This window comes from Parasteatoda tepidariorum, chromosome 4, assembly GCF_043381705.1.
Source record: "Parasteatoda tepidariorum isolate YZ-2023 chromosome 4, CAS_Ptep_4.0, whole genome shotgun sequence".
Classification (NCBI taxonomy): Eukaryota; Metazoa; Arthropoda; class Arachnida; order Araneae; family Theridiidae; genus Parasteatoda; species Parasteatoda tepidariorum.
Window position 1 is genome coordinate 39,156,856 of NC_092207.1, and position 72,089 is coordinate 39,228,944.

The 72,089-nt window shown below is 27.5% G+C and overlaps 2 protein-coding genes across 3 annotated transcripts; one reads left to right on the plus strand and one right to left on the minus strand.

Annotated features, from left to right (window-relative positions):
• Positions 1-23,980: 23,980 nt before the first annotated feature.
• On the minus strand, positions 23,981-27,516 carry LOC139425493 (zinc finger BED domain-containing protein 5-like). The gene is made up of 2 exons (XM_071180503.1): positions 27,326-27,516; positions 23,981-25,969 (listed from the first exon to the last, which is right to left on the minus strand). The coding sequence occupies exon 2, from the start codon at positions 25,952-25,954 to the stop codon at positions 24,266-24,268; it is 1,689 nt and encodes a 562-aa protein (XP_071036604.1). The 5' UTR covers positions 25,955-25,969; positions 27,326-27,516; the 3' UTR covers positions 23,981-24,265.
• An 11,217-nt stretch (positions 27,517-38,733) lies between these two features.
• Positions 38,734-58,842, plus strand: LOC107437581 (myb-like protein D). Of its 2 annotated transcripts, none has more exons than XM_016049637.3 (2): positions 38,734-39,077; positions 54,881-58,842. In XM_016049637.3, the coding sequence occupies exons 1-2, from the start codon at positions 39,066-39,068 to the stop codon at positions 56,999-57,001; spliced, it is 2,133 nt and encodes a 710-aa protein (XP_015905123.2). In that variant the 5' UTR covers positions 38,734-39,065; the 3' UTR covers positions 57,002-58,842. The 2 variants fall into 2 exon arrangements, with proteins under 2 accessions (XP_015905123.2, XP_071035798.1); XM_071179697.1 differs by lacking the exon at positions 38,734-39,077 and adding an exon at positions 39,512-39,592.
• Positions 58,843-72,089: the final 13,247 nt, after the last annotated feature.

Below are 72,089 nucleotides of genomic sequence, written 5' to 3' on the forward strand. Positions count from 1 at the left end.
GGCTTGGTGCTGCCATCTATCAAACTAAGAAGAAACTCAAATTTTTAGTAGAGGTCCTGTTATCTTCAGACCATTATCATCACCAGTTTTTACCTTCACCAGTATCTTCAAAGATTTTCATTATCGAATGGAGTCCTTTTTGGTTAATAAATTTAAACTAATTTTCTGTTTGCATTCACATAACACAAAGCTTTGTTCGGTTAACAAGCATAGGAGGAAAATTCTTAAAGTTTTGCAAACTACTTAAATAATTACAAAATTAAGGAATTGAAGTAACAAAAATGTGGGGATTGTTATTGTTCTTTTAAAATAGAATCCTGAAATCAATAAGATTTAATTTGATTTTGTTTAAAAAATTTTTTATTGACCTTCTTTTGTAAACGTTGATCTTGCCTCCAATTCTGTGTAAATTGATATGATCTTGCCTCCAATTCTGTGTAAATTGATTCTGTGTAAATTGATAATCACCGGAAAAAAAGTAAGAAATACACACACAAGCAAAACAGGGATTTGAATTCAGGGGAAAAAAGGAACTTGAATTCAAAATAGGGACAGTATTTCAAAAATGGGAATACTGATTAAGTAATAGAAAAACAAAGAAAATGTGCTTTTCTTATTTCTTTTCATGATCTTTTACTATCGTTTCACTACTGCTTCAAGGAAATTATGGCCAAAAAGATTAAACATGTATGAGTGGAGGAGATTTCCGAACAAGAGAAAGGCGCATAACTATGTAAGATTCCGGAAGGAAATTGCTGAAGTCTGATTGATTTACGAACGACCTTTAGTATCAATAAATGTTTTAGAAAACTGGAGGTAACAACATTTACGTGAAAAACAAGTGATAAAAAAAATTAATTGTTTTTAAATTATTAATTTTTTTTAAGATCAATGATTATCAGAAAGATTAGTCAAGTCCAATTAAGGAAAAGAAAAAAAAAAGGGGGGGGGAGAGGATTTGTATGTCTGGAAGATTTTCTGTTTTATTAACGCTTCCTGCTTACTCTAATCCCTTTTTAATACCAGTTTTTATTTTCATTTTTATGATTAATTTTCTTTTCTTTTATTACTTTCAATGAACCTGGGTCATGACTCTTAGGTATCTTTTTTTTTGGTATCTTGTTTTCCGCACAGTGGAGGTCCTTTCTCTTCTTTCTGTATTTCATTTAACCATCTTATCATAAAGTTTCATTTGACATCACAATACATTAATAGCATTTACATTTCATTTGACATTAATAGCTTGCATTTAGAAACTGAACTTCGCATTAAATAAAATAAAATGTGCTATTTATTGTATTGAAGAAAAAAAACACAACCTCTATGTAAGTAATTAAAATATAGGGTTAAAAAATGTTGATATTATGTTCCTTGTTCTAATATTTTTAGAAAATTTTCCTTTGAAATGAAAATTTTTCTTAAATTAGGTTTAATTTATTCATAGAATAGTATCTTTAACTTTAAAGCTACATGGTTGAGAAATATAACTACAGAAATTAAAAGCACCTTTTATCAAACTCTTTTGAGTCATCCTTTAAAAATAGATAGCTAAAAACGTTTGATGCAATTTGGAGAATTTAGGAATATGATACTTAAACAGTACTCGGATATTGTTCGGCAAGTTCAAAAACTCCTTTTGTTATCCAAAACTTTGATTGGTTTTCCAAACACAAGAAAAAGTTTTATTGCTCTAGAACAGTGGTTTCCAACTGGCGGCCCGGGGGTCGCATCCGTCCCTCGGAGCCTTTTTTTTGGGACCCGCGAGCTAAAATATATTAGTTGTCATTTTTTTGCGGGCAATTTTCGTAAAAAATCTATATGGGTTTAAAATACTTCTCGTTAATAAAAAACTAATTTCTTCGTTTCTGTGAAATTTATCATACCAACGGTGCAAAAAAAATTATTCCTCAGGTTTTGCATCCAAGAAAATATTTATTCAAATACAAAAATAATAGTGTATGTTGATCTTTTTTATTTCATTTTTTTGCATTTTGTGAATAGAATTTAGTATGTGTGTATCAGAAATTTTCTCGAAGAAATTCTCCGATTTAACTTTTTGAAACCACTCATTTTGGACGAAAATATTTACACACGCATCTGTAAATTTAAAATGTAAATATCTATTCTCTGGTGGTTGCAGCAGACAAATCTCAATTTTGTCATTGAACATTTTGTGTGCTACTATGTAAGTTTTAATACCAACTTTTTTAAAGTTTTATTTCTTAATAATTAGATATCTGTTGCACATTAATTGTTTAATAAATGGGTGCACGCTAATGTTATTGTAGCCCCAATTTTTTAATATGCAATTAAATATTTTTAAAAATCTACTTCTTATTTTAATTTGTAATTCAATAATTTTATTTTGCATAACTTGGTAAAAATCTGACAGTAATATTTAATGTTTCTTCAAACATAAAAGAGTCCTACATAAAATTTCGATAAAGTTGCGGCCCGGCATTTCATTTGTGTTTTTAATTGTGGCCCCCGGCCACATATAAGTTGAAAACCCCTGCTCTAGAATAAAATAAAATTTTATTGCCCTTTCTTGAATAACTTCCCAATAAATTAAAAGTTTTAAGTGCCCCCTGGAAAAAATAATAATGATTATTATTAATAATAGCATTTTCTTAATATTTTGTGATGGTCTTTTAATATTTTGTTATGGTATACTTCAATAATCAGACCTTTTAAGTAGTTGAAAACATACCTAATGAATGCTGAATATATTTAGATTGGAAGTGTTTTTTATTCTAACATGAATAAAAATAATTCATCTGTAAAATTTTTATGTGTATGCGTAAAAGGAATTCAACATATCACTTCGTAGATTAAACTAAATATCTAATTAAATATTATTTTTCTTTTATATAATTAGGTATATAAAATAAATGATGTTGTTCATTATTGTTATCAAGTCGACTTAAAATCTATTGCTTGTGTTCTTTCGTACAGCAAATGCCGAGAGAAGTATAATAATAAATAAAATCAGAGAATTATGCTTAGTAAATTACCTGAAATTAACTACATTTTGAGAATATCTCACTGAATTATTTTAAAAAGTAGAATGAAAACATAAATCATACAAGTAAATTAACTTAAAAATAAATTAAAAACTTCTTTAAAAAGCGAAATAAAAAGTAAGTTTTTAATTTTTTTTATACATACGCTTAATTTAGTTGAATATATCAGCTTTAAAGTTAAATTTGGAAAAGCCTTAGAGACACAAAAGTTTCAAACTCATTTAAAGATCATGGCATGGTTTATAATTAAAATTATAAAATGAGCATTGTAGTATTTTATTATCATCATTTTTTATGTATTTTTCTTATAAAAAAGAAGAACAATTTTTATAACAGCCTTAAAAAGTTTTTTTAGTAACTGAGATAGAACTTAAATAGTAAATAATTATATACCTTCCCTAAAAGTCTGAAGAATGAATTTTAAGGTGTACTCAATACTAATTTCATTGATAGTTTGTTAACGACCCTTATGAAAACCCAAACCCCCTTTAAATACTCAAAACTATGTCAGTGCCCTCTCCAAACTAAAGGTCATCACATCACTACCCAATGGGGGCGATAGCGTCCAGTTTGGGAACCTAGGATTTAAACAATAACATATTTTAAAAATACAACTTTTTCAAAATTTGATTTCACAGGAACTATTGTACCGATTTCACTTAAATTTTGCAATTTGACATTTAAAATTGCGTTCTTTAAAATGATGTAAAAATTGTATGCTTTACTTATAAAAAAATTTTTTTTGGCTATTAGGAAATAAAATATTAAAAAATAATAAAAATTTACTAAAAATTATATTTTGTATGAAATTATCTTAGGATAAACGAATTTTATAGTTGTGTGCAAAACCTTTTTAATTTACTTGAAATTTTTTCGAGATATGGTGAAGATATGGCAAAAAGTAAAATTACCATTAAGGGGTCCAAACTTCGCAGATGATTCCTGACCAAACTATTGGGATCATATTTTCCAGATTGCAGCTACCCCCTATACTGTTGGTGTCAGAAATCGAAATCTGTCGAAAAAAAGGTATGTTTATTCAGAGAAAGTACGTTTTTGTGTCTGATTTCGTAACTTAAAATATCATCTGCAATTATTAATTAGCATATTTGAGGTCACCCTTTCGAACTTTTAAAATAGAGTTCTAGAATATAAATATCCGATCATTAGATCAAAAGTTATTCAGGGTGGTCCGTTTTTTATTTTGCGAACTGTAGGGGAGAGTGGGGTCAATTGTAACAGGGTACGATTGTAACAGAGCAAAAATTTCGAGTGTCGGGCTCTAGATTTGGATCCTATGTGGCACACAAGGTGTATTTAATAAATCTACATGTACACCCCTGCTGGCCACCATTTTTATGTACTTTTGAAAGAGTTACATCACAAAAGATATTTTCACGCTACGTAAGTACTTTTTTTGGTATTAGAATATTATATTGTAACAAAGTAATTTTGTTTAAACAAATAAAAATTATTAACCGAATATGTAAGTGGACACCTTAATTAACATTTTCAAAAAAAAAAAGATTAGTTTTGTTAATTAACTAGCATTGTTTTTAACAAATGAAGCTGAAATGGCGTCTTGGGGACGATTGTAACAATAAGTAAAGGGACGATTGTAACAGCTGAAAATAAATAATCTTATGTTTACAAACCATTACTTAACTCTTTAAGAACCACCAATAGTTTCCTATATCATTTATATTATGTTGCATGTGCATTATTTTATTTGTCACCTTTCACAGCATGAATTAAAATTTTTAACCCTTTAAAGTTAAAAGTTTAACCCTTTAGGTCTCTGCTCATTATTATTTTTACTCCTAAAATATCGCTACTATTTTGATCAATAAAAAAATATATCACAACTATGATAATATGTATAATTAACTATGTTTTAGTTGAATTTATGAACTGTTACAATTGACCCCGTAAGTGGGGACAATTGTAACAAGTGCATGACTGTCAAAAATTGTTAATGACTAATATAATAACATTTAAAATTAGGTATTTACTTTTTTTTTCTAGTAGAGGATAGTCTACTTTACTCGTCTGTCAATTAATACTAATAATATACTTGATTTTTTGTTACTTAAAAATAATTAAGTAAAAAATGTTACAATTGACCCCACTCTCCCCTACACTATTAATATTCATTGCTATATTTAGGCACAGTAAATAAAATAACTTATTGGTAAAAAAAAATATAATTTTCCTTAACCTTATAATTTTAAGGCATTGCAAAGATTAAGGAAAAATTGAACAAAATGAGCACGATAAGTACACAGGGATCACCTTTTTAAATCTATTTAATTTTAACGTTATATATATATGGCTTATTCATGTTTATGTTAGACAGATAATGGATATTTACTGCCTAAAAATAACAAGATTTTGAATGATCTTTGTTTTCATTACATTGTTTTCAATGCTGAACACTGCACTTGTAAATGTGTTTATCATCTCGAATGTAAATTTTCAAAATTACAAAAATTTTAATCTTCGTCGTTGAAAGTCTATAACTCGAGAGCCATTCAAACTGTAGTGATTAACGTAGAGCTTGTCCGTTTTATGTACAATTTATAAAACATTATAATTTTGATTGGCAGTATGATTTTCCAAATTTCGGATTTTACTGAGAGGTTAAATTATTATTATTTTTTTCTTTTTGCTTGATATTTAAGTTTGAAATATTTTTCTATTCCTCTAAAAAATTTCACAGGTATTAGAAAAAAATCTGAAAATAATGAAAAAAATATTTTTTTTCATTCCAGCTTTATAAATTCTTTTTTTTTTTGTATAAAAATTTACGTACAGCCATTTGAAAACGCTCAAAAAAGTTTATCCAGGGAAAACAATTACATTTTTATAAATTGGTAATCCATGCTTGTACTCTTCTTTTGCATCAAGAGAGCGTAAGTTTAAAAAAATTTAAAAAATATTTATAAAACAAAGTAATGTATATTAGTAAATGTATAAAAGTTGCCGTTTCAAATTTTTAATCAGTCACATTTATATGATCAAATAGGAGGAGGAATGCGCTATTTAGGAGAAAAATATGCTGGCTCAAAATGACTGTTGTTGTCTATAAATTGTTAAGTGACGTTTGTGATAAGTCAGCTATATCAAAAAATAAGAACCCAGGAAAATGTTTGGAAATTATAAAATTCAAAATATTTTTTAAAGCAGCAAATACGATAAAAAAATATCAACAAGAGATTTGAATTTTTTAATATCTTTCTTAGAAAGAAATTTCTATTGAAACACTTTTTTATTGTATTGATTCTGAGATTTATTTTTTTAATTAAACAATTTATAATCTAAAAAAAGAAATCAAATTTTAAAGTATATAAGTCGTTTTAATTTATTCTGTTTTCATTTTGTTTTTTTAAAATTGAAAAAAAATTTCTCAACTTTTTTTAATGGGACGTTTCTTGGCTGAAGTTTTTGATGCGATTAATATGATTATTTATAATCGCATCCTTCGATGCAACAATAATAAGAATATTTATCTACAAGAAATTTGAATTTTTTGGTATCATTCTTAGAAAGAGATTTCTATTGATACATTTATTTATTGTATTGATTCTGGCATTTATTTTTTAATTAAACAATTTATAATCTAAAAAAGAATTCAAATTTCAAAATAGATGAGTCTCTTCAATTTATTCTGTTTTTATTTTGTTTTTTTGATCTTAAAAAAAAAACTCAACTTTTTTAACGGGTTGTTTCTTTGTTGAAATTTTTGATGCGATTAATATGATTATTTATATTCGCATTCTTCGATGCAACAATGATGTTAGCTTGCTATTATGAAAAATGAGATATAGTTTCGGTCTTTGACTTGTTAGGCATGTATTTTCACGCCACTGTTAATAATCCATTCATATGTCGCCAATAACGATAAGATGGAAAGTGTAGTACAGCTATTGTGGTTTCGTAAACTAAGCGAAACGTTACGAAAGTTGCCGAAAAAAAGTGTAAAACAATCGAACATTGTATCTGCGTGTCATCTCATTGTTTAAATTAGGACTACAATAAGTGAGAAAGTTTCCAAACGTTGCTTTTTAATCCGATTTATGATGTTTAGTATTTTGAAAATTAATTGGTCGTTGCAAAGAAAGGTTCATGTTTCGTAACATCGAAGAATGTTAAATAGTAATTAATTTGTAATAAAATTCTTCAAGTTGTTTAATCGTTAAACTTTGGAAAAGAAGATATTCGTAATCTTCCTATTTAGAAACTTTATATCTTCAGAGATATTTTTCAGTTATTCAAGCTTCATAGTAAAGAAATTATGAAACAGCTACTTTGAATGTGATATTTAATTAGAATTAGACCAAAAAAATATACATTTAGTTCTGTAAAAGAGATATTATTCTTCGAAAATTTGCATATGAATTTCATTCAGTGTTAAAATACATTTATAAAAAATAGCTTTTTGTCATTGGTGCTATAATGTTAGTCCATTTTTTGTTTTTTTGTTTTTTAAAGAAAAAGAAATATAATTTTAAAATTTTTAGTATTAATTTATTATTAACTAATGGGCTGCGACCCCATGGTTCTGCGACCCCATGGACCCCCCTCGCTTCGCTCGTTACTAACTTAGGTACTCTAAGAATTCAAAACAATCATTCAAATCCATATAAAAACTTTTTTTTTAAAAAAAATTACATCTTCTTAGTAAATACTAAGTCATTAAAACAAATTTGAATTCAAATAAATGACATGTAATTCGTTAAACCTATGTGCTATAGTATAATTCGCTAATGTGCTATAAGAATAATTCGTGATATAAATCAAAAATCGTCAAATAAATTCGTAATATATAAATTCGTGAAAAAAAGCGCTTTCGACAAAATACTAAAATAGAGATCTATCAACAAAGACTACTCACTTCTGCCTAGCTTAATAGTATGAGATTGCCGCAGCTGATGCTCTCTGGTTATTTTAGTTTCCGTTTTAAAAAGCGCTATATGTTGAGCCACCTCAGCTAGATTTGGCATGTGACATTTTTAGCGGCAATCATTGGTCGATTCGGCGTGTAAGAGAAATAGTAGGGTAAACAAAACAAACCAAACGTTGCCACCAGCGGAAATGAAATACAGCCAAAATTTGGGAGTCACGTAAGAGAATTATATATATTAGATACTTAATGCTATGATTGTTAATTGATTTCAAATTTCAAAAGTTTAAAGATCGAAATGCTTATTCAAATCAATAATTTTCTGAGAAAAAAAAACAAATGGTTTCCTTCCAAATGCCTGACACACTGCGTTACAAAAAACAAGGCGTGTGTCAGAAAATGGATATAAGTTGATATTCTGAGGAATATTATCCCAGGTGCATAGCGCTATATACATGCCACCTATTGAGAAGTTTCATGTTCAAATCCCGTTGATCATGCCATGGAGACTTCCGGGATCGAGCGCTCGCCTGCAATTGAAATGATTCAAGTTCGAGTTTTGATTTATACGAATTCTGCTCCCGGATCGCACCGAACACAGTGACACCACATAAAATATTCTCAGAGCTAGATGAATCATGGTTTAGAATCCCCTTCCCACCGGGAACCGTGAGAGGTTTTCGGGTTTTCCTCTCCTTGTAACCATGGTTCCGCCATTTACCAAATGTAGAAGAAACACGAAGTTATGATAGAGGTTCATGAAATTAGTTCCGTCAAAAAGTAACCTTTACAAAGACTAGTTTGTTCCAATGCCTAATCCAGGAGTTCCCTTGTCTTCTGGGTCGGGTGCGAAATCACAAGGCTAAGGAGTTGAACATTGATTTTCGTAAACTCAGAATTGGGTCGGCTGTTCAACGCTGGTATTAAAAAAGTAATAATAAAAATCTCGTTGATCACGAGGTCGGTTGTTCAATACAGGTTATAAAATAAAATAAAATAAAATAAAATAAAATAAAATAAAATAAAATAAAATAAAGTAAAATAAAATCTTTAGATGACTGGTTAATTCGTTTATTGTTTCAGTCTCGCGGATTACACAGTGCTATGGAAAAACGTATCCATTGAAAAAAGGATCATGTGTTAGAGGTTTTCGTGGTTTTTCTGTCCATGCTTTGAAATTGCAGATTATATTCTTAATCTAAGAGAAGCTCGCTTGTCTTCTGGGTAAGGCTCAAAGTTACAAAGCTACAGAATTAAAAACTTGATACATCTGAAAATCCAATATGAATCACTATGTTTAATATCGAGATAAAACTGAAATTAAAAAAAATAGGGGAAAATATTTCACGAAGTGAAATATTTCAGCAGCAATTTGTTATTTTGTGATTGTCAGGATCACCAGAAACGTGGGATATGGCAACCCCCATTATATAATTTTAAACATTTCCTTGTTTGTAATACACGTTATTATAATATGAACCCCATAATTAAAGTGTTGCTCCACTGGTGGTCAACTTAAATAGGCTTCATTTCCCTTAATAAACGTAACAACTGTCTACAAGGTAAAAAATACAGAATAAATAACAGTATTTTATTTTCAGAACTGAAAAAAAAAATTATTACAGAAAATATTTAGCATATTTTGGTTGCATGATATTATTAGTTTGCGTCGAGAATTTCTTTCGCATTGATTATGCGAAAGAAATCGGATAGAACATATAAATTATTTTGAATTAAAAGCCTTAAAAAGTGAATAATCTGTTTCAATTTCGGGGGGAAATATACCTAATTTTATTTAAATGCTAAGTTTCCTTTTTAGTGAAAAATTTATTATCTCAACTAGTTTGCATCTCCTGAGCAACAAAACTGAAAGACTTTAAAAATACATTTCTGAATACAAAACGTTATTTAACATGTTTTTTAAACAAATTCACTCGTTTATTTTAATTATAATTAATTCTTTTAAAGCTTAATTTTTTGAAATTAATTTAAAAAAAATAGTATCAGAATTTATTTAGATTTAAGCTACAAATATATCAATAAATGTGAAAGCTTTATTGCAATTTCTCTTTTAATACCAGTGTAAATTTAAATACTTAAAAAAAATATTTAATGTCTAAAGAATTGGTCATTTAACCAATTTTGTTTAAACCCTTGTTATTATAAAAAATAATTCAATTGACTTTTAGAGTAAAAGAGGTTATTCAAAACTAACATTTCGTAATGTATTAAATACAAAAAATAAACTTTCATTTTCGATTCTCTGCCCTGTCGTGAGGAGGAGATTCTTAATCGTGACAAGATGACATTGATAAGAAACGTTTATTTAGATCTTTATCTTACATAGAATTCATAATAAGTTTCAAACACAAATTACCACTTATAATAAAAATATAAGTTTAGAAGGACATGGCCTCGTCTTTAAATAATTAGATTGATAGTTCGAAGATACTAGTATAATGTCAAACATGATTTCCCAATTACTTATCATCCACTTATTGTTCATTCACTTTTAAAATTAATTATGTAGTTGATTTGGCCCCAAAGCAGTAAAAATCAAAGATGTCTGAATTTCCGATTCATATGAAAAATATAATGAATCATTTGGTTTATACTAAACTTGTTTGAGCGTATTACCCTCAAGGTATTCTCCCCCTCCCTCATACAATCAATACATCAATCAAGTTCTCATCGCTTCTGAAATCATCATAATAATAACACTTGAAACTTTACTGTTAGGTCACCATCGACATCTGCAGAACAATCGGTCAAGGTAAACGTCCCAAGTTGAGATGTACGCATAAAATAAACAAACATGCAAAGAAGAAACACATAAACAAATGCATGGTTTCGCAATTTTCAAGGGATTCCGAACAATTTTCTTTTCTTTTGTTCTCACGGGACTTCGCGTTTTGCCATTCTGGGTTAAAAATTCTTAAGACTCCAGAAAAGATGAGCCATTTTGTTTTGTTTGTTTGATATTATTTGATGTAACAAAGCGGCAGACAAGAATGCTAGAGTGTGACACCATATTCTATATGAATGCATGCCACGATATGGTGAGCAATGGGAAGTGTGGGTAGGAACGCGACTTTTTTTTTTAACTTTCTCTTTTGGCGTTGTTTTGTTCTACAAAAGACCAAACAAAAGAATTATTTATTAACTAAAGTGAATTCAATAGAATAGTGTTGGTGGTGTAATGACAGTTGAATTTAAGTTTGAGGATCTTATGAAATTTGCCACACCCTAAAGAATTCTTTTTAAATGACTTTTTATGATGCCATGGATCTGGGCGAATAACGATAAGGATTCAACGTTTAAAAAATCAGTAGTAAAATTCGTAGAATGCAAATTCAGCAAATCAAATTATTATGCATATATCGTCTTTATGAAATATTTTAAATTTTTATAATGTATAATAATTTGTGAATAATTTATTATGAGAGATGAGTAGTGGATAAGAAACAAAAATATAAGATATTGTTTTACATTAAGCAAACAATTGGTTGTTATGAACATTAACAAGATATTATATATATTAACCAAATTATCACAGTTGCAGTAAGAATCATAACTAATAAACTAAAAAACAGATTGATTAATAGCATTTTTCCTATGAAAGTGCTTTTAAAAATTTATTATTCACTAAATTTAGAGACAATTTTTTAACATTACTTTGGCGATTTACGGTAGTTTTATTAATTATTATTAATATTATTTGTACAAAAATGTTTCTAGCAATATGTAGGGAATATTTTGTGAGTATCCACAAATTTATTTATAAAATAGAACCCAGTGAATCGAAGCACTTTCTAAAGTGAAATTCGCACAGGAATTTTTTTTAATGATTTTATTTGATAGATTTTTTTTGTAATAAAAAGAAAAAAACTTTAAACAAAAAGGGCTGCATTTTTTTTTAAAAAAGAAAAAAAAACTTCTTTTATTGTGTTTCAATATATCTCACTAAGGGAAAATTGGGACACTCAATACAATTTATGTTGTTTTTCCTATTCAAACATTAAAAACAACATTCGAAATAAACAATATGTTACTTAATAAAAATTTCTGTTGTAATATTAAATTGTGTCAAAAGATGAAGTTGGGCTTATACATTTATTCTTATTTGGAATTTTTTTCGAAAATAAGGTTATTTTTGCTTTTTTTAAAATTAGTCAGTTTTTTTTTTCAAATTTGAAAGTCAAGAGATATCATCAGAAGGCGTTGCTTTTTTAAAACATCTTTAGATTTTTAGAAATAAAAGAAGTTTATTTATTATTCTCTTTATTAGATACCTCAATGTAGACATTAGCTATTTTATAGGTCTTAATTCTACTGACTTAGATTCTGTGAGTCTAAGTTCATTTATAAGGTTAATCAAAAGTAAAGATGAAGATTTTTTTTGTAGTTTCGGGAAGTTTTTCATCAATACGTAAGGGATTGATATTTAAAGGGTTATGCACTCTAGCAGTGAAGAAAGAACATATCTGGTGAATTGCTTTCTTAAAGACAATCGAATAAATCAAAGTTTTGTAAAAGGTCCTTTAATATACAACTAGAAAACTGAGAAAAATAAATTTTCCACAGCAAAATTAAACAAAATGAAGCGATTTTCTTTCAATGGAGCTCTAAATTTTGAAAATTAGTTCGGTTTCCATTTCGCAAACCTTTTAATTATACCATTTAAAGGTGTATTTTTTTAGATTAAATTTAAAATTACAAGATTCAAGCATTTAATTGAAAAAAATTTTAAGGAATTAAATAGAAAAAATATGATTTTTCCAAAATTCTTGATTGTTCTTGCTCCTTAATATACTATAAAATTTTGAAAAGTTGGATTTTAGAAGGTCGGATAAATTAGTTTTAGTATGATACAGCGTTGTACAGATCGATTTTTACCCTAACATTAATCTTATAATTGGTTTTATATGATACATGCTATTCCAACTTGTGCAAAATAAATGAATAAATAAAAAATTAAATGAATGAAAAAATAAATATATAAAAATAAAAATTTAATTTTAAAAACAGACAATATTCATGACTTCATAAAACTTTTTTTACTAATTGGTATTATGTAAGACAATAGTAACATATGTTAACGTAGTCGGGATAGATAAACTAATGGTCAATTATCATATTTCTGAAACATTTCCTCTTGTATTAAGATTAAGAACTATTAACTATTTGACTATAAAGGAAATTTTTAATGTATTTGCTATTGCATGTGTAAACATATCGTGTCAAGAATCTTAACCCCAAAAGTATCATGTTAATCTTAATTCGATACCTTATTTCATAATTTATCTAAAATCGTGTACGAATAGTAATTTCTCGTTAAATGTTTTACAAAATCTGGTAACTAAAACTAATTTTCAATGGTTTATTACGATTAAATGTTTTATATTTATTAGTAGTTAGAATTAAACCTGTATTCTTTCAGTCTCATATATTATTGTCTCATATATTTATTTATTACATGAAACTCATAAGAAAACAAAGCAATTTATATTTAATTCTGCTTCATAGTTTTTCTTATAAGAATATATATCTTAAAATAAATTTACAATTTTATTCTTTTTGAGTCACTTAACAATTTTATGTGCAAAATATTAATTGACACTTCAAAAATATCAAGCGTTTAAAAAATTAATAAAAATAAACTAGCGCTTCAGTAATACATTATACCGCATGAAATCTAATCTATTAACCAATTCTTTTAAAAATAAACTAATATTTATCTACTGTCCCTTTAACATCCAGGCAGCATTTATGATTAATTGATTTAGCAATACAAGGAAATGGCACATTTGCGCATAGTGTGAATGCATTATCGACATACTTGATAAATTTTAAGTGATCTAAACAAAAGAAACTACTTTAAAAATAAGAACAAAAAGTTTTCCACCCTATCTTTTCTCATGAGTGAAGATGAGCAAACAGAATGAAATGGGACAAGGCTTGAGAAAAGTGATGCAACTGATGGTGGGGTAAGGCTTGTCACGAACCTGGCTCATCTTCTTTTTTGATTAATAATACTTTTTTTTTTCTCGAGTCTTAAAAATATTTTCTTTATTTGAATGTCCTTATTTCTCAGTTATCTAAATATGGGAATCAAATACTGAATTGACAGATTGATATTGATTGCGAACACTTGCTTGCAATTTTGTCCTGAATTTTGAGCACTTTCCATCAATATATCCATGCGACTTACATAGCAAAAAAGGCAGTGCAATGTTGTAAAGTTTAGAACAAGTTAAACCGTAATATCATTAAAAGTTGATGCAATAAATCGAAATTAATTCAAAAAAATTATCAATATCTCTTGATATGCTGAGTATTTTCAAAAGCATATTACGCCCAAATTAAATATGAAACCAATTTCAAGCGAATAACCAGACGCAAAAATTTATATTAGTTTAGAGAAATATCCACCTTTATGTTAGTTCTATCAATGTCTTGAATTTGCATTAAATAAGATACTTTAAAATAATTTTTTCAAATTTTCTTCGATTTTAATTTTTGTTCAAATTTCTCATGTTTCTTTTAAAATGTTTTTTTAAAAATATTTTTAAACTTTTTTTTAATGTGATGGTGAATATGAGGATTTTTATTATGAATAAAGGTGATAAGTTGAACTATATCATACAATGAGAAGTTAAGTATGGTCAAAGATACCAGAATAGGGTAAAATTTACCGTGTTTATGGTTCTAAGGGGAACACCAAAAATCAGGGTAATTTTTAGCAAAGCGGTTTGGTAAAATTAACAATAAAATACGGTTTAATTACGATGCTTTTCTGCAGTGAATGTGGTAATATTTAGTAATTTTATCATGATACCTTAGAGCAGTGTTCCCCAACCCCCGGTCGCTGGACCGGTACCGGTCTGTGGATCGAATGGTACCGGGCCACTCATTTCATTGAAACTGAGTATAAATTACTAGGTTTATATCCCAAATTAAAGATATCTGTGTTCCATTAAAATTTTCTTTATTTAAAAAAAGGGGGGCCCCGAAGGTAGTGACATAAATTTTTTAATGTTTGTAATGTATCATTGTCTCCGATTACCTCTAGATTGAACCGTCTCATTGCAAAGAAACAAGCCCAGGGTTCTAATTGATTTAACGTTCTAGTAAGTTAAAAATATTAAATCACTTTATATTTATTTTTTGGTGTGACTGTATTTTATTTTGAAGGCATGTTTAAATACAATTAAATTTAAATTAATAAATCAAAATAATCTNCCCCCCCCCCCCCCCCAAGCAGGCCGAGCTAAAATTATCAAACGTTGATAGGTCCGCGATGATAAAAAGGTTGGGGATGCATGTCATAATAGCATGTCCTTATAGCATGTCATAAAAATCATTTATTCAGTTAATTTCACTTTTCAGTTTTGCATTTATAACTAAATGTTTATAATATGTATAATATGTGTACAATAAGAATTATGGTTTTGAAACCAAAATTCCCGCTAAACCGTAACCATATGAATGGAAGAATTACAAAACAAATGGTTTGAATACCATATATTTAGGTTTTATCACCAAATTTTTTTTTATTGGAATTGTCTTTACCATACAGTACGGTAATTTTACGAGAAATTTTTTCACCATGTAGTGTACGTTATTCCTCTTTGAAATTGCTATCACGATAACTATAGTTTTATTAGAGCGAAAATGTTTCATCAACTTCGATTGATAGTGAGTTCTATGATTGATTTGTTACTGTTCAACGTTGTACGGGTTTTTTCGGAACGTGTATAATAAAATCAATCAATCTTCCTTGCATTTATTTTTTTTATTATTTATTATGATCAATAAATGCATTATTTTTGAAAAAAATGCTTTACTGAGACAACGCTGTATTTTTTTTCTCCATAGACTAGCGAGATACAGTTTAACCTCTCTTGCAACTGGTTTTAATATTTAGAGAATATAACTCATAACTTTTTAGCAAAAATAACAAAAAAGTCCTTGAGCGATATTTTCTGTTTTGAATAATTATGTCGTTTGATTCGTTTTGTAGGTTAATCAATGATCTATATTGGGAAAACCCTTAACGTTTAGGATTTCTTTTTTTTTTTCATTGGGGAATACTTTCTGTTTTAAATAATTATGTTGTTTGATTTGTGTTGCAGGTTAATCAATGATCTGTATTGGAAAACCCATAAAGTTTATGATTTCTTATTTTTTTTTCATTTGGGGAATTTAGAAATTAATTCATTTTGATTGTAGAGTTATCAAACATATTTTTGAAACGGGATTTCCCAAAACTTCTTTAGACAATTAATAAAATATTCTAATTTCTAATTAACCCGTTTCTTCCTAAGCCAAAAATCCCTTAAGTCAAACAATGAAGCCTTCGTTCACTGTTAAAATTTCCATTCTAAAATTATGGTAAAATAACTGGCAGCAATCTGTCCATCCGATTAACCGTAAAATTTAAGGCAAAAAACATTTTTTCAATTATGGTTTTGAAACCATTTACAAAAAATATGGTTATGAAACCACGAATAAAAAAAACTATACGGTTTTTTAACCATTTACAACTAGCATTTTTCAAAAACGTAAAAATAAAATAATAATTATTTAACTGGACATAGGAGCTCAGCTTTTCGTAAGGTAATGGGCATTGGAGAATGCCGGACAGTGGAAATTCTTCATGTGTTGAAGGGAATGGAGGAAATATTGTGGTCAATAAGGACTCGAACTCCAGTTCTGCCTGTCATAAGATTGACGCATAAGCCCTCTCGGCTATGATACGCCAGTAGTTGCAAAGAACTAAGTAGCTTCATTTGGTAGTTCTAGTTGGTGCGATAAAATTCGGGTTGTTTAACCGTATTAGATGAAAGCAGTTAATAAACAGTTTTTCTCAAACTTAACAGTTTGATTACCATTTTAATTACGGTACCATTTTAATTACGGTTAGTTGACTGTTTTGATTAAATATGGTAAAATAACCATTCAATGAATAGTTATTTAACCATTTTTTCAGAGAAATTTCTAACAGTGTACAATCAGGTAGTTAAGCTTTTTTTATCGTTGATAGTGCCTCAATTAAACTAGAACGTGTGATCATACTTAACTTTACAATTACAATAATTTTCTTTCAATTCGTGAATTTTGAAATTAAATATTACGTGAATAACATAATAAAAAATTACTTTACATTACTGTTTTTTCTTTCTTCAATAAAATGGATGAGAAATGAACAAATTAATAATATTGTTGGAAATATTGTTTAATCACTCAAATCTATTTTCGTAAAATAATAATGAAAAATATAATAATCACACAAATATTTGTTATGTGTAACATTCGAAAATAGCAATTTAAAAATCATTAAAAAATTGGTTTAAGATAGAATTCAAAATAAAAGTGACTATGTATTATCGTTATAACTTACCGCAACCTTAGAAAAGCATTTGAACTAAAAGAAAAAAAATTTGTTCTTTACATAGAAGAGCTATGAGTATAAAAAAAGTATACAGAATAAAGACAAAAATAAAGCGGAGCTAAAATTAGTTACACTCGATTGCAATAAATCTGCACGAATGGTTCAATTTTCAACAATATGGGTACTTTTTCATTTTGCCGGCTCAAACAATAAAGTCGCCAATGAAAACTTGCTTAAAGCAAGTAAATTCAACTGTTTTTTTTTTTAAATAAATAAATAGATAAAATAGCCGAAATTACTTGTGCCTGCGAAATGGAAAAGTGCTGCAATAATATACTAAATATTGATGCTATTCGAAAAATATTGTCTTACAAATAATATTTAATTTCTTATATTTTTAAAAGAATATTAATATATTACGGAAATATATATATAATAACACTTTTTCTAAATCTGAAAAAAGAAAATTTTTTATATTTTCTGATTTTTAAGTGTTTAATAGGAATGGACAAATAGTAGCTAAGAAATTTAAACGTATGCTACTAACTAAATGCTTTTAAATTGCTTAGATAATATACTAATCCTATCAAGAATTGTATCTAATTTTGTTGCCAAAATATATCTAGTTTACAACAAGAAATTATGTTTAAATTATTATATTCTTAATAATTAAATATGAGTATATTTTTGTAATACAATGTTTGCTGTATAGATTTAAGGTAAATTAAAGTTATAATATTTAACTTTTTTGGACAATAACTTTTAATTCCAATTGAGAGACACGAATGTTTCAAAATAAAGGGTATTTTAAGTATCAGCCGGTTAAATCAATTTTCTTTATATTTAAATTATAATTATAATAAACTTTTGTAAAGCTTCCTTGACCTAATTATAATATCCAATTCATATCTAATTGTGTCAAAACTCGCATAAAATGGCCCCACACCGTAAAGATTGATGCATATTCATGATAATTAAATTAGACAGTAGCAGAGATAAAAACGTATTCTGAAAGGATCTGGATGGCTGACCAAACAGAAACCTTATAATCTGTATTCTGTTCACTCCATAAATCCATCTTTTTCGCACCTAACTGACCACTGGGGCCAGATATCCGAGCATAACAAAAATCCTCTCTAAGCTGATTAACGGTACAAAAAATTATTACCCAATTGTAAGAACTTAAGCAGAACGGAACATTGATTTCGCTTGGGTCCAAAGGCAGAACCGTAACATCGTTTGTTGTCTCGTATACCCAATCATGGGAGCGTGGTGAGATTTGTTTCTTTTTTCATGGAACAAAACAATGTTGCGAAATTATCGACCCAATTGGTCGAAGGGGTTTGTGATTTAGTCATTGTTGTGTCGCATCGCATCAATGGATTCTCCTTTTCAAATAAATATATATTTTTTTCCCTGATTTTCGGATATGTTTATGTTCGTAACTACATGTTGACTAACTTTTGTATTTAGGTGATTTAACTAAGCCAATATTGAATCATAAACAGAAACGGAAGAAATCGTGGTTTCTATCGGAGATCTCAAATTTTTCGGAGCGCCATTCAGTACAAATTGTATAGGGTGGGCTCATTACAATTTAAGAGATAACATCATTATAAATTTTTTTTTGTTGAAGAAATTGTTTGATATATTTTTACGTAAATTTGAGAACATGCATTTATGATAAGTTTTTTCAAAAAAGTAGAAACAGGAACTCTTAAATGATAAACATACATTGATTATTTCTCAGACACTTGCTAATTAACGAATTAAGCATTTCTAAACTTTACCGTTTATTTTTTTAAATCTTAATTTTTCTTGTTTGCATCACTATATTTTTTTAGTTTGTAATTTGATTTCATTAATGTTGTTGTTGCTAATTCCCATCTGGTCTGACGGGGTCAGACCAGATCAATGAATCCGTTGATATTGAGAAAATCCGAAACCAAAACATTAATAAATAATAGAACTAATATATAATTCATTAATAAATAATAGAACTAATATATAATTATAATTTCGGTTCACTTCTGTTTATTGTTCATAAATACTTTTTATTACGCTTACAGTTTTCAATTTATCAAACGACAACCTAGACTTTTAAGAACGTCTGGCAATTTTGGAAACGAAAAAGTTTGAGAAGATCCCCTATTCCAAAATCGCGTTTTGTAAGGGAAAAAATAAATCCATTTACGCCAATAATATGCATGTCATTTAAATTAGACGAAATTTTGCATTACAAAATTTCTTTTATTTGATGTTTTAAGTAAAAATATATATTACATTCATATAAAAATTATACATGTTTTTATTTCATATGTGATCAGCAGATTTACATAGAAGCCTTATAGCAGATTTACATGAAGCCTTTTTCGAGAAAAACCACAATAGTGTTATCTCTTAGAATATATCTACAAAGTACAACTAGACTAAAACCCTAAGAAATTATCGCGAGCAGAACTCACACCATAATATCCAAAATTATGATTCGTCAATTTTTTTTCTACTATGAAAACTTAATTCTCTAAAGTTCGAGATCCAATTACGATGAAAGAAACTGGCACTCAGGGAGTCAGTACTTTTTACCATAAAATCCATCTTCATAATAAAAATTTTATGGCACAAAATATTTGATATACATTAATTTTTTTGGCAATATTTATTATAAAATCACTGAATCACTGTAATTAAATAAACATTACTGTAAAAATTACTGTAGAAAATTTTACGGTCGCAATAGATTTTACGGTTAAATGAACTTCACGGCTTCTGCACTTAGGTGATTGCCAATACTTTTAGCCGTAATTTAATTCGGAATTTTTTACTGTGTACATTATATTAATTTTTTCCAGAAATTTAATAGCAACATAAATGACCGCATTAAATTAAAACCATTGACTGTTTCTAAATTAATTAAAGGCATTGAGCAATTCAAATGTTGAAAGTTTGTAAGAGCTGATTAGATGTTGGCCAATAATTACTTTAAATATTTGCTTAAATAATAAATCTGATGGTCGGATAGACCTTACCTACTTTTTATATTGTTTCTTGCTTAGTTGGAGATAATTGTATTAAAATTCATAATTATCGAATTTCATTTGAAATTTTTCAACAATCTATCAAAATGTTTTGCAATCTGGTTTTCAATCAAGTTTCAATCAATGTTTTGCAATCAAGCAAAATTCAAACCAAAATCAACACAATCATATTATTTTAAATATTGTTAATTAGTTATGACACGAAATTCTAAAGAATTCTAGTATTATAGTTTATAATTATGATGCATCATCTTTCAATACTGTAAACAGTACAAATTAAGTGCTACAATTGATTTAGCTTTTTGCTTAACTGTATATTAATTCTATTATTAATAGCGTGTTTTAGAGTTGTTTTTTTTATAACAATTTTTATAAGTCAATTCCCACTAAAATACATTAGAGAAATACGTAGAATTGAAAAGCGAAAACTATTTAATTATTTGTTCTAAGATCCGGGATATGTGCATGAACAAGAGTTTTTTTTTCTTTTCTTCTCAAAAGTATATTTCCGAAACGGTTTAAGAATCATGCATGAAATAATGTTCAAGAATTGAATTTCCTTCTTACTCAAAGAATAATCCTTCTAATTATTTCTAATAGCAGTATCACCTTCTATCTAGACCGTAAATGCTTGGACGCAGCAAGACTCTCAGCGCCCAACTGAGTGGAAATGTTTCTTGATGACATGCTATTATATTCACAAAGACAGTAATAGACATCAAGATCACGACCTCTCACCCCTGCTTTCATTATTACCGCACCTGATTCAGATGGACAATGGCTGCTCTTTGTACTTTTTATTCCATTTTCCTTTGCTTGAGATATGAGAGAAGTTATGTTGCCAATCAACCCAAAATAATATCTCTTGGTCGTGACGATTTTTTGAGTTTTCGTTTGTTTCCTTTTTTGAGCTTTTGTTTTTATAAATAAGATATATCTATAACTGTGATTACTTCCTCACCATCTGATGTAGCGCGATTTATAAATGTTTCGAGGTTATAGAATATGTGTCTCTTAGTTCATGTGTGACTTCCATTTGAAAATAAGTCACACTTTTTGTTTAGAAAACACTAAATTTTGTTGCTTATGTTTGATTTTCTTTTTTTATTGTTTTCTGGTGAAGCTTTCTAAGCACATTGACATTATACCAACACCCAATTAACCTTTGCGGTCGTATTAAGTTTATACATGGGTGTCATGCTGGTCGGAATTAATTTACTTAAACATAATTTATAAAATGTTATTTCGAATTCTATGCATGACGTAATTAATCGTGAAATTACCCATGACGTGATTAAAGTTCGTCTTTTTATTTTTTGTAATTTTGTATTTGACTCAGAAAACCACGATTGACAAAATAAAACTCGTCTTTGTGGAATTCTGTTCAAGTAAAATTAATAATACTCGAAATTATTTATATACTGCAAAAGACCACTCATAAAAATGTCTCAAACTTGCCCAATGAAAATGGAACTTTAACGTTTGATCCAGTTTTCATTGGAGGAGTTTATTGTTTTTTTTTACCATTTTGCTTGATATAGAAAGTGTTACTGCTTTTTAAACATATTTTTTTAGGCTTTACTTCTATTTGTTCCAATCACCGTCTTTGATTTGCAAATATTTTTATCTGTCATCGCAAAATACTTACTTCTATCAAAAACGGATATTGGATTACGGATCAAAAACGGATATATATATTGTATTATACCTGTCGGTAAACAGCATAAACTAGGAGTAGATTTGAAGCAGCAACTTTCACCTGCATATTAGAAATTTTAAACGCACGCAATACCAAATGCAATTAATCCTTAGGGGAAAGCTTGAAACATCTTCATTTTCATTTTTTTTTTTAATATTTTATTTATAAATTTTTTTTTTTTGGAAAAAATTATTCCACATTTGCAGCATACGAAAAGAAAAGAAAGAAAACCACTCTACACTTAGATATATGCAGATGAAATAAGTCAATTCATTGAAGGTAATGCAGATTTCTGTTATATTTTTTATTTTTTCAAGTGGTACAGCACTTAGCTTTCTCCCCTTCATTTTAATTTTATTCTATTATTTCTACCTCTTTACTTGGAATCATACTGCTTTTGTTACAATTAATTGTTAAATATTATTAAATTTAAATGAATTTATAGCATTGATGGAATAGTTCAGTTCCTTATGATTCATACAAGTATCTTCAGATAGTTTTGAAGTCCACTCAAAAGACAAGTGATAAGGAAAACTCATCAAAAAGTTAAATTACTATCAAAATGTTGTTTCTGAGGTGATCACGATTTCTTTCTTCGAAAAATGAGCAGGATGTCTCGCTTAGTTTGAATTTCGAATTAGTATTGGAGTCATTAAATAGCTTATCTTGATGGTTTTAAAAATGTTTTAATGTAAAAACTAATTGCAACAAAGTTATAATTTTTTGCAGTCATGAACTCTTCTTATAAATAAAGATGAGAAGGAAAAAAAATCTTGTCCTCTTATAAAGTTTGAAATTAGTTCAGGATATATTAAATATCAAAGTTTTAATATGTTTTTACGCAATCCTAAAGGAGGAACATCGAGAAAATCTTATTATTTTTCTCTTTTGAACGGAAACAGGGCCAAATATTCCGCCTTATTTTTTCAGAAAAATTGACTGGTTTTTAACATGGGGGATAATATACATTATTTATGTGAAATAACGCAGCGAATATTAATATTTTTTTCCTTTTTCTTCAAAGTGACGTATGTGTGGACGTCAAACTTTTCATAATCATTAATTTAGTTTATTGATATGATTGATTTATAATGAATAAATGATCTCAAATGAATGATTTTAAATAATTGAATATATTTCGAGTTTTATGGATCGTTACTTTCGTTTGCTAGATTTTATTTTTCAGTTTGAATTTTTAAGCATATAAAAATAATTTTAATTTTATTTTATATCAGTTTGAGTTTGGTAATTTAGACGCATATGCTGCCAGAAATTTTGTTAAATAGTACATTCAACTTTTTTCAATTTTAAAATTTTACTTTATTTTCGGAATTTTCACTTCTTTTTTCTTTTATATTGTTTCCAAAATATAAATTTGCATAAAAATGTGTTTAAAAATTTGTCCTAAGCCTCTGTAAATAATCTTGTGAAGTGGGAAATCCAAGGGTATGCCGAGGAAAACTTAAAAGTATAAATAAATGAAAAAAAATGATTGAAATGAGATCTTTTCGAGTTTTCATTTTTGTTTTCTGAATACATATATGTAACCATTATTTTTAATTGTTTACTATGCGCATGTTATGTTAATTAAAGGAAAATTAAAACAAGTTAGAGTAGCAACTTTAGGTTGAGAAGCAATCTGGAAAGAACTATACAAGTAGTTTCAAGGTTTGGTGAGCTATTGGTGGTTGGAGGGAGTGTGTAACCTCTAATATAATTTAAATAAACTATAAAAAATATTAAAGTATAAAGCATAAAAATTGAGGTATTAAGCAAGACTAAAGTGAAAAAAAATGAGTGAATTGATTTAAGACAGGGGTCGCCAAACTTTTTTGATCATCGACCCCTACATAATTTTTCAAAATTTCCATCGACCCCCATAAAAGTAATTTTCTGTTAATTAAAATAATACTCCATTAGATACTGTGTTTGTACATTTATTTTATGATATTAGACATTTATTAAAGTAATAGTACATTCTATAACAATAGTATTATGAAAAATATATTAATGTTGAACCTTAATTTTTATTAAATAATAAGTAATTGCAAGCAAGTAGAAATAATAAGTAAAGTAATTACAGATATATTTCTTCTTTATCAATGAGATGGGTGTGCCTGGTGTTCATTTGCAAGGTTTGCTATATTGGGTTCAAAATTGGTCAATTTTGATCTTAAATCTCCACATTTAATTTATTTCTGTACTTAGTTAAGATTGAATTGACATGACTGAAACCGGCTTCAACCATATAGGAACTTGGAAATGACTGAGCTTGGAAATGGCTGAGCTCAGCATAAATGGCTGAGCTATTTCGTAAAGTTTTACATGTTTTTGCATTATATACATAATTGTCCAAAATTGGCTTATTGTTAAATTTTTAAAAAGTGTCTTTGCTCCAAGATCCGATAATAATTCAACAAGCTCATCTTGCAGGTTGATGTCCACGCTTTCAATTTGAACAGAAAATGGCATAATAATCCAATCAGGGATGTCAATGTTTTCCAAATCAACAAAGCGCAGTTTAAAATCGTCGCTCAATTTTTGTAGATGACCTGTATATATTTCCAAATCTTCTTCTTTTATTTCTAATTGTCGCAGATTTGAAAAGTACTGATAATCCTTACGTAGCAATGAAGATCTAAATAAATTTAATTTTACTTGGAAGCCTAACAGTATTGTTCGAGCTTCGATAATTGTTACATCTTTTCCTTGCAGCTTTGTTTGGACATCATTAAATTTTCCAAATAAGTCCGCTATATAAAAAATATGGTTCTTATTGTTTTGGAGTTCGTTACTCAGAACAGGGTTTATTTCGCTGAGAAATTCGGTCGTGGAGTCAAATAACTCAACGAGCCTTTGCAAACATACACCTCTAGACAACCATCTAACTTCGGTGTGCAGAAGTAATTGGTTAAATAACTCGTCATTTTCCTCACAAAGTTTAGAAAATAATCTTGATTTAAGAGGTTGGGCTTTAATTTGATTGATACACTTAATACAAAACTGTAAAGCTTTATGTAACTCTGGACTCAGATACTTCGCTACTAAGTTGTTTCTATGCAACACACAATGAATAGTACATATACCGGGCACTTTTTCTTTGAGAAATGTAGTAAAACCGCGGTAACGGCCTACCATAGCAGGTGCCCTATCTGTGACTACCGCTATTATATTTTCAAACGGAATATCATATTTATTTAAATATTCTTGCAAACATTTAAAAATTGTCTCTCCTTTTCCATCAGTTTCGAGATATTTAGCAAATAAAAATTCATCAATGACTTGTCCTTTAATTTTACTGAAATATCTAACGTACATCATAAGAATAGCAGAAACACCAAAAACAGATTCATCAAGTTGAATAGAGAACTTGCAATTTTTTAGCTCTGAAACTACCGTATTTTCTATTTCTTCAGCCATTTCGTCAATACGCCGTTTTACAGAATTTGCACTTAATGGCAATGACTTTAAAACATTAACGGAGTCTTTTTTCATTACATCCTCAATGACGTCTTTGATTGTAGGCATAACAATTTCTTCAGCGATTGTGTGGGGTTTCCCCTTCTTTGCTATATTAAGCGAAATCTTGTACGAAGCTATTAATCCTCCTTCAGTTTCAACTTCAGTAGATTGCTTCATAAAACTTTTTATAGTTGGGCGACATGTGAATTTTTCTTTAAGTTTTTTGAAAAATTCAAGTTCTTCATTTTTTTTATCTGAGTGAACCCTATCAAGATGATCTTTCATTTTTGACGGTTTCATATAGTCATTTCCAAAAGTTTTTTCACATAGAAGACACATAGGAATTGTTTCATTTCTCGGAGAACAAATAAATCCAAATTTCAGATATTCCAATGAATAATACCGGCATTTCTTTTTAGAAACTGAAGCTGCCATTTTTCAATTATGGTTCTATAAATAAATTAAAAATAAATTTGTATAATATGCTGACTAAACAACGACAAAATTATAGCCCACTTTATATTTTTTTACGAAAATGGCAAAATTTTTGAAGATATTATTATTTTGATTTGATGTGTGTAGTTTAATTTAATTTCCAGTAAGTAGTAAACAGCAATGATGTTGTTGTATTGCTGTTTATTACTTACTGGAAATTAAATTAAACTTATTTCATACAAAATTGTTATTCTTAAGAACAGTTAAAGACACACATCAGATTAAAATAATAATATTTTCAAAAATTCTGTGATTTTCGTAAAAAATACAAAGTGTGCTGTAGTTTAGTCGCGGGCTGTACTAATCCGTATTATTAATGCTTACCATCTTTTATACAGAGCTCATTCTAGGCAGAAAAAAGGGCAGGGTGCAAAAGTTTAAAAAAAAGGGCATTATTATTCTAAAAAGGCAATTTCTTTCTATGAGCTTTACACGTTCTATTAAAAAACATTGTCAATTTTTTTTTTACTTTACTAAAAGCAATCATATTAATTACTAATTTTTATTAATAAATTAACATATATATCGAGTTAATGAGCTAATTAGCTTAGTAATTTATTTAAAGTGCATGCATATATTAATAAAATAATAACTGTATGCTTTTAAGTGTCTGTAGTTACGATTTAATAATTAAAATGATTAATAATAATTATGATTTAATGATAGGGAAGTAACTGCAAACTTTCAAAGACAAGTGCAACAAGGGGGTGTGATGGCTATTTTTCCTTTCCCATATAAATCTATGTATTGACAGCAATGACAAACTAAACAAAAAGAGTTGAAAATAAAGAAGGGTTGAGGAAAGAAAGGGCAAAAAGGGTATGGAGTCTATTACAACAGAGCACTAATTTACTCCAGGGGCAACAGTGTGGATTCTTTTGACTAAAAGGGCAGCAGGATGCTGTGCCCTGTTTACCCTGCCTAAAATGAGCTCTGTTTTATATATGTATTGTTAATTAAAGTTGATATCTAAACTAAACGAATGGTGTATGATTGTAAATTGTAAAATGACGGACCAGGTAAAATTAATTGCCAGAATTGAAAAGAGAAAGAAAATAATAATAATATTGCAAAATTTAAATTCTGACAAATTAAGAATCTTAAGAACATTTTATTCTGCTTAATAATATATAGAACAAAAAACGATGCTGGATAATAATTAATTTTACAAAAATAAACTTAAATTAAATTTTTTAACAGAAATAAAGTTATTAATAAGATAGCAGCAATATTTATTTAGTCAATTACACATAAAAACGATTTCAGACAGTTCAGCACAGCATTGACAATAAAACATAAAATATGACTCACCTCGAAATTAATATAATCATATAATAGCTATCGAAGCAACAATTAATCTCTAATCCTAATCGTTACATCTTTTGGGAGCTGGTCCCAAAAACGAAAATACTTTAAACATCTACAACACATCGAAATCATTAATTAATTTACGCCGAGGTGAAAAAACAAAGTAAAGGTAAAGGTTCGAACGGAAACTTACTACTGCGCAGACTTCTACAAAAATTGTGCTGACATCTCTGAATTAGAATTAAAACAAAATAAATTATATTTAATGAATTAATGCAGCTATCTTTTAAAAGTTAGAATTAAGTTTTAAAACTTTAAATTCAAATTGAAAATTAATTAAATATTAATAAATGATAAATTTTTAAAACTAAGCAAATGGTTTTATCGAAACAATAACAAATTATCCAAAACTATAGAAGTTTTAATAATAACACTGCAAATATTCAACACTGTTCACTGTTTGCAGAAGATAGCTGACACAGCGTATGATATTTGCGTTTGTAACGTCAATGCTCGTCACACATGACATTTGGATAAGCGCACATTTGCATATGACTTATAAACCAGAAGTGCAGAGTTCGTGCCACTGCGCGCTGGTACGTAAGTACTTGTTTAACCCGAATAAATATACGTTTATTAATTTATGTTCTATAAAGAAACTGATATTAAGTGAATTATAAAAAAATTCACAAATTTTACATACTCAATTAGGAATATGTAATATGCATATTTAGAACTGTTCTTTTTTCGACCCCCAATCGATCCTTCCGATTCGGATCGACCCCCATTCGACCCCCTGGTTCAGATCGACCCCCGCCTTCATTAGATAGACCCCTGGGGGTCTATATAGACCACTTTGGCGATCACTGATTTAAGATGAAATGCGTCATCAGCTTCGAATAAGTGAGCGTAGAGCACAGTAAAAAATAAAGACGTTAATGGATTCTAAAAAATTCATCTTCTTACTTTTATAACATAATAATTATTTTCTAAAGCAAAAAAGTGTCAATGCATTGTTAAAATATTATGCTATATATTTTAAAAATTGTGTTAAAATAGAAGTCCTCAACATTTAAAATTTTTTAATTATTTATATTACTTTTTTTTAAATAATATAGATCACAGAAATGTTCTTAAAGTAAAAAAGAAANACATAATAATTATTTTCTAAAGCAAAAAAGTGTCAATGCATTGTTAAAATATTATGCTATATATTTTAAAAATTGTGTTAAAATAGAAGTCCTCAACATTTAAAATTTTTTAATTATTTATATTACTTTTTTTTAAATAATACAGAATGTGATTTTTAAATAATACAGAATAACACAGAAATGTTCTTAAAGTAAAAAAGAAATATTAAGTTACTATCTCTAACAAAAAAAAATTAATAAATTTAATCGACAATATTTTTCATTTCTTTTAAATTAATATATTAAAAAAGAGGGAAAATGAAAATTAGTTCGTTTTGCCAGGGGGGAGAAAAATCTATATACTTTATTTGCTTTAAATTTTACATACTTTTAAGTATAAACTAAAGTCTCACTTTTTTACTCCAATTCTACATAATTTTTTGACTTTTTTTTGACAAAAGTATCTTTGGTACATATGTGTACGGGAATTTACAAAGCTAAAAAATTAAAACACACTTCTTAAACGATGGTCTATTCTGCTCTTCATGTCATATATTTTTACTGCAATCTAATCAAATTTAGTTAAAAACTTTAGATAAACTTTATTAAGTTTCTTATTTTTAAATTCAAAAAGAAATCAGCTCCCTTTTAAATTTTTATTAATAACCTTACGAATAATATTCATCCATCTATGAAGCCGGTAAACTGTTAAACTTCTGACAAATGTCAAATCGTTGAAGCTGAAAGTTAACATAAATAGAATTGGTAAACGATCTACAGTCAACGAAATTCAAGATTTGACATAATCGAACACGCAAAAGATATTGAACAAGGAAGTATCATAGCTACTGAAAATAATTGACTGAAATAAATAAGGCAAAAAGCTGTGTAAATTTTAAATTCAGTTTTTGCACTGTTTTGGAGGGAAGGAAAATAATTTTGTAAATTCAATGAAGATTTCTTAAGGATTTAAACAGTTCTTTATACTATCTGTTCTTTGAATCAGAGATTTTTCAAATTTTCTTTATTTCAAAATTGCGCAAAATTGTTTCCTATTAAACTATTGTTATTTTGTAATTGTTATTTTTTTTTAAAAAGGATAAAATTAAATTTTTTAATATTATCTTAATAATATCAAATTCATGCTTTTTTTATTGTTAATCAAGAGAAAGGCAAATTCCTCAAGCTAACTAATTTTTATAATTATAAACTAATATCCATAAAAATTTTCTCAATAAATTTAATTTGTGTTTTTAATTCGAGTTGTGTGCTGAGTAATTATGGAACATCAGGCTTTTGGAATATTTTATATACTCTTCGTACCAAACACGATGTAACATTAGATAACTAAAAACTATCTTCAACCACTAAAATGTCTCTTGATTACTTTTTAAAATTAACTGTTATAAAATCTTCTTCGACTAAAGATTTTTTTAGAATTGTACAGAATTTATGACGTCAATTTAGCTAAAAATGAATTAAAAATCAATGATGATTTTTCTTTATTTTATGATTGTAATCGTTACAACTCCAACAAATTAGAAGACGATTTTTCATATGTGTTGAATAAGTGATATTTTTTTGATTAATATGCATAATTAGGAAAACAGCATACCTAATACTGATGAATACCTAATCTTCAATAAATTCAGCACATTCATTGAAAAAACTCATGCATGCCAAATTTAGTTAATATAGCATTTATTTCTCAATCACTTTTAAACATGTTATATTGGTAAACCTGAATTTATCACACAACCTTCTTTTTTATTTATCTTACTTTTGAACTATACACATGCAGATAACTGCTACCCCTTTTATTCTAAGTCAACATAAATTTTTAAATCTTATAGGTTTATTTAAGTTACTTTCACCTTAATGAAAAAGACTACTAATTTAAAAAGATTTATCATACTTTCAAAATATCTGATAGGCTTCAAGTTATTGTATTATGGGTTTAACACCAATTTTTATAACAAATGCGGTGAAAAAAAATTTTCAAATTGTTTTCAATTTCTAGCATGATACTGTGCATAATTTGTCACCCAAAAAGACAGCAATGTGGCTTATTTTACGTAAAATGACAATTAAGATTGAGAAATAAGTCATTTTTTAAGAAAAAAAGTCTTGAAATAAAATTTGATATAGTTTTATTATTTTTCATCTTTAAATGCATCTTTTGAGTAAAAATAAGGCACATATAGATGTTTTTTGGGGAAATAATAGTTATAGTACTGCATTTCATAAGATTTATGAAATTTAAAAAGTAGCTTTAACATATTCCATAGCTTTAACATATTGTAAAAAGAATATGAATGCAGAGATTTCCTATTTTTTACTTTTACTAAACATACAAAAAAAAAAAGAATTTTCAGTTTAATTTTACTCTATAGTTTTCAACATAGTCTTAAAAGAGTTTAAAATTTTAGTTTAAAATTTTCGATATTTGCAAAGTTTGTGCGTCATTTATAAACCATTATAGAAGGTATTGTTCCAAAACATTCCTAAGCTTTCCAACTGTGTTTAAAATATATATTCAACCGAAAGGAAAATATGAATAAATGTCAGTGAAAACATTCGTCATTTACCTTGGAAATCATTTAAAAGTAAAAACAATTCGTTCATTAAAGCACGTACGAAAAATCATTCTTTGGTTTCTTGAATCATTCTTCAAGAACGTATCATTTCTCGCAGCCTTTGTTAACACCCATTTCGGTTTTCCAACAAAGATATCATCAAACGGTGAAAATAAATAACTTCTCGATTCTGACACCTTCTTAAGGTCAGCTGATGCTTTTCGAGAAAAAAGGAATCTTTCTTCTGGAATAAGTTACTCATTTTCGAATTTGGAGAAAAAGATGCGTGGGAGGGATATTCAAGGATCTTGGAGGAATTACAATACCCCAGAACTTCTGGGTTGGAAAACAATTATGCTTACTATTCCAGTGGGAACCTTTTTCAGCGATTGAGAAACATTATCATAACAGATAAGGAGTATTCTACTTCACGAAAGTGAATGAAACTATCAAGGCCCCAAATGTATTTCTTCAAACTGACATATAACAAACAAAATAGTTGCTTTTACTCAAAATTAATAATAATATTCCTAGTCATACAAAACAGAATAATGTTTTGTAATTCACTTTCTATAAACTCGAAATTTTCGATTTTTTAAAAGGAAAAGGTCATTTTTTCCTTTAATAAAAATACACTTTTGTATGAATATACATTTTTGAGAGTGTAAAAAAATTTTAAAGCAAAAAATATATATATCTTATTGAATAGTATTTTTATACAAAGTGTTTATATTCAGATAAATATATCTGATAAATTAATATGGTCTTAAAGGCAAAGATATAGTAAATTTACTTATTATACATTGTAAAATGGGACAACAAAATTGAGCGAAAATGTGTCAAAATAGCTCGGTGACATATAAAGTAGAATTTAAAACCCCATACATTCAAAATTGAAACAGCATGTAGGGGAACATCATAACAAAAATTTGATCAACTTTTTCTCTGAAATTTTAACTTTTTCGAGGAAAAAAAAATCATTCATTAAAAAAAAATGAGTGAATATATGGGTTTTTCAGGAAAGGTATATTGTTCACAATGAAACATTGAATATCTTGATTGAATTTGACAGTTTCTAGGTCAAACAGTTTAGCTTGAACAAGCTTTCAAATCTTAGCTGCCCGATCTTACCCCACTTTCCCTTTCTCATTTTTGAGAAAAATGCATAGTCTCAAAAGTAATGCGGGGAGAGAAATGTGTAAGGGAGATTTGCCTCCTGCAGGATTCGAACCAAGGACCTCCAGATTCATAGTAGGAGATTCTAAACACCATAGTTGCGCACTCCAGTCCTGAGAGAGTTAGGAAACTTTGTCCGCCGCAATGACATATCATGGCTAATTAATTAATTTGCAACTTTACGTGTACAAGGGGTCGTAGTTTGGAAAATATGGTCTTAATTGCTCAATCAGGAGATCGGTAATTTTGATTTCATTCTTTGCTTATTTCGTTATATCTTAAAAAATTTAAGCGAATTTTACGATATGTCAGTGAGATGGTTAGTTAGTTTAAGCTTTAGTGTGAAATGTCTCATACTTTTATAATGATTTAAGCAGAACATATGATTCATTAAAAATTAACTTTGCAAAAAATGTGATTTTATTAACCATTTACTTTTCAGATAAATTAACATAATTAGATAGCTTACATTATAATTAGATAAATTACCTTACAATTAGAAAAATTACATTGCAGCTCGATAAATTACATTACAATTAGATAAATTATATTGCACATGACAGTTATGTAAATTACATTCACATAATTAGAGGACAGCGCTTCATGCTCACAATTGCTCGCCAACCCCGAAACTGCTCACTCAGTCTTTTTTCAATAGCTTCGTGATATAATCTCGATTTACTCACTCTTTTTGTATAAATCTAGTTAATATACTCTATTCTTTTACTTCAATACTCTTTATAGATTGATCGTTTTAATTATAAACTATACGCTCTCTGCTTTAATAATCGGAACTATATACTAATAATATACTAATAATCGGAACTATTTGCTCAGTTCTTTTCACATCGCTTTGCTGACTTTTTTCACTTGTTCAGCCTGTTATGGGGGAATTTTACCGATCTAATTCAACAACTCAAAATATTGGAGTGGATTGCGGCTTGCTCTTTAAAAATTCATTCTTTAAAATTTTAGAACTTAATTACTCCAAACAAATTTTAAAAAATACAATGAAGGATATTTTATTTTATTTTGTAACCGTCGTTGAACAGCCAACCCAAATTTTTTGGGTTTGCGACTACTACTGCTCAACTCCTTAGCCTAGTAATTTTGAACCCAATCCAGGAAGACAGGGGAGCTCCTGGATCAAGTATTCGAAGAAATCTGCCTTCGTGGATAACTTTTTGATGGAACTAACACGTCACACGGAAAGGAAAACCAAGAAAATCTCCTCCGGTTTGCCTGACGGCAAGGGGACTCTAACCCATGATCCGTCTACCATAGAGGATATTTTACGTCAGCATTGCAGTTGACGCAAGCCGGATGCTGAATTGGTATCGACAACCCTTTGTTGGGATTCAAATTCATTTCATGATATTATGTTATTTATATTGTAATGTCATTTTTAATATAAAGGTCATTTATAATGTGAATTTCGTTATTTATCATTATTAGTAAATGCGATTACGCAAAATAATTTAAAAATTCTTATCCAAGATTTCTTGGAATATTTTTTGCGCATTTTTCACTCTAATAAGTTACCCAAAGAAAATTTAACTAATTTATATAAATTTGTTTAAAATGATTTTCTTCTTAATTGATAAATTGAAAAATCGAATCTTGATTGTTATATTTTGTTTCAATAATCAGTGATTTCTAATTGGAGAATTGAGTAAATTAACTTGTAATATTGCAGTGGTTTTTAGTTATTAATCAACATTTATACAATAACGCATTTATACAATAACGCACTAATTTAAGCTAAGAACATTAGAAATTAAAAATTAGCAAAAACAAACAGATAAATAAGTGGAGAAAAAACTCAACAGTGATTTTAGTTAAAATAAATGGCAAACTGTATAATATTTTTGATAAAAAATGAGTCTTTGAATCGTTTTCGGTATGAAATAAATTATTTTTTGAAAATATCTTCTAATAAAGTATAATAAAGTATTTTTTTTAATTCTGACAAGAGAAGTTTCAATTATTCTCAAAAATAAGAAAAAATTTGAACTGGATTTTTTAAATTGAAAAAAAGAAATCAAATTTAAAACTGGTGTACATACAAAATGCGAAACGACATGAATATTATTGCAAATGAATTTACCATTTCATTTCTGAACTAAGTTTGAAAAATTTGAAGTTTTCATATTATAAATATTAAATTAAAACTGAAATCAATGTAAGGATAACGAATAAATTCTTATAAAAATCGCGTTCAAAGAGACAATTGAACGATCTTAAAATCATATCTCAGAAATTAGATACTTGCACAAAAATATTACATAACATTCTTAAAGATTCAGAGTTCTAATAATACTGCTAACTTATACGAACGCAGTTAAACGATAAAGCTCGAAATATATGTAAAATAATGCAATATGCAAATCATAAATTCAAATACATTGAATTAAAGTGCAGAGAAGACTAAAAGAAATATTTCCTATAAAAATATGTGCGTAATCACTTTTGAATATCTATTGAGTATTTTTCAATAGTGGATCGAACGTATCTTTGAATAAAATAAGAAAAGATCTTAATCCTATTGTGAAATCTTTATCTTATATAATCGAAAAGCTTTCAAAAGGCGTGAATATCTTAGAATAATTTGTTATATGTATTTATTATATGGGAAAATTATGAATGACTTCAAACAAGGAAAATATGCAATCAAAATGCTTTTGACTTAGAAGTTATTTTTTTCCTTTATGCTGCAAAATGTACAAATAATGTAAAGTTTTAGATTTGAAATAATGTAAATTTTAAAGCTATAGAGTATTCCTGACAGCTATAGGATTAAAATTTTTAATTAGAAGAGTATTGTTTCTGACAAAAAAAGAATTCTGCTATTATTTTTCCGTGCTGCAACATTCACAGATTCAGTAACATTGCAATGTATAACTCTTATAACATTGCAATGTATTCACATCATTCTGGATCTATGGAGTATCATAGCTTTGTAAGGTAATTATTTTTCTTAGCTTTATTTTTCACTTATTTTAAATAAAATTTTTGTTTTCAAATCATGTAAAAAAAAATTCGATTTATTGCTTTACTATTATCATAAGTTGTTTGTTTATTTCATTAAAGTTGCCTGTTTCTCTAACATCGATTTTTAATTTGGAACTTTAGTAAGATGCATTTTTTGAAGGAGTAAGATATCATTTCCTTGTTGTGCTTTTTTTCTTGTATTTAGATATTATTTAAGCTGTAGCAGTTTCTTTTCCTCCGGATTTTTATTGCATATCAATTAAAATACAGTGGTGGCATAGATATTTTGAACCATCACAGTGATATTTACTCACAACATTGATATTTTCAAAGAACACAAATGTTATTTATAGTCCTCTGTCTGAACATAGTATTATATAGGTTCCCTGTTATGTGTTATAAAATTAATTTGAATAAAGCATAATTGTTCTTTATAAAGTGATATCATTTAGTAATAATTGGTATTAGTTGTTAGATTGAGTTATTGTTAACTATAATGCAGAAATGTGAATATCATTTAAGTTATCAAATAGGTTTTTCCTGACTATGCTTTAAATCAGTTGTATAAATGTTTCAAAAGATTAATTAAAAGCAATTTATTCACAATAAAGTTTTGGTGCATGCTTATAGAATAGATAGATGTCGAGTGATTGCTTCTAACATTTTGTTTTAATATTATGAAGAAAAAAAGTATATATAAGCGTAGTATTTCAGACTGTAGACTGTAAAATTGCTTTATTAGAATTCATTAAAGTAACAGTTTTTAAAAAAATTGAAAGCAATATGCTTTTATTTGTAGAACTTCTTTATTGATACCCCTTTGAAAAAAATCTCCTCAAATTCTTTTAAGCAGTTGAGGCTTCTTAACTCTTTATAGGAAAAATATTTTTTATTTTTATATTTCTTGAAAATTTAAAAATATAATTGCGTAAGAAAAATTAAAGAAATTAATTTTCTTCGTGCAGTTTATTATTATTATTTTAGAAAATAATAAGTTCCATTATTTCCTACAAAATCAAAATATCTAGGGAAAATTGAATTAGATTTCGTAATAAAACCTACTGGATTAATCTAAACAGGAATGTAAACAATATCAGTTTAAACAAGAGATATTTTAACGTAAACAAAACTTAAAATATATATAACAATGCAATATACTTTAAAATAATCATTGGGCTCATTTCTTTTCCCTTCAAAACTCGCATAACATTAGTTAAACAAAATTACGTCTTTAAGTCAACATTTAATATCTCAACTGTTAAGCTCTTAAAATGGATTGATCAGGTTTTGAAAGCCATTACTTGTTTTTAATTATAGTTTCCATCACCTAATATGTATTTCATTTCAAATTTATTTCAATAAATGTAATAATACTTAAAATTAGAAATATTTATAAATAACTCCATATATTTGTAATTCAAGTCAAATGAAAAACTTAAAAGGCACAACATTGGAAAATAATTAGCATCATCTTTTATTTTCAGTAAATACCTGTCGTTGGAATATAGGAAGAAAGCTATAATTTTCCAAAGGGAATAATAATAAAAATTATTCATAAAAAATATGTAATTGTAAGAAATTGAAATTAAAGGTAAAATTTAATAAATCTTACATAAAATTATATTCCCACAATTCCGTTTTCTTCTTATTGGAAAAAAGAGCAAATAACTTAAAGCTAACACATAAAATAAAATCGGCAAATTGTCACTAATATTAAATTACTGTATTTTACTATAAAACGAAATTATCCATTTGTTGAAAATAAAAACATGTACGAAAAGAAATTATGTATCATAAGATAATAATAAATCCATTTCTTTAACATTTACAACGACAATCTTTTTAAGTTGAATTTAGAAATCCTTCACATTTGTTAAGTATAAATACGTAACATTTNTATTATAATTTAAAACAGCTCATAAAAGATGAGTTGATTGTAACTATTATTGAAATCATCTCATCTTTTTTGCCTAATTCTATTTAAAGAAGTCTTTAGTATCTAACTCATATCATGAATATAAACGCGTCCCAGATTTATTGTATTCAAAGTAATTTGATATGAATAGTAGCTCTCAACTATAAAAAGCATCATGATCTAATGTTGTTGACAGTTTATGTATAGCCTCTAATGTTTTTGGAGGTCAGGTTATGAAGATAAATAAGCTATTATTTAAATTTTTGTTTGCTAATGTTACTATAATTATAAATATTGTCTAAAAACAAATATTGCAAAGGAAACATTATTTTTTTTTCAAAAACGTTTGAAAGATATTAAATAAAAAGAAGATTTGATTGGGAGAAAGTTTTGTGGGACGCTGTTTCTAATTGAAAAAAATTATCAAAAAAAAAGAAATCGAATTTACTTTTTTATAATTCAAAATGAGGAATTTATTTTCTTTTGTTTAAATTTTTGCTATGATTAATTGTGTTTCTGTTTCTTAAATATTTAAACGGATTCAGGTTCATAATATTTTAACGCATTGCAAGGTTAAGAAAAATAAACATAATACTTGATCGGATACAGCGTATGGAAAAAATGCGTAAATATGATATAAAAATTTTAAGGTATTAAAAATAAAATATCTATCAGACAAATATTTTGATTGAATTGCATTTCTTCTTAAAATTAAAAGTATGATTATTCTAATAACATGTATAAATTTTAAGGAAGAACAAACAAGTGACAAAAATTAAGATTCAAATTTCGACATGACAAATTTTGAAAACCTGAATGCTATGTAGTTCACTGGGTTTTTCTAATAATATACAAAACTATTTCAGAATATTTTTAAAAAATTTTGCTTTTTAGCAAAGAAATTTGATTTGATTTTCAAACAAAATAAAATGCAAAATGGAAAATTCGATAATCGTATCATCATTTTGATTCATTTCGATTTTATCATTTTGAGCGAGATAATAAGGAAGGAAGGGGAAATAATATATGTATGCACCTTAATGCAAAATAAAGCTTAGATAAACAAATTATATTAACAAATTTTAATAATAAGTTACTTTAAATTTTAAATTTTTGTTAATTAGATAATCAGCTTTAGATTTGATTTTGTTTAAACGTGGATATAGATTCTTAAATTTACCTAGTATTAATTTTTCAAAGTATCTGCTTCAATATGCGGCTTTTACTCTTTCAATTTCAACGGACTTAGTGAGCCTCTGCTAAGTGTCATGAAATAAATCGTAAACTATATTAAATTTTGTATAGCGGAGTTTCATTCTACATACAAAAAATAAAATTGTTTTGAACCGTTGATTAAAGTACAAAGTATTTTAAAGTTCTATTTTTCTATAAAAGGATAACAATCGTGACCTCTTGTCATCGGAGACAAAGCTGAAGCAAAACTGACTCGTCAAATTTATTACGGCAATTATCTTTTCAACAAATATTTATTGGGAGCTTGTTTCCAAGGATTATAACACTTTCACGCAGACTGGCGAAGAATATTGTCATCATTTGTAAAGAATGATAAAGAACCAGACGGTCTCAGAGAAATAAAAGCAACTTTTGGAACAACGAAAGTTATCTTTTCCGAAGATGATAGGTGATGATAGAGAGAATTCTTTTATTCCGAATCTAAGAAGAAGCGACCGATTACTTCTTTAGAACACTTTTTTCCTTGGTGCCGATGTGGAACAAAGGTCAAACGAAAGGTGTCTGGGAAAAGTAGAAGAAAGTGACTCCTCAACTCATCTCTAGAGGTCCATTGTTGCTCCTTTCAGGTCATCTTTTCTACCTGACGTCACTGGATTGGAGGCGGAAGAAACAAATTTGCTTTTTTAACTCGTTTTCAGTTTTAGTAAAGCGCTAGTTTAGTCCGAGTTCTGTTACTAGAGGATGCTACTAAGGGATCTAACATGATGCTTTCTGTAAGTACACCTTAAATCTCATCATGCCTTATTAATAAGGATAAACTGTTTATGGAAACCATTAAGTGAACTTACGAATTTTCCCATATTATTCTTAAGTTTTTCATTGGATAAGGATTAGTTAGATAAAAAAAATTCATTTCCATTAAAATTTTTGAACGAATTATATAAAATTATTTCAATGTTATTAGTAAAGTTTAGTCCGATTTCTGTTACTAAAGGATGCTACCTAGGAGTTTAACACGATGCTTTCTGTAAGTACACTTTAAATCTCATTATGCCTTATTAATAAGGATAAACTGTTTATGGAAACCATTAAGTAGACTTACAAAGTTTCCCATATTATACTTCAGTTTTTCATTGGATAAGGGTTAGTTAGATAAAAAAAAATTCATTTCCATTAAAATTTTTGAACGAATTATATAAAATTATTTCAATGTTATTAGTAAAGCGCTAGTTTAGTCCGAGTTCTGTTACTAAAGGATGCTACCTAGGAGTTTAACATGATGCTTTCTGTAAGTGCACCTTAAATCTCATTGTGCCTTGTTAATAAGGATAAACCATTCATAGACACTTTTAAAGAATAATAAAGAATGTTAAGAACTTAAGAAATTTTCCATTATATACATTAGATTTTTAATGAGGTAAGGCTAAGTCATATAAAAAAAAATAATATCATTTTATATTTTAAGCAATTTTATAAAAGTTATTTAAAAATAAGTGTATTAAAATGGTGTATTAATTACCTTGATAACCGGCACTATGTCTTTGAAGTTTAACTATCAAAAACTGTATAAAAATATTTATTTTGAATTTGTTTTTTTTTAAGTGTCAATTTATATTTTCTGTTTTTGAGGCATATAGTAAAATTATTAATAGCGAAAGATTAGACTAATATTATTGCATTAATTTAAACTAATTTTGCATGAACTTAAATTTATTAGTTTGTTAATTTGTTTTATGAAAAATCTATAAGTAGGAAGGACATTAATATCAAGTTCTTAATAAATTGCAATAGGAGTTTAAACTTTTACTACTAAAAACTGTACTATTGTAAACTGTATGTACTATAAAACTATTTTGAATTTGTTTATTACAATTGAAACATCAATCCATATTTCCAGCTTTCGAAAAGACTATTGTTGGACTATTAGAGGCAAAAGATTAGAATTTTAGTGCTAAACGAACTCATATTAATTTGCTAATTTATATTATGAGACATTAATATCAGCAGAAAAATTTTGACTTTTTACAGAATTTTATTTTTAAAAATTACATTTGTGGAGAAAAGTCAAATGCACATATTATGCAATATTCTTCCATATTTCATAAAATGCTTTTGAGGTAATTTTTAGAATTTGATTATATTATAGAAAATTTTTTAATGATTCAGTGATGTATATTATTAAGTGTATTGGTTCAGGGCCGTTGGACAAGTATCAGAGATCAGGCTCGAGCCCCAATAGAACGGTGAATGATCAAAATGAATATGATCGTATGATATAAGTTTATGAATTAAAGATATGAGATAGAAGTTTATGTGCCGCGATGACTCAGTGGTTAAGCCACTGAGCTATCATTGGGAAGAACTGGGGTTCGATTCTCAATGTCATCTTGAAATCGAGCCAACTTTAGATCAATGGGTACGTACCAGCTTGTCTGGTAAGTAATGGCAGCCTGTGTGCAATGCTGACCATATTTCCTCAATCATGCCTTTGGTTACAAAATTATGGAGCTTTAACTTCTCTGATCCCTGGAGGGATCCCTAACGGGCTGTTATTGGAACGCTTTATTTTACTAAAAGTATGGGGCAAATAGTATCTATTTCACTTGATTTGTTTAAACTTTGCTTTAAAATAAGTTTGTTTGGTCTTAAATAAATAGATGGCAGCACTATAAATTCCACGTCATAGCACTTGATCAGTTTGAAACATTTGTATCATGCTCATGAAAGGATTTGAAAAATATTTTCGAACAGTTATAAATTTGAGTGTAGTCACTATTGTATTTTTTCCTACATTAGAGGTGATAAGTTTGATTTTCGCATTTTTGTAACACAAATATCATCTTAAAAACTCCTCAGTTGGCTAGATAGTGTCAAATCTTAGGCGTGAATATTTCAATATAGTATTAAATATTTTTTCGGTTGAATAACATATTAATAACTAATTTTTCTTAATTTACACATGAAATAATAACTTTCATTAAAATCATAAAATATGCTACATTTTTTTTTTTTTTGCATCATTCTTTTAAAAGAGTTATTATTAGCGAAATATTAAAATTGGGATATGTCCTCATAAAAGCAAATTCTTCACAGAATTCTTCGTCAAACATAGCGTAAATTTTCTTAAATTTTTAAGAATCTTCAAATTCATAGTATCATAGTAATTACTTATTTTGATAAAATAATCTTACGTCTTGAGATAGTGACAAAATTTATCAATTTTCGAAAAATAATTTGATAATTAAAGTTGATACACTTAAAAATAAAGTGTTCCTAATGCCGAAAAAACAATAAAGTTTTACGTTTAATCTTCTGTAAAAGTTATTAAGTTTATATATTGATTCGTAAGAATCCTGTAAAATTTTGACACATCGAAAAATTTCTTAAATTTCAAATTAAAATAATAACAAATATTAAATCTAAGAAGTCTATCAAATTTTCAACCGAAATTCAACTTCTTTAAAATTTGATTTCTCATTTACTATCCAGCCAATCAATTTCGTTCAAAATTTGTGTTTGACTTCTATTCTTTAAACTGATGTAAAATTTGTATACCTTACAATTCAAATTTTTTCGACTATTATTAAATAAAAAAATGAAAAATAACTAATAATTATTAAAAATTGTTTTTTACATGTAATTATCTTTATTTAAACAAATTCTATAGTTGTGTGCAAAAGTTTTTTGATCCGCTAAAAAAGGTCTCAAAATACTGCAAAATAAGCGAAAAATAAGATTAACATTAAAGGGTACAAATTCGGACCTCTATTTTTACAAAAATAATATGACCGTATTTCTAAAATTGCGGACACCCCTAATATTTTGAAGGTCAGAAATCTAAAGCAGTCGAAAAAAAGTGTGTTTATTCAGAGAAAGTTCGTTTTTATATCTGATTTCGTAAATTAACGTCTGCACTAACTAATTAGCATATTTGAGGTCACCCCTTAAAACCATTACAATTGAGTCTTTTTACATGAAGATCGGATCATGGAATCAAAATTTATTCAGGGTGATTCATTATTTTTCGCTCACTGTATACTATTTTACATATTAGTTTTCTGTTCTCTTTTAGTAAATCGTATTGACTAAATACATAAATCATATTTAATGCATATAGTTTCATAGAAAAGTAATAATTTTTTTCTTATTAATATCCTACTGTTTATTAATTTTAAATTTTCAATAATATTTTTAAAAATATTTACAGAAATTTTCTTTATTTTTGCTATCTGGTATATTCGCTTATCCGGAGCTTGGCATTTCATGACATATGCCAATGAACTGGGGGTGTACTTTAGCAATAAAATTTAGGTTGGACTATTTCAGCTATATTTGGAATGTTAATTAGGCATGTATATAAAGGCACTGCATTTTAAAAGTATGTATGCTAAAGTGTATATTTTCATTAAAATGTATGTGTAAAGTATAAAATTCTATAGGTTCATATAGTCTACGAGATATTGTAAAATAATTAAAATGTATTTTTGAAAAAAAATTATGATCACAAATATTTCCAATTATCATTTAATATTGAAGCTTATTAGCATATACGGTAATTTCATAAAATACAAACTGTTATAAGGATCGATTTAAGCTGCAGCTAAAATCTAAATTGACGATAACTAGCACAAAGTGCATAAAAATAATAAAAGAATTGTTTTGAGTAGGAACGTAAAATATTTTCAAATAATATTACACATGCATACTTATAATATTGTAATTAAATATACTTTACAAGTGTTAATTTAATCATATTATTTGTTTTCGGCCAAGAAATGTAATCATTTTTTAAGTTTCAACTAACTCATCGAATATACAAGCACTGCCTTCAACACAATTAATATTAAGAGATAGCAGAAAATAAACTCACTTGACAATTAGCAAAATCAGCTAATGATAAATTTGTCCTTTTTGAATACGTACTTTTTATAGCACTATTCAAATCAACACTTGTTCTTTTTTAAGTGTTCTAGCTTCATATTGGACTCAAAACCACTGAATTCCATCAGCTTTCACAAAATTCAATAGATTTTCAACACACAAATTTATACCATACTACAAAAGTTTCTGAATATTATGTAAAAAGCAGAAGCTAACAAAGTAGAATGTTTTAAAACCAACCGAAAATGGCGGCAAACGATTTCCGCCGGCAGTGATCGTTTCGATTGGTTATCTGCGCACGTGACAAAAAACAACCAATTTCGCAGCAAAAAGTACTTTCATTAATCGTTACAACACTGAAGCTGTCAAAAATACATCAAAAGTTGCTGCAAAAATTGCAGCTATTTTTTATAGTGTAGATAAACACCTATATTTCCTTTCGAAGTTAAAAAAAATTCATAAATAATTAATAAATCGAAATTAATTAACACTTCACTTTCATACGGACAACTGAACAGTTAGCGCTATAATTATTTGTTATAATTATTAGTCGTTGCCTTTCCTGGTGCTTTCACATTATCGTAATAATAAAGACGCATGGAGTTTAAGTCATCGGTAAAAAATATTACAATTCTCAGTATTATACGCTTATTCGGATATCAATATATTAAAATAAATAATTTTCTTAATAATTTTTTATTTTGGTATAAAATTTATTTTTTTAATTCCAATTACCGTTTTTATATGGCATTACACCATTTAAATTTAAGCAGACACAATTCAAAAGAGCAACTGTAATCAAAATTATACAAGTGATTTCAGAAAGTTCTCGAAATACTAGTTCGATGACGTCACCCCAAAATGCTATATGAGTTTATTTTATTTTTGTGTACCAGACATAATGAATTAGACATATACTATTATTAGTAAACTTACAATAAACTTTCAATAAATCTCCTTTTTGATTAATTAAATAACTTGAAAAGTAAGCTAATAAACATCAATGATAATACCTTTAATAACTCAATAATATTTTGATTAATTTTTAAAAAAAAGAAGAAAAAAAAACATCCCTCCAACTTGTATCAACAATGCTTACTTGTTTGAAAAAACTCTTTTTCTAACATCCCCTTCAAACAAACTTTTAAAAAAAATTTGGAACGAATTTAAGCATGGGGTCGAAAATTTTTCGTTGTATCAAATTCAAATTTCGGGATCATACTTCACGCGGTTCGAGAATTATAATTGCGACACACGAACATTATCCATTATTATAGATACTAAATAATATTTATAATTTAATTTAAAATTGAAAGTATTTTGTCACAATAATTACTATGCTGTTTGGTAGTTAATATGGTAATTTTGTAACGGTATTTTTGATCATAGCGGAAAAATCATTTATTTGATTAAATTTACTTTTTTGTATTTTTACTAAATGTAATAAGAGCTTTAATTGTGAAAACCAGAATTTCTGATAAACAGCTACCATACTAAAGAATGAATTACCAAGAGAATGGTCTGATTTTATTACCAAGATTATGGTTTTGTTACCAGAAATGCCATTACCATGCAAGCAAGGTAATTTTATTAAAATTTGTTTCTTTGTGTACAATTGCAACTATAATTGTTTTGTTTCTTTTGTGGTAAAACTTCATGTATACCAGATCTCGCAAGACTACTATACAATTGAAAGATTTTCGAAAAATGCTATTTTCAGAACAGGGATTTCCTAACTTTTCCTCTAATTTGTGTTTGCAAGAATGTAAAATACGAATGTACTAGACTAATAGTTAAAATGCTTCTGATAACTTTGCTCTAGCTAGTTTATTTTACAAAAATTTAAATAATTTCCTATATAAATGAAAAAAAAAATATAATAGTTTCGTTACTTTCTGCAACACTGCCCTTCGATGCGACTTTTGTTATTCTTCCATCAACATTAAGTTTTAATATTTGAAAAAAAATTTCATTAATTTCGAGTAAAGATTAAGTACTAGTATTAAATGGTTTTGTTACTTTTTGAAACATTATATTTTGTAGGTTTTTTTTGTTATTCTTTGGTCATTAATAATTTTTAATATTTGAAGATAAAATTAATTAAATTGAAGTGAAGATCAAATTAAAAAAAGTATTAAATATATTGCTACTTTTTGCAACATTGCATTGTGAAATTTCTATTGTTGTTCTTTGGTGATTATAAAATTTTAATATTTAAATTTAAAATTAAGTAAATTAGAGTAAAGATTTAGTAAAAAAGAATATCTAGCAGTTTCGTTACTTTTAACAACACTTCTATTTGAAGCTTCTTTTGTTTGTTATTCTTCGGTCATCATTCATCTTCAATGTTTGAAGATCTTAAAATTTTTTGTCAGACTTCTTTTCTGCACAAAAACAATTGTTATTCCAACAAAAGTTTATTTTAAAAGAATACATTAACTTTTTTTTTCCATTTAGGTCAGAAACATAGCATTGTTGTAATACGTTAATATCAATGAAACCGTCGACGCTACAATGCTTCTTTTTCCGCACGAATTCCTCGGAAAAATGGAGAAATTTAAGTCATATGTCTATTATAAATAGTGTTTTAGACAACTGAATAACTTGTTACGAGAGCAATAATTACAATTTGTGGTTTAATGTTTTCAAAACGCTTTCCGAAGCCAAAACCATTGAGTTGTATTTCAATTGTTTTACGAATTTGAAGATAAAAGTTGTTATCCCGTAAAAAAAGAAAAATTGTAAATCACTTGTTTGTTATCGTTTTTATATTTTCATTCATTGGTTTATTTCCTTTTGTTATTACTTACGTGCATTATCCTTGCTACTTAAATTAGAATTATGCGTTATGTTTTTTAATCATAAATAATATGTAAGAAATTATTAGAATGTAGCATTTTTGCTTCCGTTTTTCATTGGTTGATTAAAAAACAGTGATGTTACTAAAATGCTGAGAAAATTTTCTTTAACTTGATTTTAAGTCAATTACATTTTTGCGCAGAATCATGGTTTTCATACATGAAAAAAACCTTGGTAAAAAATCTTACTGTATGGAAAGAAAAAAATATGTAATTCTGGTATTGGAACCAAAATATGCTGTATTTAAACCATGCATTTGATAATTTTTCTATTCATATATATAAAGAACGTTTTACTGGAAATTCTGATTTGCCATATTACGGTTCTTATAACCACATATTTAGTAAAAATGCTAAAGTGAAAAGTAAATTTTATGAAATAAATCGATTTTCCATGCCATGCCATCGCTTTCCATATCATGATACAATTATCAAATTTTATCACATTTACCAAATTTTCACGTACATCATAAAGAGATATTTTACTGTTAATTTTACCAAAATCATTACCAATGGGCTTTGGTATAAATTAACGACCTTTTTGTGTTCCTATAGCGATAGGAACTTAAATAATTTAAGAACGGTAAATTTTACCATATTCGGGTAGTTTGGACCATACTTGTTTTCTCAGTGCACATACTTTTATAATTACCGTTTTCATTTAAATTTGGCATATTTTTTATAGCATACTATAAACTTATACTAATTTTGAAAATTTTCGATAAAATGTATAGTAATTTAAATAACAACATTCTACTGCATTAATGGAAATTTACTTTTATCTTTTTCAGTTTGTTGGAAATTTCTATATTTATTATTATTGTAAATAGAGGTTTTAATTGATATACATGAAAAAATATACATTAAATTTCATACTGCTATGCCTTAGAATGCTTAGAAAGTTTAAGCAATGTAATAACTAATACACTTTTAAGATTCAAAGTATCTTAGTATATATAATAAAAATCATCAAATTACTTATTCAGTGAATCTAAAGAATATTTTTCCCATTTTAGGATTTTTTCCGTTAGAATTACTTTTGAGTAAGCAAAGAGTTCATAGAATTAATTGTATTACAAAGAGTTTAACGCAATTTTCTCAAACTCATATTTTTTTACTTGAGATATAAGCATAACGGTCACCCAAACTTTAACCAGTCTTAGTGGATTGATTTTGCCTTACAAACAGTTGTTTGAATTACAATCTAACATAAAAAATTGCGGAAATTTTTAACTCCCATTTTAAAATGGACAAAAATTTCGAACAAAAAACTCCAATAAGTTATAGCTTAATTAATATCCAGATTGAAACTAATCAAAATGCAATTAAATGCAATAGTATAATAAATTATTGTTTTTGACCTATACTTCTGTCAACCGTGTTTTTGAACTAAATTATTGTTTTTGAGACGTATGAAACCAAAAGAAATTCTCATTAGTTTTCAGAAAAAGCCTTTTGTAGTTAAAAATTGAGTATCATCCAACTCAATAATTTTTGAGTAAAAAAATCCTATAGATATCCTTTTACTATAAAAAAATCAATAGTATGAGAAACCATTAAAATAAAATTATGGAAGCAACAAATTCATATTCATATTAGTTATTTCCTTACTATTTTAAATCATAGACTATTTTAAAATAAAATTAAAATATTCAAAGTACTTATCAGTAAATAAGAAATTTTTATGTAGAGAAGAAAAATGTCTGATAGAAGACAAAAACACGCTTTAATTTTAAAGCGCTTTTCTACAAGTTCCCAGCAATGATAAAGATAGGAACCCATTTTCGGCCAAAGTTGCTGAAATTCATTCTCTCAAAAAAATACTTTTTTAGTAACTCTGTGATGTATATTTTCCTCAAATTTAATTTTTTTTTCCATTTTCAAGGGTTTTGAAGACATGTATAAAATATTAGTAATTCAATTGGAGTAAACACTTTCTATTGAGAAATTTTCAAACAACGCTAATTTGAAAATGTGACTTGAAATGGTTGTTACTAAATTCGAATTTTTGAAAATGTTGAGATTAGTTATATATCCTTATGATGGATTAAAGGTGCAAGTTATGTAATTATAATAAAGATAAAACAAATGTCATAAAAAACTAGTGTTTAGATGATGATTTGTCCATTGATTTGGCCGATATTGCATTTACGCATCATTTTGTTTCTTAAATAAAATATTATTTTTATTGCACAAAATGTGTTTTTTATGTTTGTGTCGTAATGGATGTAATTTAAGCATATTGCAATAAAAATAATGCCACATTTTATGAAATTTCTTACGTTAGGAAATTTCTTATAAAAATGAATTGATCTAAATTGGGTTAAAAATGTGCTGAAAATTAAAATCACATTTAGACCCAAATTTATTTATGGCCAGGAAAAGGAAGAAATACAAAATATGAAAATTAAAATAAATGCATTTTAGCAAATTATTGTTAATATCTACCTTAAAAAAAGAATTTGATCGCTTCTGTATTAATATTTATTACGTTAATTCTTTATCTCTACTTATTATTTAATCGCGAGTTTTTCAAAAAATTAAACATTTTTAATTACAAAATATTACAATGCAATAACGGTTTTAATTTAAAATTCGATTCATTTTTTAATATCAAAATAAAACACTCTAAGATATCTCCATTTCAAGGAAATTTTTAAATAGATATTATTAATTGTCAAGCATGTATAAAAATATAATTTATGTTAATTTCCAGGATGTACTCTAATCTAAATCAAATTATTTGCTATTGAAAGCTCTTCCTTATTCAAGAATTACTGAAATAAACAGTTTCCTTTGCAGCGTGTAAACAAAAAACCATCACATTCATACGAAACTGAGCATAAACAATAGTTCACCTTTGATTCAATTTTGATTAGACTATCAAAAGTTATTCTTAACCTCTGAGCAAAGATGCGTGAGCACAGATAGATGAGAAATTAGGAAGTGCATAATATCATCTCTTCTATTAAAGAACGGGGAAAGTAATTTTGTGTTTTAAATAAAATTGAACATAACCTTGTAGACCTAGTAGCCCACTTATTTAATTGAAAAGGCGTCTGCCTAATTGAAAATATTTTAATCATTGGATAAAAATATTCTAAAGAGGTTAAAGGAGGATTAAAAATGGAAGAATATGTCTGTAAACATAGAAACAAAGCTTTTCCAATTACAAATAAATACCATATATTGGCAATAATAATTCCGACTGTAACAAAACTTGTACTTCTTTATGCCATTAAAATTTTCCGAACCAGCATTTCTTTTACGCCTGTGAAATTTTAAGAAACAACAAATCTGATATATTGTAATTTTTACAGTAATATTTATTGTAAAATCACTGCAGTTAATTAGTTATTACAATAAATTAACACTAAACATACCAACACTTAATATATACCTGTTTCTACCATAGCCGGTAAAATAACCGGGCTTTACGTTTCTTAATTGAATGTAGGAAGTATGGATGTTAGGAAGGAAATAAACTAAAAAAACTTTATTATAATTAAACAAAATTGTATAATGCCAATTTTTGTGTATTACAAACACAAAGAATAAGAATTTTTTATTTATTGTTCAAAGCACTTTTTACATATACAGGGTGTTTCCATTGTACATTTTCCTCAAAAATATTTCTTCTAATTATTATTAATACTATAATTCTTATAATTATTCTCATAATTGCAGGAATATATAAGAATTATAATTCTTATAAATATTCTTATAATTAATATTTCTTCTAAGAACTTGCCCTGTCTTGATTGTTTCGACATTTTTGGGGGTAAAAACTAATAGTTAGTTAGATATGAAGTAAAACTCCAGTAAAATCCATAATCCCATTTTCCATTGTACATTTTCCTCAAAAATATTTCTTCTAATTATTATTATTTCTATAATTCTTATAATTATTCTCATAATTACAAGAATATATAAGAATTATAATTCTTGTAAATATTCTTATAATAAATATTTCTTCTAAGAACTTGCCCTGTCTTGATTGTTTCGACATTCTTCGGGGTAAAAATTAATAGTTAGTTAGATATGAAGTAAAGCTATTAAAATAAAATATAAGCTACTGAGCATTCACATTTAGTTTTTGTCACTTTTTCTTACACAAAAATGCCAAACTGAAAATTTATGTACTTTCTTGAAATTCGAATTCACAGTTATTCTGGTTGAGCTAACTACGCAACAGTCTTTGCAGAAATGTGCAACTAATCGAATGCAATACGTTGAACACGCATGACATCGTAGTTTCTGATCCGATAACCTTATAAGGCAATAAATTTATATCCCGGTCAAATGACCGGTAGTGGGAGAAATAGGCATACGACAAGAATTTTTCGAAGCAAACAAATTACAAAAAAAAAATAATGATAATAGAATATTGACTGTATATAATTGTTAGAAAAAGTCATGAAGTCAAACGTGCAAAAACGATAAGATGAGAAGTGTATTTTCGATGCAAAAGTTCTTAAACGGTCATTTGACCGGCTATGGTATGTTTAGTGTTAAACGGAATAAAATTTTACTGCAAAATGGGATTATATAGTAAAATTAATTGTACGCCTGATGCTGTTTCTTTTTACCATAATTTGTTCCGGAATTTTTTTTGCAGAGTAATAGCTTTTTTTAAGATAAAATTTCATAAACAGCATTAAAAAAATAGTTTCAGAACTTTATTTCAATAACATTTTCTATGAATTCTTAGAAATATATAGCTTATCGTAATCAAAATCAAATAAATGCTACTTTAAATAAGAAAAAAAACTTTAATAATTATGATTTTGAGATTACCTGTGGGCAACATTTCGGAAGTTAAGGACATCTGGTATTGTTCGTGACCTTGGCTTAGAGAAAACGCTTAGTATTTCCGGTTATAATGATTCACATGTTTATTTGTCCTTCGACAAGTAAAAGTAAGATGAATCAGGTATTAATTTAATAGAAGAATTAGTTTTAGAATGTTATTTTGGAATGAACATTTATTAATTTAAGTGTGTGTTTAAGAATTGATTCTTAGCGTCAAAACTATTCATCATTATTTTTTTTTCTTACTTTGCAGAAATTTCTTTTTTTCCTTCTTTATGTTTCTTCTCTTCTAATTAAAAATATTTTTTAATGAATTAGTTTTTTTTTTTTTTTTTTTTTTTTGAAAAAAAATGACTGCACGCATGGTAGAATATATTGCCTATCAAGTTAATTTGTTCAACTTAAAAATTTAGCTTCTTTGAAATTAATGGTATTACCTATGGCTTTGCTTGTTAGGCTATTTCTTTCAACTTGAAAATTCACTTTCTTAACATTTCGTATTTAACATTAGAAAAGAATACAATAATTCCAATTAATCGTAACAGGAAATTGTTTAGTTTTTTTTTAATATTTTTGGCTGCACTTTCATATTAAATTTTATAATCACTGTATTAATTTATTTGATATTCTTTTGTTAATGTTTGATATAGTTTTGTTTTGTTGAGTTAAATTCATATACATTTAATCACTATATCAATTTAAGTGTTAAATTGATATTCCTTTTTTCACTATATCAATTTAAGTGTTAAGCTAATATTCTTTTGAAAACTATATAACTCTAATAGTTTTTTACTTTAGGTTTCATAAAATTCTAAAACACTCAATCAATTGCAGTAAACTGCTTCAAAACTGCTGTTTATAAAACTACATATTTATTACTACAGAAAAATTTTAAATTTTTTAATACTTTTGGTTGAAATTTTATATTACATTCTTTTAATCACTTATTACATTATTATTTATTATTACATTCGTTTAATCACTATATCAATTCCACAAATTTGGTTGTTATTTCATGAATTTTGTTTTACCGTGCCAGTGATAGATGAACAATTATTTAAGAAATGGCAGGGGCACCAATTTATAAAATTTTCTGGATTAAGTTAATTATTTTTTATACAGATGAATTAAATATGGCAGCTTTTTTTGTACAACAATAGTCATATACGAACAAACTTTAAGCTAAAATTTTACTTTATTTGGTTATTCAAGTTATTTACAGTGTTGTAAGGGACTCATACGTATCGCTTAATCAGAGACATATAACTTTTTTTTAAGTATATCATAAAAAGACAATTAAAATAAAATTAATAGATTGATTTTAAGTATAAATTTCATAAAATAAAAATTGATGATCAGCAATTGATGGATTTTTGATGAACAACATTTGAAACAAAACGGAGCAAAATGTCTGATAAACCGTAATTATTGCAGTAATAATTACCGTAAAATCACTGGATCACTCTAATTTAAATATTATTAAAACTTATGCATAATATTTTAAGGTAAAAATGGTTTTTACGGTAAAAGGGATTTCACGGATGATGCACTCAAGTGCACTTTATATCGTAATTTAGTTCGAAATGTATTACATTGTATGCATATTATTTCAAAATCGCACTCATATGCGTTTAAAATAAAAAACAAACAATATAATAATTTTTAGCATGAAGTTAAAATTTTATCTCATTCACTGAGGTAGTGTTGTTTTCAGGGAAAACGAGATTTGCAAAGAAAATTGTTATGGTAGGGTGTTAGTATTTGTTGAAATAACTATCAAATCAAAACTTCATTGTGTAGTTAGAACTTCATTATATCTTAACTTCATTATCACCCTTTGAAATTAAGTTTGTTAAATCGATTAATTTTAAAACAATAAATTAATTAAATATTGTATAGAACGGAGTATTTTAATAAAATAGTTTACTTTTTATTCTTAAAATCATAAGAAGCTCTGATATCAGCATTTTCAATGTCTCTTAAATTACTATTTTTTCATGAAGGAAGTTAAACTTTGTTTTTAAATATGGCAATTTTAGAAACAATTTTAGTTCAAAAACATTTCATGCATTTTATTTCAAAAAATGCAAGAAGAATTAAATAAATTTAATAAATGTTTGATAACTTGGATAAATTGAAAAGATTTTAGTATTTTCTGGTTTGATGTTTAATTTGAAAGGGAATTGGAATTAAACTACGATTTTTATTAAATATCGTTAAGTGACGTTGCATATAATCAATTAAAATTAGTGTTGAAAATTAGGGTTATTCTACACGGAGAAAGAATTCTAGCAAAATTACTGTATTGCATGTCATTTTTGTAAAGCAGTCCATAATTTTGGTTAATAAATTTAAGTATTTAAACCATTCATATAGTAATTATCCTGTTCATATGACATTGGTTTACCGGAAAATCTGGTTTTCAAAATTATAGTTCTTATTACCCCACATTTAATAAAAAATACAAAACTGTAAAGTAAATTTAGCCAAATAAATGGTTTTCAGTGCCGTACACGAAGTTATCATGATAAAATTACCAAATTTAACTTTTACCAAAAATATATCAGATATTATAAAACTATATTTTTTGTTAATATTACCAAAATCGTTACCAAAGAGCCCCGGTAAAAATTACTGAGTTCTTCTCATGTTCCCATAGAGCCAGAAAAACGGTAAATTTTACCGTATTTTGGTAGTTTAGGCAATATTTATTTAAGCAGTGTAGATTTTCACTGCTTTAAAACGAAGAAGGTTGGTTCAGAAGGTTGTTAGAAACATTTTGAACTATACTTCTTTTTGAAGCCTTTTTCTATCTTGTTATTTCAAGTTATATTTGCACAATTATATGTTCTTAAGTTTGTTAAAGAATACTACTGCACAAATTTTAATTAAAAAAATGAACAAACAAGACTATCAGCACAAAGTAAAAACTCTCTTTTGTGTTTTTTGAGAGTCATATATCTTTATCCCTCCCGCTTATGAACTCTCTATGAAATTTTGCTTTTCATATAATATTAAATTATTATTAAATATTTTATACAGGAGACTGAGATTTTTCATTGCTGTAGCTTTGTTCCTCAGCTAAAGCAAATTTTTTTTATAAAACCTAAACATATTAAATTTAAAAATATTCTGCTCTCTGCTTGTTTCATAAACTCCCCCAAAGATTTATTTTTTCGGCTCTTATTCCGGCCCTTATTTTTAAATTTCTTTATTGATCCAAATCCCTTTTATCTGCAACCACTTCTAAAAGAGCATTTTTCCTTCATTATAACAAATTTATTGAAATTTGCTGACAGTGATTGATAAATATGTTTACTAAAATACCAAATAGTTATACTGTATGGTGCATAGTTTTCATAGTATTAAGAATAAAATTTCTTTTCTGACGCTGTTCTTTAAGCATTAATGATTTTTTGTTTATTTTAAAAACATGTTTAACATTTTTTTGCGAAAGAGTGTATGTGACAAACGTGCAAAAATGAATGCTTCATTTATTTCTTAAATCTCAGCTTTCTATTTTGCATTCATTTCAGTTGAATAATTTTCGGTTATACACAATACACAACAAAGAAAGTAATAATTTAAAAAAAGACACCGAAATTTATTTTTGGAAAGCAATACATGCAGTTTCAGCAGTTTAAAGAATGTAAAAGAAGTGGATACTAAGCAAATTTACTATGAAATTTCAAGTTTATGCAATGTTGTTATTTACAATTCATTTTTACGTAATTACTTAATAAAATATTATTAATAGTATTAAACGAAAATTAAAAATCACTCTTCAAGCTCAAATAAGTAATAAAAGAAGATGATATTACACAAAAATAAAAGCCAATATGTTGACAGCGTGATAGTTTTCTGCTAAAGGCAACTGCACATATCTGTAACTTTTTTGTTTATTGAGCAACAGGTCAAATGATTTACTGTTCTGTGATTGCCCATATGGGGTCACTTTGCTAGATTTATGTTATTGTATGAAACATATGTATTTTAATGAAAAAATTTCTTTTTTTTTCTTACAGCACCCAGTATTACTGGGTTTCCTTTGGTCACTCCTGCTCCAAGCATTGAGAGGCCAAGCTCAGATAAGCAACCAAGAAAACAAAGTCTATGCTTATTCATATCACTTCCAGCATAATGGAACCACTAACTCCAAAGATATTTTAAGATCAGTACTGGGAACTGATCCAGAACTTGGTTTTGACAACGATGATAAAAGTATTATCAAAACTTTCTCAAGTCCTAATATTCGTGGATTTTTCACTAAAGGCATTCTACCAGGAGGTCCCATCAACAGTGGATTTGGTGGCAATTTCAGATCAAATTTTAATTCCAATCCAGCAATAGAAAACATCAAAAATGTAATTCAATCAAGTCTTCAACCACCTTCTAGCAACATAGCTCGAGGGATATTACCCCCTATTTCACCAGACATAAGAAATGAATTCCCTGGGGATTTTAATAACGTGAATGATATTGGACTCAACTACCAACCACAAGATGACTTTCCCAAAATTCCACCTCCACCACCTCCTCCTATTTTACAGAATCAAAATAATTATCCACAAATTCAACCGGTCGTGACAATCCCCTCTTTAGGTCAGAATAATTTTCCAGATATTCCACCGCCACCACCTATACCTTCATTAAATGTAAATTTGCCACAAAATGTTCCAAATAACAATAATGGTTTGAACAAAATCGAAAATTTTGAGCGCGACACTCCTGATGGTGGTAAAATTGTTGGGCAGGTTGAAACATTTTCTTACAATCCTCCGCTCGTCTCCAATCGCAACTCTAACTACCAAGAAAACGCAGAAGGTTTCAGACGCAAAGAAAACTTCGTTAACAATAACCAGCAGGTTACTGGGCATCGCACGCAATCATATTTCCGCCAACAATTCAGAACTGTAACGCCAAATATAGATTCAAACAGTTTATTCCAAAACAACCGAGTCAATAATCGTGATAGTGATAATTCTAATAACAACGATAACCAATGGTGGAACGCTCTTAACGTATTAGGCGGTAAAAACAATAATAATATTAACAACAATCATAACAATAATCAAAACCAAGGCAACAATTACAATAATAATAATGGTAATGGACAAAACTTTGGGCAACATGTTGATCAAAATATAAATCAAATACGAAATAATATAAACAAAGAAATAAATAGAGCATTTGGTAGCAGAATTAGTAATTCGAATAACCGACAAAATTTTGCTCGGAATAACAATGATTTCAAACCGAATACAAACATTGAATTTAATGAGCGTAATAATAACCAAAATCCAACTCTAAGCCAAATTCATAAAAATCAGCCGCAGATCAATATACCTTTCAATAACAACGCTGTTACTAGGGTTTTCAATCGACGTGCTAATGATGGTGGCTACCAGAACAACCAACGTCAGAATAATGTTTTAAATAACCGACAGCAGAATAATGCTAACTACATAAGTAACCAAGGTCCCAACAATATCTTAAACAATCATCCACAAAATAATGTCAATTATCGAAACAACCCTGGTAACAATAATTTTAATAACAACCAACCAAATTTAAACAATCAGTTTAATAATGACGATACAACAAGAAGAGTGTTGGGTTTAATTAATGAAGTAAGTTCACGTTTAACAAACAATCCAGAGAAATTTTCAAACGACATTGGAGTGACGTGGGATGACGTAATTCAACCGAAAAATTTCAACCATGATTGGAGTCGGCGTCAGTCTTTTGGAACAGGCAGACCTTTTTCCAATGGCCATTCAGGACCATTAAATAATATCGATCCAAAACCAATCGAAGTAATAAAAACGTCAATTGAAGCATTGGCGGGAAATAGAGATATTCCAGTGCCCCCAATTCCCGAAATTGGTAATCAAGACGGCAATTACAGAAATGTTGGTGGAGGCGGAAACGAAAAGTTTTTTAATGTTAACAAAGTTGTTGAAGGTCCCAATTCCTTTAGTCAAAATCATCACCGTGGATTCGAACGGAATTTCCATGTGAACTCTAACAATGGTTTTCAGCGGACCAATCAATGGTCCACCAACGTGGTACGAAGATTGGATGCCCAAAGCACTAGGGATGATTTCAGTAAAGATTTCATTGATGTTTTTAGAGAAGACTATTGATTCTATGACAGAATAATACTTAATCATTGAACAAGGAAACATATTTTTTTAATGGAAAAAGGTAATATTTGTAATTACCATGAAGTGCAATAAAATATTTCATTGCATACTCAATTGCCAAGCATTTATACATGCGATATTTAAAAGAATATTGGTTTGGTTATCAAAGTCTTGTTTCAGTCTACAAACAATTCAATGAATAATCATATTCTACTAATAACAGCATATCATATGTTAATTATCTTTCATAATGATTATTCTCATTTTCACCAGCTAAGTGGAATATCAAAAAGAAAAGTCTGTTAAGTTATTGATCCGATTACAAAATATGTGAATAAAAATATAAAATAAATTTTTAAAGCATTACATGAGTTTAATATAACTTAGTTATTGAAAATGATATGTTCTGATTTCATAGACTGGTTTTTCTTACTGAAATCATTTAAAGTTTGATATTTTAAAAATGAACTCACGTTTCAAAAATGTCAAATAATAATCTGAATCTTCAAATACTTTTTAATTTAGGAGGATATAAAATACAGAATCAATTCAAAATAATTGGAATTCGTGATGTTCGTGATGATTCGTCTATTTGTTTGTTTGAATGTCTAAAATGTTTTTTAGAATTTAAAATATAACAAAATATAAGAGTGAAAATTAAAATATTAGTTGAAATGATTTATTAGTTGCTCCTGGAAAGCATTTCTACAAATCATTGTTACACGCTGAGTGGTCCGAATTTCAATACCATTCATAATAATTCTCGAAAAAGGGTGGTAAACAATTTAAAATTATGTGCAAAAATATATGAAAAAAATTAAGGAAAATTAGCTGAAAAAACTTGCAAATATTTTAAATTTTTAAAAATTCCATTCCCTATTTCACATTTCATATTTTCCAAAATGGTAGAAAATATTGTAAGATTTCGACAATCTCTTAAAACTATTAATAATTATATGTCTCTGGAAAATTTTGATAACTTAATATTTGTGAATATTAAATTTCAAATTGTAAAACAAATTTAAAATGTTGAATAATTAATTCATACAATAGTATTGTATTATTAATGTAATTTATCATTACGCATTTAGGTGCAGAAAGTTGAAATTTTTGTGTTTATCAATGTTCGAAACAGTCTAACTAAAAATATGTAAAATGTAGGTAATATAAAGATTCAGAGGGCAACAGCATTAGATATGATATAATAATAAAGATGTATACTTAAGAAGCAGTGATTAATACTGACTTATAGTTTATTTCGAAATTTAAATTGATAACTTGGACAAAAACTATATTTTGCCAAAAGTTATTTACATGGACCAATTAAATTTTATTTCTAAGATAAAAATTTTATATGAATTATTACTTACACTTTTTTTGAGAACTGTAAATAAAGGTAATTTTATATTTTTAAAATGCAATGGCCAAACAGTATAATTAATGTCCATTTTAAAAATGTTATTTGTTCTTATTAGAGTGATATTTTATTTATTTTGTGTAATTTGTGTTATGAGAGAAAAAATATAGCATCTGATGTATTTTTTTTATCATATCTGTAAATTGTAAATTAGATTATTGTATAGACATTCAAATTGTGAATTAAAATTAAAATGTTTTACAGTCAGATTGTATAAATATCACAATTTGAAATTTATTCATAATTGTGGGTTTTGCGGTATGTTCGGAAAAAGGGATTATGTAAAGCAAACATGTTTGGTGTTGGCTACTGGTCTATGAAACAAATCATAATTATCATAAGAAACTGTTTATTGTGTATTATAAAAAGGTTTTTTCTTAATATAAACTGATGTGTCAAATAAAGATATTATTGTTTGATTGTTTTCTTAATGCACTTCTTAATACAGGTATTTTCCATTTCTTTCCTATTGTTATAAATTTCACTACCTAATTACATTGCTAGAGATGTAAAATATAAAGTTTATTAATGTATGTTTAGCATTTTCCAATTTTCCCTTTGATATTTTCCAATAGAAAGTCTTAAGTAGTCTCTAAATCTTAACGTATCCTTAATGTGATCTGAACTTTAATAATTACAAATTTATTCATTATTTATTCAAAATTATTTACCATGCAGATCGCTTAAAATCATTTATAATTACAACCATTTTATTTCATATTCATAATGGTTTCCTTGTATATACAAAATCTACAGATATCACGCATTATCCTTGATTATAAGGCAAATACACTTAAATTATTATTTAAGTCGCTTCAAAATATTAGTATAATGACAAAATATTAGTGCATGGGTTCCCAGTCTTTTTTGAATCGCTGCCTAGTTTCTAAATCGAAAAAACAATTCTATTGCTCCACAGCAAAAGAAAAAATAATTAATAATGAATGACATTTCTTTAATTTAAATTAAGTTTTTTAGTAGTTTGTTAATGTACAGTGAGCAAAATAAAAAAGGGTCCATCCAGAATAACTTTTCATCTAACGATCGGATCAATCTTAATGCCTCGAAAGAATGACTTCAAATATGCTCATTAGTAAATGCAACGATATTTTAAGTTACGAAATCAGACACAAAAACTTACTTTCCATGAATAAACATATATTTTTTTTGACAGATTCAAATTTCTGACCATAAAAATATAGTGGTTAGCGGTAACCAGGGAAATATGGTTCTAATGGAGAGCGCCTGAAAGTTTTGACCCCTTAATGTCAATTTTGCTTTTTGCGTATTTCTCTATGTCGAGAGAACTTTTTAAGCAAATTTTAAAAAAAAATTGCACACAACTAAAAAATTTGTTTATACAATGATAAAATAGCTTGTAATAAATATTTTTTATTTTTTGTAAGTTTTTTTAATAATGGCCTAAAAAGTTTTAAGGTATACAATTTTTTGCATGATTTTGAAGAATAAATTTTTACATGGTAAAATACAAAATTTGATTGAAATCGGTTGAATAAATCCTGAGAAATTGAATTTTAAATGTATACCTTAATTCATAATAATGTATTCATAATAATTCATAATAATTCATAATAATTCATAATAATAATAATTCATAATAATTCATAATAATAATAATTCATAATAATAATAATTCATAATAATAATTCATAATAATAATAATTCATAATAATAATTCATAATAATAATAATTCATAATAATTCATGATAATAATAATTCATAATAATTCATAATAATAATAATTCATAATAATAATGTATACCTTCATTTTAAATGTATACTTAAATTCAATTTCTCAGGAACTTTCAACAGATTTTGCTCAAATTTTATATTTTGCCACGTAAAATTATATTCTTTAAAACTATGCTCAAAATTTTTGCCTTACACTTCAAAATATTTTCGACCATTATTAAATAGAATAATAAAAAGTAATAACTATTTACCGAAAGCTATTTTTTGCATAGAAATATCTTCGGATAAATGAATTTTTTAATTGTGTGCAAAAATTTTTCAACTCACTTAAAAATCTCTCGAGATACAGTGAAACACGTAACATTAAGGGGTCAAAACTTTAGAGCGCTCTCCTGACCAAACTATTGGGACCATATTTCCCAGATTGCGGCTACTTCTTATATTTTGGGTGTCAGAAATCCTATTCGTCGTAAAAAAAAGGTATGTTTATCCAGATAAAGAAAGTATTTGGGACTGATTTCGTAACTTAAAATATCGTCTTAACTTACTAATTAGCATATTTTAGGTCAAACCCCGCGAGCCATTGAGATTGAGTCCTGGAACGTGAAGGACGGATCATTAAATCAAAAGTTATTCAGAGTGATCCGTTTTTGATAGTACACTGTACACTTCAATAATGAGGCCTTCGTGTAATTGAAAATGTAACTGATGACATACGGCCAATAAAATTATATACAAAATGTTAGTTTCATTAATTTTGATGGAAGTAATCCAGATGTAAAATTTTTTAGTACATGCTTAAAAATAAATTCAGCATATCCCTTTTCAGAATAAATTAAATTATTAACTAAATTTTATTTTCTTACATTTAATTAACAATATAAAATAAATGTAGTTTATGATTGTTATCGAGTCGATCTGCCATCTATCGGTGTTTTTAAATACTGAATGAAGCACATTAATAAATCAAATCAGAGAATTATATTTTATAAGTTAACAATAGGGTACGAGAAATTAATTACCTTTAGATAATATCCCACTAAACCATTTTAAAAACGCAATAAACACATAAATCATGCAGGTAAATTAACTTAAAAGCGTATACAAAACATTTTCAAAAACCAGTTGAAAAAGGAGAGAAAAGTAAATAAAAATTTAAATAAGTTTTCGAAAAATAATTTTTTTTTAAATGCAAAAATACGTTTATTTTAATTAAATATGCTTGCATTTTAGGTGAAATTAAGAAAAACCTCAGGGACAAAAGTTTTAAATTCAGTCGAAGATTGGCTACTAAAAGTTATAATTGTAGAATGGGTATCACAGTATTTTATTATTATCAAAAAGTTTATTTTATTTATATTTTTTTTAAAAAAGACTAATAATTAATACAATATAACGACTTAGGCAATTAATTTATGCTGAAAAAGAGTTTAATTAGTAGATAATTATGCATTTTAGATACCAAACTAAATAATGAGTTTTAACGTGTAGATTGAGTCCAATTAATTCAATACTAATTTCATCTATAGTCTGTTAACGACCTTCTAGTTAACAATAACCCTCTACAAATGCATACATCATTGCTAGTCCCCCTAAAAGTCTAGGGGCGATAGCGCAGACATTGGGAACATCGAGTTTAGTAGAACATATGTATTAAAATATATTATACGATAATTTTGGACATGTAATATGAATATATAAATATAATGATTATATAAATGTATTTGTCCATAATAGGTTGCAGATGCTTTCTAAGAAATCTTTTTTTTTCATTAGAAATATATTTTTCTAGTCTAACTTTTATTGAAGTTTTAACTATTATTAAAAGAAAACGAATTATAATCATATGCTTAATACATGTGGACACGCAATATTAAGATAAGATGGGGAAAAAGAGAGTGAAGTCATAAAAATTACCAATAATTAGCAACACAAGCACAAATATTTGTAGCAAAAGTATGACATAGTACTGAGGGTACAAAATAATCTAAGTGCTTAGTTTATAACTTGTAACATAATATTTTGAAAGATTTCATATTTCCGAGTTTAGAAATAGATAATTTATAAATAAGAACACATAAATTTATTCATTTNTCTAAGACTAAATCTGAATGGTTCGAGGGGGTAACATAAAATTTGCAAATTAATTAGCGTAGACGATATTTTAAGTTACGAAATCAGACACAAAAACGTACTTTCTCTGAAAAAACATATATTTTTTTCTAAAAATTCGAATTTCTGACCCCAGAAATATAGGGCTTAGCGGTAACCTGGGAAATATGGTTCTAATCGAGAGAGCGTGAAAGTTTTGACCCCTTAATGTTAATTTTGCTTTTTGCGTATTTCTCTATGTAGAGAGAACTTTTGAGGCAAATTAAAAAAAATTTGCACACAACTAAAAAAGTTGTTTATTCAATGATAAAATAACTTATAATAAATATTTATTATTTTTTGTTATTTTTTTTAATAATGGTCGAAACAGTTTTAAGGTATACAGTTCTGAATAATTTTGAAGAATAAATTTTTACATGGTAAAATACAAAATTTTAATTAAAGTGTTCAAATAAATCCTGAGAAATTGAATTTTAAATATCTGACTTTTTGGAAATTCAGTTTCTCAGGAACTTTCAACCGATTTTGCTCAAATGTTATATTTTGCTGTGTAAAATTATATTCTTTAAAATTAAGCTCAAAATTTTTTGCCTTACACTTCAAAATATTTTCGACCATTATTAAATAGAATAATAAAAAGTAATAACTATTTACTGAAAGCTATTTTTCGCATGGGAATATTTTCGGATAAATGAATTTTATAATTGTGTGCAAAAATTTTCGAATTATAGTGAAATATGCAAAAAGTAAATTTATCATTAAAGGGCCGAAGCTTTGGTAAGCTCTCCTGACTAAACTACTGGAACCATATTTCCCAGATTGCGGCAACCTTCTATATTTTTGGGGTCAGAAATCCGATTCCGTCGAAAAAGAGGTTTGTTTATTCAGATAAAGAAAGTATTTGTGACTGATTTCGTAACTTAAAATATCGTCAGCACTTATTAATTAGCATATTTTAGGTCAAACCCCTTGAGCCATTGAGATTGAGTCCTGGAACGTGAAGATTCGATCATTAGATCAAAAGTTATTCAGAGTGGTTCGTTTTTGATGGTGCGTTGTACACTTCAATAATGAGGCTTTCGTGTAATTGAAAATATAACTGATGACAAATGGCCAATAAAATTACATAAAAAATTTACATCTGGATTACTTTCATCAAAATTATTTAAGCAAATATTTTATAAGTACATGCAATAAAAATAAATTCAACATATCACTTTTTAGAATAAATTGAATTCTTAATTAAATATTATTTTCTAACATTTAATTAAAAATATAAAATAAATGTAGTTCATGATTGTTATCGAGTCGATCTGCCATCTATCGCCTGTGTTTCTTAATACTGAATGAAATGCATTAATAAATCAAATCAGAGAATTATATTTTATAAGTTAGCAATAGGCTACGAGAAATTAATTACCTTTTGATAATATCCCACTTAACTATTTTGAAAACGCAATAAACACATAAATCATACAAGTAAATTAACTTAAAAGTGTATACAAAACTTTTGAAAAAAACCAGTTAAAAAAAGAGAGAAAAGTAGATAAAAATTTAAATAAGTTTTCGAAAAATAATTTTTTTTAAAAAATGCAAAAATACGTTTAATTTAATTAAATATGTCTCCATTTTAGGTGAAATTAAGAAAAACCTCAGGGACAAAAGTTTTAAATTCAGTCGAAGATAGCCTACTAAAAATTAAAATAGTAAAATGGGTATCACAGTATTTTATTATTATCAAAGAGTTTATTTTATTTATATTTTTTAAAAAAGCCTAACAATTTATATATAATAACGACTTAGGCAATTAATATATGCTGAACACGAATTTAATTAGTAGATAATTATATATTTTCGATACCAAACTAAATAATGAGTTTTAACGTGTAGGTTGAGTCCAATTAATTCAATATTAATTTCATCTATAGTCTGTTAACGACCCTCTAGTTAACAATAATCCTCTAGAAATACTTAAATCTTTACAAGTCCCCATAAAAGTCTAGGGGCGATAGCGCAGACGTTGGGAACATCGAGTTTAGTGGAACATATATATTAAAATGTATTGCGATAATTTCGGACATATGATATGAATATATAAATATAATGATTATATAAATGCATTTGTCCATAATAGGTTGCAGATGCTTTCTAAGAAAACTCTTTTTTTCATTAGAAATATATTTCTCTAGTCTAACCTTTATTGAAGTTTTAACTATTATTAAAAGAAGCCGAATTATAATTATATGCTTAATACATGTAGACACGCAATATTAAGATAAGATTGGCAAAAAGAGAGTGAAGTCACAAAAATTACCAATAATTAGCAACACAAACACAAATATTTGTAGCAAAAGTATAATATAGTACTGAGGGTACAAAATAATCTAAGTGCTTAGTTTATAAATTGTTACATGATATTTTGAAAGATTTCACATTTTCGAGTTTAGAAACAAGATAATTTATAAATAGGAACACATAAATTTATTCATTTAAGTCACTTTTCGATATAATACATTTTGTAAGTTGTTTCGAATAAAAAAAAAATCTATACGAACTGTAGCTAGTTTTTCGAAGCTTTCGAGTCTTATTTAATATGATTTAACACTTAGTCCATTCATCAAAAGTGCAATAATTTAAAGTTTAAAAAAAAGATAAATACGTTTATTTATTTTTTCTTTAATATTTCATATACTCCATAACAAAATTTGTTGGACACTGTCGGTATTTTCCAAGTCAATGTATCCATTTTTGGTATTTTAATTTTTATAATAAGAAGCAGGAGCATGTGGATATTCGGAGCAAACTACCCTCTTAGGTGCCCCTCAAAAAAGAAATACAATTACCAGATGGGAAAAAGGCTACTTTAAATACAAGAAAAGTTATTTAGGGTAAAATTTATTTACAAATATACAAATAAATTTTTTCAACTGAAGTAATAGTTATACTATGGTAAAAAATATATTATTTAAAACGAATAGTCTTATTTTTTTCTGTAGCGCTAAGAACATTTAACTTGTAGCGTAGCTACCACTAACATTATTCAACTCCAATTCACTAGTATATAACGCATGTTAACTCAACTCTCTCTCTGGATGTACCTTTTCAATTGATGACATGGTGGGTAGCAAACCCACATTGATGACACGTCCGTGATCTAACCGCACTTACCTTTGCAGAAACGCTCACTTCGATATGAACACGCCAACTTTGATGGATGGAACAGTTGACTAGCTATTTGCGACTGCAACATTGTCCTCCTCACGCAGTTGCTACTCAGTCTCGATCACACTTAACGAGGGCCAGTGCGCCCTCGACTGCTAATAGCAACATAGGAGAGACCACGCACACAACCGTGAACTTAATATAACTCACGAATGGCGCTCTAAGTATGATTATCTTAAAGCAGCTCTCGAGGCTTCTCACAAAACAGCAATTAATCAACTAGTAATATCCATACATCGAATTTTACCCCAGAAAAATTCTGGTGGGGGAGTATTGCAGAGTAGCTACCACTACAATTATTCTATTCCAGTTCACTAGTATATTAGACATGTTAACTCGATTCTATTTGGAGGTACCTTTGGATAGATGACGATTGACATTGTCGGTAGCCTAGCCCTCACAAATTTTTTATAGCATAAAACTTCGTTATAAAATTTGTTTGAAATACGAATTTTATTCTTCATATAATATTTTGCATGAGCCCAGTATTTATCATTAAAAAATTTGAATTTCAGAATTATAATAATAGTAATAGATTTAAAGTTTTAGTGCTTTTAGTCGTCGATTCAAATTTCCGCTTGTAGTTGGAATATTCAGTCCTTTGTCCACTTTATTCTCATCTTCACGCCACTGACTTGAGGTTTCTGTCTTCGGTTTGCCAATGTTATTATAAAAAAATGAAGTTGAGTGGAAAACTGGTGCCAATAATGCAGTTTATCATATGCATAATACGAACGCTTAGATATTTTGAAATTACACAAGATAAATCTTGGAAAGTATCATATGTTAGGATGTCAATCAAAAATGTTTTTAATTTTTAATTCAGCTTAATAATTTCTGGTAATATTGCTTGTTACATTAATCCTGAACAAGTTAAACTAGGTTAAATAAAATATAAATAAATATTTTTTAAAAGAATTATTAAATTAAATAGTAGGGGANATACACCTTGTGCGCCACCTAGGAACCAAATCTAGAACCCGACACTGGAAATTTTTGCTCTGTTACAATCGTACCCTGTTACAATTGACCCCACTCTCCCCTATAATATATCTTAATATTTATTTAAAACTTATGTGATTGAATTGAAAACATCAATCAATGTTCTTAAGGCTATTTAAGAATACGATCAGCTAACTTTCTGGAAAAAAGATTGAAAAGAAGTTTAAATAAAAATAATTTTTGTTAAACAGATTCGAAACAAAATAAATTACAGTCAAAAACTTTGTTAAGAAAAACTTTTTTATAGCAATAGTTCAAAAATTTTTGAAAACAAAATTTAACTACTTTTAATTTCATTATAGGCTTACAAGCCTATGTTAGTGTAAGAAAATAAGCTATTGCCATTAGCTGTCATCATTTAACAGCGATTTTATTTCATCACTTTTTATGGTATGCTATTGAAACCAATACTACGAATAGTCTTCATAAAGCGAGTGTATAAAGGAACAAAATAATTTAATAGGCGTATTTGGGGAATCATCGAACAAATGATATAGTGCATTAGTGAACTTGTATGTAAATACAAAAATTATAAACATACAATTTATGATAGTTCAGTAGATGACCACTATGTATGTTTATTTTGTTTTTTTGCTAACAAAATTGACTTTAAAATAGGTTTTTAATATTGCAACACGCATTCTTTTACAATCTGCATCATCCACTTTCACAGAAAAATTGCTTCGCCAATGAAAAATAATAATGGTACTTTTAGAGATGATATGGTGCAAATTTTATGTAACTCTTAAAAACATCGGTTCAATGTTAAGCCATAACATCGGTGCTTTGAACCATGATATAGTAGAAATTTTCTGTTATCTTTAAGGGTTTAAAAGGAACCATATTTCTGCCTATCAGAAGTTTCTTAGCAGATAATTTGATAACAATATCAATTAATATTACGGCAATATTAAAAATCATATATTTTTGTCACGTTTATTAAGTATAATGTTTACTATACCATAACTTTTTAAGTTCAAAACTTAGAAACTTTAAGTTTATTTCCTTACTTCAAAGATTTAATTGATTTTTACCGTGTAACGTCTACTCTACTTAGTTTAAAAAAATTACGTTGACATTTTATATTTCAAGTGTTATACATATAATAATTGTAGCTTCATCTGTTGCCACTCCATGTGTTGCCACTCCATATGTTGACACTCCATGCGTTGACACTCTATGTGTTCACTTGAGGAAGCTTCGAAGTATTCTCAGTAATTATCTTTCAGCCTCTTTCTATTTCTTATGGCAATCAAACAAGTTTTGTCTCAGCAGTTATTAGTTATATTTCGATAGCGTTCTTCTTTTTTAGCTTAAATAATAATTTGCAACTGCTAATGTGATGCGTTTTCAGCTTCCTTTTTTAAAAGCATTTTAAATTAAATTTTAAGAGCAGTCATTACAAATTATCCGTATTTAAAATATTTCTAAGATTTATCTGTTAAAGCTGTATTTAAAAATGAATTTCTATGAAAAAAAATGAAGCAAACATTATTTTTAAATATAGTAGATTCATAAACATAACAAGCATGTAGGTTTACTGCTTTTTACTTAAGGAAATAAAGTTTAACTTGAGAAATGGGAACCTTTAAATGTAGTATTGAGCTCAAACAACAGCTCTAACAAAAACCTTTTACGTATCTTATCAAAACCTTTAGAATATCTTATACGGAAGAGTTAGTACGGATATGTTTGTCAATGTGTGTTTGAGCAAGTGCCCTGAAATTTGAAGAGCAGGTGCAAGGAACAATCTATCCTAAAATTCATTTATGGATATTGAATAAAGCATTTGTGTGGGTCGCGTGAAAACAAATTATTCCCAAAGATTTAGAGGTACGCATTGTTAAAATATGATTGTTTTTTCCACTTCTCAAAAGGCAACATCATTGATGTTTGCTTGCTTACAGCTCTATTAAGTCTTAAACTAGTCAAGATGTGTCATCATCACTAGTCTAGTGATGTTGAGTTGAAATGCAATATCATTGATGTTTGCTTGCTTACAGCTCTATTGAGTTTAAAACTAGTCAAGATGTATCAACATCACCATCAGTCTAGTGATGTTGAGTTGAAATGCAACATCATTGATGTTTTCTTGCTTAGAGCTCTATTGAGTCAAAAACTAGTTCATACATTGTAAGTTGACTAAAAATTATTTTATAACCAATTATTAAATTCCTACTATTAGTTCACACTTTCCCTATATAGTGTTCAAATTTTCAATCGTTAATAAAATACTTTTTATTTATCCACTCAAGTTCAAATAAATTTTTTTGAACTCGTAGTGGATGACACTTGATGTTAATAATTTTTTTTTCAAATATTGATTTATTAATTAAATTTAATTAATTAATTTTAGTTTTGTGTGGGAGAAAAATGATAATTATTTAATAAAAGTAACTAAAATAAAATTTTTCTTTGTTGATCTAAGTAGGAATTGACTTTAAAATTTATTTTTTATATTGCTTGTCTTCATTTACTATTTAAGTAGACTAAAAAGAAAAGGAAAACATGCGATGTTTTTAAATCTATAGAAAAAAAGTTTTTAATTTGTTTGAAACGTATTTTAATAAACTTAAATAATTTTTAATCAACGGTAATTGAAATAAGAAAAATTTAAACACAAGCCATTGCGCAAATTTATTTGGAAAATTGCTGGATTAAATTTTCGTTAGCTGAACGCAACTAATGATATCATTTTCGGTGCCGAATGATACCTTCAATGGTGTTATTAAAATTTATTTTGGTGAATGAGACTTCTAAAACTTGCTTCGAAAATCACAGAGGAAACCAGCTTACAATGATATATAAAACCAAATCATTTTAATTTTTTTCATTGTGTCAGTTTATGTTTTTCAGTTTTCTGTACACTGAGAAGAAAAATTTGGTCAAAACTACAAAAATATGATAAAATTTACAGCGTTTCTGGCTCTATGGGAAGACCAAATAGGTCTAAATTTTACCGAAGGCCATTGCTAAAGATTTTGATAATATAAAAAATAAAATATGGTTTGATAATAGAGGATTAAATTCAGTAAATATGGTAAAATTTGGTATTTTTATCATTATGTCTGAGATTATGGCTTAAAAAGCATTTATTCGGTAAATTTTACTTTTCAGTTTTGTATTTTTAACTAGATGTGCAATAATTAAGAATTATAATTTTAAAATCCTGAATTTCTAGTAAACCGTTACCATGTGAACGAAAAAATTGCCAAATGAATGGTTTACAGTACTACAGAAGGTACATCTTTTTTTATTAAACAGAATTTTTACTGGAAATGTCAATACCTACAGTACGGTAATTTTGCGAGAAATGTTTTATCTGTATATGATCACAGAGTTTTGATTAGTACCAAATGATTGACAATTTCTTTTTTGTTATCCCATCTCATACCCTAGCTAGAATGAATAATATTTCAATTTACTTCCTTCATTCTTCAAATAATAACTTTTTTTTTTTATCAAAATTTAAAAATTCTGTGCTTATTGTATTTCAGATCACGTTGGAGGCAATATTTGCTTTACTTAAAAGATACTTGTTGACGTTTAGAAAAATTGTAAAATTACTTTATTTTTCCTTTTCGGAAATTTTTCTTATCTACATTCAACCCGCTACTTATCAGGTGAGTAACTACCGTTAAAAGAGTTCTCATGAAAAGAAGAAAAAAATCAGTATCTACCTTCATTGTTTATGAAATCGCCAAGCATAATATGAATTTGTAAAAACAATAGTCTTCCTGGCGAAGTTTTTTCATAGACCTTATCTCAGACGTTTTGAAAAAGAATATAATGCAAACTTTGCGTGCTTCCTTTTTGTGCTTTTTTCTGTGAGTTATAAAAGATTTAAAAATAAATAAAAATATGACTGTTTGTCATTAAAAAAATGATTAAACATGTACGGATTTAGCAGCAATTTATATAGATATATGTAAGATAATTAATGCTTGGTGAAAAGTATTTTATCTGCGACATACACGAAGAAATAAATTCTGGTAAAATAACTGTACTGCATGGTAGTGACATTTCTGTTAAAGAAGACGATAACTCTGGCTAATAACACCAAAATATACGGTATTTAAACCATTCATTTTATAATTTTTCCGTTCATACAGTAACTGTTTCCCGAAAATTTTAGTTTTCAAAATTATAGTTCTCATGACTACAAATTTAGTAAAAAATACAAAACTGAAAAGTAAATTTAAGGAACATTTTTTTTTATGAATACCGTGCTCTATAGTATGATAATAAAAGTATCAAATTTTGCCACATTTACCAAACTTTAACGCATATTAAAAAATAACATTTTATTATTAATTTTGCCAATATCCTTACAAAATTTACCGTCCTTTTTGGTGTTTCTATAGAGGCAGAAACAAAGTAATTTTTTTTACTTTTATAACCGTCGTTAAATAGTAGATCTAATTTTTTGGTTTACACCTACTAATGTACAATTCCGTCATCTTGCAGTTTTGAACCCAATCCAGAAGACAAGGGAACTCTTGGATCAAGTATTGAGAAAAATTTGCCTTCGTGGAAGACTTTTTGATGTAAATAACCCGCATTTGAGCAGCATGGAGAGGAAGACCCCGAAAACCTCTCACGGTTAGCCTGACAGCAAGGGGACTCTAACCCATGATACTGAGGATATTTCACGCCAGCACTGTGGTCAGTGAAAGCCGGATGTGGAATTCGTATCGACCAGCCATCGCCAGGATTCGAACACGGTTCACCTCATTGGAAGGCAAACGGTCTATCCCCTGAGCCATCACGACTCACTGCAAATTTTATGAAATTCTGGTAGTTTTTATCATAATTTTTTTTTCTTGGTGTAAGGTTGGTATAGTAGAGAAAGTGAAAATGTTTGTCCTACACATACTTTTTTTGCGTTAGTCAAAGATTAATAAGATTTCCTTCACACTTTTATAATGCCTCACATAGTCTTTGTTCAACTCTCTTTCTTTATTTACAATGTTTTCAAATAAACTAATAAAAACAGAAATTTTGCCACACAAAGAACGTAGCAAAAAAAAAGGTTTCAATATTTTCAAATGTACCTAATTTATGACAACTTAACAGATTCTGTCTTTTTTCTTTATTTTTTTGTATCAAAGAAAAATAAATTTCCTTCACATCTTCTTTAGTATTCATTGTCTTTGTGTTTCTTTATTCAGAGTGTTTTTAAAGTACTTTAAAAAAAAGTTTAACTTTTTTTTCGTAGTCATAAAACTTACAGTTTTGACAGTCACGTTTTTTTTCTTATTATCAGAGAAAAATAAATTACATTTACAACCTTTATAGCATCACACATACTATGTGTTATTTTACTTACAAATAACTATTAATTATTACAAATGATTGGATCTTCACGTTATAGGACTCATTCTTAATGGTTCGAAAGGGTGACCTCCAATATGCTAATTAATTAGTACAGACGATATTTTAAATTGCGAAATCTGAGACAAAAACGTATTTTCTCAGTTTTTCGGAATAAACATATTTTTTGCTATAAATTCGGATTTCTGACCCTTAAGATATAAAGGGTGGCCACAACCTGGGAAATATGGTCCCAATAATTTGGTCAGGAGAGTGGTACGAAGTTCGAACCCCTTAAAGGAACAATT

What these genes read in the sequence shown, in the direction of transcription:
- LOC139425493 (XM_071180503.1), bottom strand. Translation starts at nt 25,954, where the DNA reads ATGGCAGCTTCAGTTTCTAAAAAGAAATGCCGGTATTATTCATTGGAA.